Genomic DNA, 71,873 nt, shown 5'->3' with positions numbered 1-71,873 from the left:
AGCTCTCATGTCTCGTTTTATAAGGGCGCTAATCCCCTCATGAGGGCCCCACCATCATGTTACTAGAAGCAACTTGGTGTGGGAGTGAGAGCTAATGATTTGGAGCCAGACAGACCTCAATTCAAATCCTAACTCAGTTCAGATCTGAATCTTAGTACCTGTGTGGCTTTCACAAACTCTTAGCATCTCACTTTATGCAGATAGAAAATAGAGATGATTATCTACCTCATGGATATTTGAAAGAATAGATGAGCTAATGCATGCCAAGCAGAATGCCTAGCCACATAGCAAACATTCAATAAATAGTTGAAGTCTTTAAAATTATCTTTTATTTTCTCTCTTAATATTTATTGTTGCCTCTGTGTACTAAACACAGTGCTATATGCTAAGTATAAGTAGTGAACAAAACAGATATCTTCTTCCTTAAGAGCATGTAAAGGCTAATGGGGAAGAGAGGCACTAAATATGTAAAATAAGTATCAATTACAAATTGTGAATAGGAGGCTACAAGGAAAGAGCCTGGTGGCTGACAGCTAAGAGTGAGGCAAGGGAAAGATCATGAGAACCTTGTCATGTAATAGTGAGGAGGAGGAAGAGGGTGAGGAAGGAAGGGAAAGAGCAGCTAAGATTTACTGAGCACTTGCTATGTGCTGGCACCATTCTAAGAGTTTTACATTTATTAACTTACACACAACTCTAGACCAGAGGCGTGTTATTGGGAGCCATGTAAAGGAGTTTGTGCTTATTCTCGGTACAATGGAAAACGATGGAGGGATTTTAATTAGGGAGAGGCATGACTGAGTTTACATTTTACAAAGGCCCTGCTGCCGGGTTGAGGAGGGACCAGAGATAGACAAGAGTTCAAGTAAGTCATTACATTCTCAACCACCCTTTTGCTCTCACCCCATAACTTGAAGAGCTGTCATATATAAAGTACCTTCCAATAAGTAGATGAGCTTATTATAGTAAGTTTCATTGCAAGCAGAGCAGGAGAGAAAAACAGAAGGAAAAATGTAAAAACTGCAACTTAGGATGATTTTATAGCTTGTATACAGCTCTATGGGTGAAAAGTTTCTCTTGGGGTAAGAAGTCAAGTTTTGAGACGGGGAAAGGATTATATTGATTCTTTGATCTTGTAAGAAAGGGATCTTAGAGGATAGTGATCAAGCTTACATAAAGAGGGCCAGCTGAACTGGGGGACGGCTTAAGTGAGTTAAGTATGGCAGTGTAAGGTGCCCACAATGACCTAAGAGAAGCAGGCTCATGCAATGGTGCAGGACTCCTGGGATCTAACATACAGCATGATGCCTGCAGTGAATAATACTGTATTATAAACTTGAAAGTTGCTAAGAGGGTAAATCTTAATTGTTCTCACCACACATACCAAAAAATGGCAATGATGTAAGGTGATGGAGGTATTAACTAACATGGTTGTGGTAATCATTTCACAATATATATGCGTATCAAAGCATCACATTGTACACCTTAAACTTGCACAATGTTATTTTTCTTTTTTAAAAAAAACATATTTTACTGATTTTTTACAGAGAGAAAGGGAGAGGGATAGAGAGTTAGAAACATGGATGAGAGAGAAACGTCGATCAGCTGCCTCCTGCACACTCGCCACTGGGGATGTGCCCACAACCAAGGTACATGCCCTTGACTAGAATCGAACCTGGGACCCTTCAGTCCGCAGGCCGACGCTCTATCCACTGAGTCAAATCAGTCAGGGCCACAATGTTATTTTTCAATTATATATCAATAAATCTGGAAAATTAAAATGAACAAAATACATAAAGTAAAATAAATCAATACAATGAAATAAAAATGTGCGGAACTTGCCCGAGTGTGTCCCTGCCACCACTGCCAGGCTCTCCAGGTTCTAGGAGACATGCTGCTCATTGGGAGAAACAGCACCTTTAATATTTAATGCTGGGCCCTTACACGTGCATGGTCCAGTTTCAAGAATTTAACTGGCAGGTGTGAGTTAATATCTACACTGAAAGTTCATGGTTTACTTTTCCCCTTCCATGCTTGGTTTCGTAAATTAGGGAACTTGTGGTTGAGTGTATGTCTTCCATCTCTCTTTCCTTTCTACCTTACATGATGAAATACTTTTTTAAAATTCTCACCTGAGGACATGTATAAGGAGAAGAAGGGGGAGAGGGAGAAGGAGAGGGAGAGAGAGAGGGAAAGGGAGAGGGAGAGAGAAATGTGAAAGAAACATTGATTGGTTGCCTCTGTATGTGCCCTGATCTGGGGATAGAACCCACAACCCAGGCACGTGCCCTGATCAGGAATCAAACTGGCAACTTTTTGGTGCACAGAACAACGTCGCTCAACCAATTGAGCCACTCTGGCAGGGCATGAATTACCTTTTTAAGGCTTAAATAAAAGTTCAAAAGGAATGGCTTTATAGTTGATAGAGATATGTGAGAATTTAGGGGACTCTTCTGATTATGTTTAAACCTCTTAGGATGGCGGACCCAGGCCCCTGGTTCTAGCAATCTTCACTGGGCTCAGGTGACTTCACTGTGTCCAGAGTTCAGATTTCTACTCTTCTGAGGTGAGACATTGTACTGGGGGAGCTAGTCAGACAACAGGAAGATCACCATGAGGCCAAACCTGCTTATTTCCACCTGTTAGAGAAATGCTTTTCTTGTGCTCAGAGTTAGAGACAGGCTTGTTGTTCTGATTGAGAGGAAGGGTGATGTCATTTCTCTGCTGACTGTAGTAATTTTTCAGGAGTGTATGGATATGGTTTTCTATAACTGGCTTTATGTGTGCTTTGCTTGTAAATGGCTGAGGTGTGCAGGGGTATCTTTGCCTAGACAGGCTTTTGCACTTAGGAAATCTCTGCTTTTCCTTCTCCCCATGGTCTCTGAAACGTACACAAACTCCTTTCCTCTTTCTTTTACTGTTTCTCAAACCCTGTGTTCAAGGGTCCCATGATTTATCAGTCAGGAGTCAGTTACATATAACAACACTTTTTCACTGATTTCAGCAGAAAGGGATTTAATATAAAACATTGAGTGCTTGAAGAACTTCTGGAAGGGCTAGGCTTAGCTGCCAGAAATGAGCTCCAATTCAGCTGCACAGAGCTGGCCAGGTTGGGGAATTTCTATAAAAGAAGAAGGAGCAGGCATAGGAGGTAGAGAAGGAGGCAGTGGAGGAGGAAATGGAGAAAGAGGAGGAGGAGGAGGAGGAGGAGGAGGAGGAGGAGGAGGAGGAGGAGGAGGAGGAGGAGAGACTTCAGATCTTGGTTAAAGCTTTTGCCATGAATTTGTCATTGATTAAATATATGGATTGATAGAATTGCTCTATTATGTTACTGTTGGGGAGGCAGGGTTGGGGGGAGGATTGTGACCTTAGGCCAGTACAATATGGTTCTAGACCGGCAGCATTAGATTCTCTGGAAGCTTGTTACAAATGTACAATCTCGGGCCTCCCCTACTGAGTTAGAAGCTCTGGGGTAGAGCCCAGGGTGATTCTGACTCAAGAGGGATGACCAACCAACCATCCTGGTTTGCTCAGGATTGTTGAAAGGATTTCTGTTAAAAAGACGCCCCCGCTGCCCTACCGCCCCCCGGCCCTGGCAGGACAGAAGAAATTGTTTTCCTTAGAGGCAGCTCAAGTTTGGGAAGTCCATCCTAGGCCATCTGAGGAGGTGCTTGCTGGCGGGGAGTGGGGAAGGAGTTTGTGAGTCATAGATCTGAGCTACAGTGTTCTTACAACAACGTGACAGTGAAGTTCTGCTCACTCAAAAGAGCTTTAGTTGAAACAGCAAAATGCTCATTTGTCACTACTTTTCAGACACCATTAAAGAAAGGAGGTGCCAAAGTTCTGAGCTGAATGACTTTCCAGAATGAGATATGACAAACTGAGAAAGCCTGTGTTGCAGATGAATTTTTGCAGGTCACCCATTCACTGATAGAAAAATAATAATTTTTCTTTGGTATAAATACATTTAATTTTAATTTCAAGCCCCCAATCTGGTAGCATAACTTAATCCTAGCCATTTAAAAAAAAATAACTTTTATACAGCTTGTTCAATCCTAGCCATTTTTGAGAAAACTCAGTCAAATCAGAGTTTTCTCATTCAAATTGGGATCCTTGTTCAGCCAATTCAGGATTTTCACCCCCCGTGCCCTGGATTATGTCGAAATTCCAGGAAACTCTCACAGTTGGATGAGGGGACGGCATGTGGAGATGTGCATCATCCCCACAGGAAATGTCTAGGACACCTGGGATTTCCATCTGGTTTCTGGTAATTGGTCTAGAAAGGTCACCCCACATCCCTCTCATCTCACCTCAAACAAAGCATCTTCAGGCCTGCTGGCCTCCCTCAGCTACTGTTGAGGCCCGCATAATGGAGGGGGAAGGGCTTGGGGACATACACTTGGATGCTCTTCCACATGACTCGAGGGTCAGAGGCCATCTCACACCGTTGTGTCAGGCGGCCACTAGTGTTACCAATATCTCACCACACAGGTCTGGGGAGGTCCCGTGAGGCTGTCACCTTCGCGTCTTCACCAAGGAGCAAAGCCGGGAGCCTCTGCTTGTGGATCCCCCATTCTATCTGAGATTTCCCTGGAGGATCTGGTGATAAGTCTTAGGGCACGGGAACCTGCTTAGGGACCTACAATATCCATTTGCTCCTCACTTCCTTTCTCTTCCTGCTTTCATCGCCCAGTCCAAAGGATGCTTATCTCATCTGAAATTTAAAAAAAAAAATTGCTCTTGCATAATCAAGGACTATGCCCAATTAATATTTATGATATCAACGTTATACCCTGAGTTCTTTAGGAACGGTGACAGGGGCTGCTGTTTACAGCCTTCCCACTTTAATAAGAGTATGCTCTACAAAAGATTGTATTTTCTGGGCTCCTTTGCTGCTACGCATGTCCCATGTGACTAAATACTGGCAAGTCCTCTATGATAAAAGCCTAATATGCGAAGTGTCCGGCCATTCAACCATTCGACCAGTCACTATGACATGCACTGACCACCAGGGGGGAAGACGCTCTAACCAGTAGGTTAGCTTGCTGCTGGGGCCTGCTGATCAGGACTGGGCGAGATGGGCTGGACACTCCCTGGAGCCCTCCCTCGACCCCTCCCTGGCCCCGATGGTGCACTGGTAGGATCCCTCGGCCTGGCCTGCACCCTCTCGCAATCCAGGACCCCTGGGGGGATGTTGGAGAGCCAATTTTGGCCGCATCTTCACAGGCCAGGCCAAGGGATCCCACCGGTGCATGAATCCATGCACCGGGCCTCTAGTGACATATACGCATAAGTGTTTTGTGGGACTTCTGTGATGGCTGTGCGATCTGACTTAGCAGGAAGGATACTCTGTCTTTTCCTAGTTCCTCTTGCCTCAGATGTGGAGATGATGGTTACAGCTCTAGCAACCATCTTGTACCAGGAGGTAATTTTGTGGCTGCAAGCTAGTACTAGGAGGGAATGGAAGTGCAGATGGAGTTTGAGTATCAGAGGACAATACCAGCTCTACCCTACCAGCCTTCTTTTATAGGAAAGAGAAATAAATTTCTATATGTAAGCCTCTTTATGTTCTGTTTTATGAAGCCTAACTAATCTAACAAGGTTAACAAGGGTGTTTTTGAAAACCCTTTTCTCACAAGCTATTTTCTCTGGCATGCATTTCCAAGGTCTACATCAGTGATGGCGAACCTTTTGAGCTCGGCGTGTCAGCATTTTGAAAAACCCTAACTTAACTCTGGTGCCGTGTCACATAGAGAAATTTTTTGATATTTGCAACCATAGTAAAACAAAGATTTATATTTTTGATATGTATTTTATATATTTAAATGCCATTTAACAAAGAAAAATCAACCAAAAAAATGAGTTCGCGTGTCACCTCTGACACGCGTGTCATAGGTTCACCATCACTGATCTACATTGAAACCCAAAAGCTGAAGTCAGACTCCTTTTGTTTCTTTGCAAATATATTGTAACAACCCTTTTCTAAGAGCCACGAGGAGGACATACTTCTGTGGCCTGAAAGAGTAGAGAGGAAAGGGCCAATATTAGCAGTTCAAAATGTTATCTTTACACATGAAATTTACCCCAGCAGTCACTACCATGCCCTGGATAAAAGCCTGGAGTTTAGAGCTTTAAAGATCTAAGAGAAGCCCGACAGCAAAATGAAACATTACCAATACATCTGACGTATCTGAAGGCATATGGTCAGGAGTTTGTTTGAAAACAGTGGCTGTTGATCACATGTTCTGAACTGTCTCTCCCGGCTGTTACTCAGCACCTGAGTGTTCTCCCCTCAACATCTGTATCATATTTCTTTCTATCTCCTACTGAATTTCACAGTGTGCCATTAGTTCACTTTTGCTTACTGGGCTGGAGCGTGTCAGGATGCCCCTTTAATGAATGGCACAAGTCATCAACTTCATGAATAACTAACTGCTCCTCTATGTTGACAATATGGCAAATGCTTCCGTCTTAAGGAACTAATGGTTATTCAACCATGGTTAACTAAATTAAGTGTCTGAAATAGGTATATATCAGAGGCATGTATATCTTTCTTAATTTTATTTTTTTCTGCAAGGTTGCGATTAATTTGGTTACCTAATTTGGTGGTTTAAGATATTGAGTTAGCTCAGTAATCTAGATAATTAATTCCAACGAAAGTTGAATTTATATTAGACTACATTCAAATAGGAGTAAAGGTATTTATGTTTCATCTTCAAGAATATATCCTCCTGCCCAACCGGTGTGGCTCATTGGTTGAGCACTGATCTATGAACCAGGAAGTCACAGTTCAATTCCCAGTCAGGGTAAATGCCTAGGTTGCAGGCTCGATCCCCAGTGGGGGGTACAGGAGCCAGCCCATCAAGGATTCTTCTCTCATCATTGATGTTTCTATCTCTCTCTCCCTCTTCCTTCTCTGAAATCAATAAAAAAAAATTTAAAAAGAAAAGGACATATCCTACTTTTGAAAAATTACTTCTTTTACTGAACATTCATAAGACATAAGTTCAAGCTTTACAGTAAATAAATTGACTTGGTTCTTTGATCAGACATCATGGGCACAGCCATGCTGTCCAGGAGGCCATGTGACATATCTTTTCAGGATAGTCTTGATTTTTTGTTGAATTCGTATGTTTATACTCCACCTATTCCACAATGAATATAATATCGCTCACAAGAACGTACACAACAATAACAATAAAATTAAAACACAGACTCAGGATTAAAAAAAAAAAAAAAAAAAGAGGAAAATCAAGGTCAGATCAAAGAAAATAGAAGAACACAAACCCCAGGAACCCGAGCCAGCGACTGCTGTTTCCCATTTGTCTCTGAGCTTCCGGAAAGCCGAAGCAAAAGAGAAAGCCCAGTGTCACATAATTCTCATCACTGAAGAAAGGAAGCGGACAGCTTCCTCCGGATGGGGCATGCTTTGTCCTGGCACCGGATTCTCAAAGAAATTTATCATCTGGGACTCCATGGGGCCTGAGTTGCACACTGGAAAAAATCCTCTAGGTAATTCACAAAGTAGCAATTGCTGTGACTCGCTTTGTTTTACTTGAAACCAAAGCGGAGGAAATAACTCTTCGCCAAAATGCAGCGAATGGCCTCCCACATTGGCGTTCTAAGGAACAATGTTCTGAAGGAAATGACTAGGAATGTCATTTAAAAAAAAAAAAAATCACGTTCAAACAAGTTTGGGAACTACTGAGTTCATCAAAGTCCAGCAGGTTTTTTTGTTGTTATTGTAGGATTTCTTAGAAACTTTGATATATTGTTGTGCATGTGGGGGTGAGGGGAGGGCGGGACTATACGATGCAGTGTTTATTTTACCACGGAAGCTTTTCTTCTGAGGTTCTCCTAGGAATAATCTCAGAATCCTCTGACACATAGTTTGGAAAGGCTGAGCCTGATGGAAACACAATGATGAGAGAGCAGTGCAGGTGCTTTTGTGGTTAAAAGCATATGCACTGGTGTTGGGCAGATCTGGGTACAAATCCTGCCTCTGAAATTTACCAGTTGCATTACACACACTCACTGAGCTCTCATTTGCTATTCTATAAAATGTTGTTTGGCCCTAACCGGTTTGGCTCAGTGGATAGAGCGTCGGCCTGCGGACTGAAAGGTCCCAGGTTCGATTCCGGTCAAGGGCATGTACCTTGGTTGTGGGCACATCCCCAGTAGGAGATGTGCAGGAGGCAGCTGATCAATGTTTCCCTCTCATCAATGTTTTAAACTCTCTATCCCTCTCTCTTCCTCTCTGAAAAAAAAAAAATCAATAAAATATATATTTTTAAAAAATGTTGCCTGGGTCCAGGCTCTCTCTGTCTCTCTGCTTGGCATTCTGACACAGAGGCCTCTGCCTTCATGCTGGTCGCCTCCTGGTTGCAAAATGGCTGCTGCACCATCACCCTCACATCAGCATTTCAGTCGCGAAAAAGGAGGAAAGGGGTGGCAATGACTTTTGAATAGCCAAGCCACAGTGTCAGCCATAAGGGGATGGTAAGAGTCTCTCCCTCAAATAATTATTTTGAGAATTAAGTGAGAGAACGAATGTAGAGTATTTACACAGTGCCTGGTACTAGCTAGTGATCAATAAGTATCAGTCGTTAATATTCATAGTAGCCTTGGACTCCATGTGATACAACTGTACCATTTAGAGTACTTGGAGGCGTGAAGACCACATCCTTCAGCCAATGACCATGAAGTCTACCATTTCTCCGTAGGGCTTAACAGAAGCAAAAGATCAGACGTACACTACCTATTCTGACAAGATTCTGGAACGCTGGCAGGGAGAGATGCTATTCGAGAGCAGATGCTCTAGAAAGCAGACCAGCAGGAGAAAAGCTGGCATCCCCAGGGAGAGACTCATTCCGTTTCTAAATGAAGGGATGGGGTAGGGTTCCTAGGCTAGAATTAGGGAACAATTTTGATGACAAACCTTGGCCAAATCCAATAAATTTCTGTATCACAGAATATAGACAAGATGATTTTGGAAAGTCTCAATTGTCAGGCCATGGATACAATGAGTAACTGTCATTAAAAATAACATCTTGAAACATTCCTTAACAAACCTATATATTGAATAGTTACAATAAATTTAATATTATCTTGTGGCTGTGTGGAGCTGATTAATATCTTTTGAGTCTTTTGGGGAACCAGTGGAATAAATATAATATATATTAGGGAAAATTCATTGGAATTAGAAGGAAAAGAAAAAGCATGACAAAAAATAACTTGGGACTAAACATGGTCATAGGTAATGAAATCCAGGCTACGATGGTGATGAGAAGGAGGACGGCAATGACATTGATGATCATGGCTGAGGCTTCATCAACACCTACTCTGTGCCAGGCACTGTTCTAAGTGCTTCGCAGACCATATGCCATCAATTCTAAATGGGTAACGTTCCCTCGGGGTGACTACTCTGTGTCCAGCACCAGCACTTTGTCCTGACATCAAATCTAGGATGTCAGTTTGCACTTTTCTCATTCTCATTCCACAGATGAGGAAATTGAGCCTTAGCACGGTAGCTATTTCCTTGTACCTGAGGAGCTGGGATTTGAACAGCCATCCATCCATCCGCCTCCTGAGCCCACGCCCTGAGACCACACTCTATGCTATAAAATATACTTGTATGTACATAAAATTTTATAGGAAAATTTTAACCTCTTTTCTTTTAAAAAAAAGGTGAATTAGAGATGTATTTCTTGTGAACAAATTGCCCGCAGTAATTGCTCTGCTGAGAGGTGAAGTCTGGATAATATCTATATCCTTTAGCAAGGGGGAGGGGAGGGGAGGCCACGATGAGTCATTCCCTGTGCCGGGCCAGCTCCTCATTCTTTGGTGCTGAGAGGAAAGAGATCTGACCCAGAATCACCAAACTGTGACTCTCCACTCAACCGATTTCCAACAAAACAATCGTCTGGGCCGCGTTCCACATCACCTGATTTATCTCCAACATTGGATCATGCTCTTTCTTTCCATTTCCCTCCCCAAACCCACTCTTACTCCTCTGCCCTTTGAATTCTTTGTGCTGTCCTCCCTCAGACGGTCCAGGGGTTCTTCTGGCATCTCAAGTTCATTGCCAGAGAAGGTCACATTGAGCCCTCAAAGACGTAACACGGAGCGTGAGTCATGTTCTTACAAGCAGGGCTTTCATTGTTTCCTGATGGCCTGGGTGGCACCATCTCCCTTCACAGCTTTCATTTCAGGATGTTTAGAGAGTGATCTCAGAGCTATGTCCACTTAGGTGGACGAAACGGGAGTCTGGAGGAGCAGCTGCAGAATCTGGGGTAAATTACCTTTTGCCAAAATGAAAGAATGACGGTTATCTGTTCTACACGGTATTTTCAAATACCATTTTGTTCTTTAAAGGTGTATACTTCTGCTCTAGCTGGCTTGGCTCAGTGGATAGAGCACCGGCCTGCAGACACAAGGATCCCCAGTTCGATTCCGGTCAAGAGTACATACCGTGGTTGCAGGCTCCTCCCTGGCCTGGGCCCTGGTCACCCAGGAGGCAATCCATCGATGTGTTTCTCTCACATAGATATTTCTCGCTGTCTTTCCCTTTCTCTAAAAATCAATGGAAAAATATCCTTGGGTGAGGATTAAAAAAAAAAATTGTACACTTCCTACTGTCTGGGGCCCATGGCAGGCTGCCCCAGGATATCCCACAATGGCATATAATTACTTCAAGCTAAAGTCTCCTGAGAAGGAGCAGGAATGAAAGGAGCTCTCTGACTCTCCGCGGTCCCCCGAAAGCAGGCAATAAACTTCATGTGATAGGTGCCCGCCCCACTCGTGAGGGCTGAGAGACGGCAACCTTATCACGGAGTTAGAAAATCCAGAGTCGAAAAAGCCTGTATAAACAAACCTTGTAACGTCATTACTAATTTACTACCTGAGCCCAAATCTTACTAAGATTCCCTTCTAATGAGTGCTAACTTTATTTGTCCTGTCAATTTCTCAACAAAGTATTGTTTCTTTGGCTGAAAAGTATAAAAAAGGTGCCTAGTTCTATCATTTCTTTGAGCCTCATTTTATGATCTGAGTATCATATTATGATTCTCCTGTGTGCGTGTATTAAATTGGTTTTGTTCTCTGGTTAATCTAGCCTTGTGTCAATTTGAGTATTTTATTATTAGTCCAACCAACCGAAAGCACTAAAGAAGGGAGTGGGGAATTCTCCCCCCTCCAAACACCATAGGCACCATTGGAGAACAAGCCAATAAAAGTACATGAAGAGCCTGGCCAGCGGTTGAACATCGACCCGGGAACCAAGAGGTTGCAGGTTTGATCCTGGTCAGGGCACATGCCCTGGTTGCAGGCTCAATCCCCAGTAGGGGGTGTGCAGGAGGCAGCTGATTGCTGATGTTCCTCTCTGTTATCAATGTTTCCCACCCTCTATCCCTCTCCCTTCTCTCTCTCTTAAAAAAAAATCAATCCTATATAATAAAAGGCTAATATGCAAATAGACCGAACAGCGGAATGACCGGTCGCTATGATGCGCACTGACCACCGGGGGGCAGACGCTTAATGCAGGCGCTGCCCCCTGGTGGTCAGTGCGCTCCCACAGGGGGAGTGCCACTCAGCCAGAAGCCGGGCTCACAGCTGGCGGAGTGCAGCAGTAGTGGCGGGAGCCTCTCCTGCCTCTGAGGTGGTCAGACATCCCCCAAGGGCTCCCAGGCACAGGCCGGGCTGAGGGGCCCCTACCCCCGTGCATGATTTTTGTGCACCAGGCCTCTAGTAAAAACACATTTTTTTAAAAAGTACATGAAGAATAAAATCCAAGTAATTTATGATATCTAAAAACACCTCAGAAGTCATTTGTTAGTTATTTAGTATAAAATATAGATTCTATAGTATGCTGTTACAAGACTTAATAATAATAAAAAAATAATAACAATAAAGCCCAGAATGTTCTGAGCTGTGATTATGGAGCTGTGCTTTGCAACCCTTCTATATTATCCATCACAGAGCAAACAGAGATTTGCCCTCATCCTGTCTTCCGTAGCCTGACATTCCAAATCTGCCTTCACTTCCATTCTAAACAGACAGTCTATAAGGCTTGCCCCTCTTTCTCTGAAGCAGTATCACTTGAATCTGTTAAAAAATTATCTAATATGAAAGGGTGGAAGAGCACAAATATTTACAACAAACTTATTCCATGCCAGGCAATTTCACATTTTACAAATGTTATCTCACTTAATCTTCAATAGAAGCCTATTAAGCCCTCCCTCACCTTCCTTTTGATAGGGGGAGGAAATGTAGGCCAACATCTTTAAGTAATTCACCGCAGTCATACAACCAGTTCATGGTGAGCCAGGACTCGAACCAAGTCTATCCAGCTCCAAAGCCTGTGTTCTTTCTCCTCTATTGGTGGCTCTCAAGCCCAGCTTCAGACCACTATCACCTGGGGAGCTTCTAAGAACAAACTGATACCTGAGCCCCACTCTAACCCACTTACAGGATCTCTGAAATTGGGCTTTTTTAAAGCTCCCAGGTTATTCTAATGTGTAGTGACGGTTGAAAAATCTGTGCTCCCTGCTAAGCTGAACGTTAAATGTCAAGGTTGGAGAATGAACAAACTGTTACAGAGCCAAAAGTCTGTATGTCTGTGACAACTTATGTGGGATTAGTTATTTTAACATTTAATCCAAAAGAGCTTTATTTCCCATTTGATTTGCTGCCGCGAGAAATGCAATCAGCATTGTTTTCTCCACCTTGAACTCAGGGTAGGAACTGAAGCGATTTCCTCCAGGTGGCGGGGGAGTAGACGGAGAGCTTGGCGGGGGAGTTGGAGAATTCCCAGCCTTTTGTGCAATCCCGGGAGCCCCGCGGCTTCTCCTGACAGCTGCCCAGTGTGGCCCAGCAGCCTGATTCCCAAGCACCAGGCGCAAGTGCACCTTAAAGGAGGGACCAGGCAGGAGTGGCTTCCCAGTGACAAGTAGAACCTTGTTTCAACACCCCTGTTTCTGACAGACGTACTCAAAGCTAAGGAAACGGTGACCCGCCTTGTAACAAAAATGTCCCGATAAGGACGAGAGAGCTAACGAGTCCTACCAACCGTGGGTGCAGAGAGATGGAGGCTGGTTGCAGAAGACCCCATGGTGCCGCGTGTGAATCCTCCCAGGCAGGAAGGTACTGACGTTTCTCTCATGTCATCTTTCCTTCTCGGGATCTTCCGAAGGAGTTCGGCTTTAGAAGCCAAAGATCCTTGAGGTGGGACCGCTCTGCAGCCTGCAGCTAGCAGGCAGGGAGAGCCTAGAGGAGGGACTACTGCGGGGAAGGGGAGAGAGACGAGAGGACTCCTTCCAAGGAGCAGAGAACACCAGGCCAGCATCCAGTTCCTAGCCTTTCCCCCCGGTTCCTGTGACTGCCCTTCACTCCGCAGGGACCGAGAAGAGACAAACAGCATTGGGAAGAGCTTGGTCTGCACGTGGAGTAAAGGCAGTTCCTTCAACGTTTGTCTTCTAAACCAAAGCCGTGAGTCCGAGGAAGGGGTGAGCCAGGTGGCAGCAGGCTGGGGGGAAATGCCTGGAGCAGGCAGGGTCTCCTAATCGCCCTCCAGTCATCTCAGTGGGATCGTCTGCTCTGCCTCCGGTGCAGCCAGGTGTGCTGTCAGAAGAAGGTCCCGGGCAGCTGTCTTCCCTGCTCTCCGGAGGTGTGGGGCCGGAGCCCAGGGCTGGAGAGGCCTCGCGACCAGGGTGGCAGCCGAGTGAGAGCCATCTGCCCTGTCTCCCGGTCAAGAAAATGTGCCTCCCCTACCTGTTCCCACGTGGTAAGTTGTCCCCACTCCCAATAGCTCAACATAAAACAGCCCAACGACTCGAAGCATCTTAATTTCCCCGAGAGAAAATGAGTATTTGCAACTGGCAGCAATATCATAGATAGGCCATAAAAGCTAAATAAAACGGGCTATCAACAAACACTTTGAAATACATCTTTGTAATTGAAAAAAAAACCACTTTTTGGTTTGTTTTTAGAAGAGGGGTCAGTTAGACTCAACAACAAAACAGAAAACGGGGAGTCCATTTTTGGGGTGGACCTACCTAGTCTTTCCCCCAGTAGTTTCCGATCCTGCACAACTTCCCCAACCCTTCGTCTGGCTTCGGCGTTTTAAAGGTGCAGTCCTGAGAGGGAGGGGTCCGGCGATCCCCAAGACACCTTCGTAGGATTGAAGTGAGATGGCGAGGGGACTAGAGGTTCTTTCCCAGGTGAGCCCCCAGCGGACAGGGGGGCAGAATAGTCCACAGAAGCTACTGAGCCCAGCCTGGCACAGAGCCATGGAGTCAGCCCACAGGTTTCCCTAGCAGCACCCAAGCACAGAGGGTCTTAGCAGCACAGCGTTGCTTTCCTGCGCCCAGCATGGCTTAGGTGCCACCGAATGTTTCCAAGAGAATGTAAGAGAAGCACTGGGTCAGAAGGGACCTTGCAGACCGGAAGGGAAAATGGAGCAGCCCAAAGCCCCCATGCCCTCTCATGTATACTCCCCACCCCAGCGTGTGCACACCTGGTGTGCCGCTGCAACTCCTAGGAAAGGTGGGATCCCTGAGTAGACCGAGATTACATTTCTTTCACCTGGACCAATGAAGACAGCATTGCCATCAAAACTAGAACTTGGAAAGAAAATTGTTGCATTTCTTGAATGCCTGTTTGCAGGCTGATTTTTTTTTAAAATATATTTTATTGATTTTTTACAGAGAGGAAGGGAGAGAGATAGAGAGTTAGAAACATCGATGAGAGAGAAACATTGATCAGCCGCCTCCTGCACATCTCCTACTGGGGATGTGCCCGCAACCCAGGTACATGCCCTTGGCCGGAATCGAACCCGGGACCCTTCAGTCCCCAGGCTGACACTCTAGCCATTGAGCCAAACCAGCTTTGGCTACAGGCTGAGCTTGTACCAGCTGCAGTGTTAGGCACAGGCCTCACCATTTTCCATGTGAACTCAGAATCTGCCACTGTGTGTGATCATTATGATGCCCAGCTGTCCAGTGGCTTCTCTGCCTCTCTGCCTCTCCCTGCCGTGGGAAACATACCTTTAGTGGAATTCAGAGGCCTGTGTAAAGACAGAAAAATACAGTCTGCTCTTTACCTCCTCACATTTTATGTACAAATGAGAACACCGTTTCACATCCTATAATTTGTGTCTATATTATGTAAAAACATCTGTGTTAGGAATTATTACATTTCCAGAAATCTATCTTCATAATCTCTCCACAAAGTCTGGAGGATGCTTTGCTTCTTTTTCTCGCTCCAAATTCTTTAAAATCACAGCACGACCAATCGCAGCGTCCTGGGCTTACAGCTTTCTTGTCCTAATACTAGTAGTTGCATGGAAGCTTTAACATGGTGCTTCTATCCTGAGATGCTTTCTAGCCTGAAATATCTGATCTCTCCTCACTGAGTGATTCCTCTAGGTCTAAATAGCTCTGCTTCCTTTGGTGCTAGGTCTTCTGGCCAAGAGGCAGATTCCCACAGCTCCATATCAGTAGTTCAAGTTCCTAGAAACCTGTGTACAGCACATGGGGTGCACAGGCCCTCAGTTGGTGGATTGTTGCCTGGAAAGTTGAGATTGCAGGCCAGGTGATATCAGAGTCCTGGGTTTAAAAACTGGCTAATTGTATGACCTTACCCAGGCTAGCAACAACTCTTTTTAAAAAAATTATTTTATTTTTTTCAATTATATATGACTTTGTATTTGTTTCAGGTGTGCAGCCTAGTGGTTAGACAATCGTATACTTTAAAAAGTGTTCCCCCTGATATTCCCAGTGCCCAAATGGCACCATTATGCAACAACTCTTAACTTTCCTCACCTATAATAATATCCCACAATGTCTCTGACAATGAGATAATGTACACTGTGTAACCAGATTATTATGACCGGCTAGATTATTATGACCACCCCATCAGTACAATGAAGTGAATTAGTTATGCAAATAATAATAATAATAATAATAATAATAAAACCTTTGAGTATTTGCTTAGGAAGTTTTCAATATTCAGTATTTTTGGAAGTGTCAATGAAGTACTGATGGGGTGGTCATAATACTGTAATCTGGCCGGTCATAATAATCTGACCACTCAGTGTACCTACAATGCTTGGAACTTAGAAGGCATTCAATAATAAAGAATTCCTTGCTTCTTTTTCTAAGCTAATATGGCTGGGTTTGTGTATTTAAGTGTTGGGGTTTTACAAAGACTAACGTCAAATCTTTTAAGCCATTTTATTATAGTCAGCAATAAAGTACTTATATTCGTGTTTATTCATCTGCTGATCCCCTATAATGTATTTGTCACGTTATATTGTAGCTATATGATTATGCGATGGGATCATGCAGAGTTGTAACTCTGTCTAAAATTCTCCCTCTATCTCCAGAACTTAAAAAGCACACGCAGTAAATGTTTAATAAATGAACAAAGAAATTAATGGATCCCTAATTAAGCATTTAGGTCACGGACTTAGCTAATACCTTATGTCCCACGAGTGCTTTTAATCGAATACACATTTTCTGAGCAGAAAGAATGCTCAACAGCGTGTGTTCTGTGCAGTTAAGAGCCTTCTTACAACAAAGTGCAGTAACATAATCATGTCATAGACAAGCACAAGAATGTCTATACCAGGGGTCCTCAAACTTTTTAAACAGGGGGCCAGTTCACTGTCCCTCAGACCGTTGGAGGGCCGGACTATAGTTTAAAAAAAAACTATGAACAAATTCCTATGCACACTGCACATATCTTATTTTGAAGTCAAAAAACCAAATGGGAACAAATACAATATTTGTATTTGCATGTGGCCCACAGGCCGCAGTTTGAGGACCCCTGGTCTATATATACCATGCATATAACATGGATAGAGAGAGCGCGAGCTGGGCACTGAGGGGAGAGAGAGATTACACATGGTTAAGAGGATTAAGAAGTTTTCACTGAGGACTGAGGTACACTGGGGCTGACCTCAGGAGAGGAGTGAGATCCCAGCAGCAGTGGAGAGAGGATGCTCAGTGGGGATTTGTGCCAAAGGCAGACAGAGCGATGGGCAGTCAGAGGGCTGCAAGTGGTCTGGTCTGAAGGACAAAATATGTGCAAGTTGGTCAGAGCTGTAAGCAGGGAAGTCTTGGAGGGCCAGCCAGACCGAGAAATTGATTCTCTTCGATTATTCTTCATGATAGTTGACATACGATGTTATATTAATTTTCCAATGTCAAACATAGGGATGCAACATTTATCTACCTTACAAAATGATCACCGCAACCAGTCTAGCAAGCATCTATCACTGTCGTTATTATAATGTTATTGACTCTATTTCCTATGCTGCACATCACACGCCTATGACTTATCTTATGATTGGAAGCTTGTACTTAATTCTCTTCCCCCTTTTCCACCCAGAAATGGATTCTTAATTCAGGCAATGGGTGCTATTGAAGATTTAGAACAGGGTAGCTTCAGATTTAATGAATGTTTAGCAAGTGCCTTATTTTACAGGTTATGCAAAGGAGGCTCAGACAGATGAAATGGTTTGGTCCTCGATACTTCCAGCACAGGATGGGGATGCCTCTGGAAGACTCACCCTGCAGCAGGGTAGGCTGGACTGGGGGGAGTGAGACGGAAGCTAAGGGGGTTTTCTTAAAGTCACCTCGTGGGCCACTGCCACAAACACAGCAACCCCACACAGAAGGTTAGCTCCCCTTTTCCCAGTGAGAAGATTCAAACACAGTTTCCCATCTGATGTAGACACTGACCCAAGGCGATGGGAGGAGCCAGGTTGCAAAGCAGATATTTAGAAGCCAGCCTGATGGGAGTCTATAGTTTGAGGGCAGCGAGTGCTCTGGTCAGATTTGCATTTCAGAAAGGCAATTTTGTCAGCAGTGTGGAGTCTGGGTTAGAGGCAGGTTGGGAGGCAGGGAGGTAAGGAGACTTCTGCAGAAATCCAGGAGGTGTGGTGACCACGTGAAGGTGGTGGTTGTGAGACACTGAGCAGAAAAGGCAGGTGGAGAGACAGTTGCAAAGTGTATGAGGCAGGATTTGAAAACAGAGTTTCTGTTTTGAGCTATTTGGTGAAGAGTGGGCCATGGACTGTGAGATGCAAGACCCATTGATGAGGACAAATGTATAGGGCTAGGGAGTGGTATTAGGAAGGGAGAGATAAAGGCAAAGGGTGGGAGAGAAAGGATGTTACAGCAATATGAGCAGAAGAGTCAGGAGGAGTAGCTGCTCAGGAGGAGTAGCTGGGGTGGGGAGAGGCAGCTCTGTTTGGGGAACTTTATTGTCTCCTGCCCTCTCCTACCAGCTTAGATTTCAACGTTGTCATCAGGGTTAATCATGTGGTACCATCAGAATGACTCTCTTTGCCGCTCTGATTGTTCCAGGGGGAGCAGGAAAAAGATGGCAATTACTGCTCCGTAATTTCCTCTCAGGAAAAGCTGGAGCTCCTTCTAAATGAATCATAACATTTCATTGACAGAGAAAAAAAATTGAACAGAATGAAAACAATCTTCCTTTGAAGACAAGAATAAACAAAGTCACTGACTGTAATCACTTCCGTCTCAGCTGTCACCACCAAAGGAGAAAATGGCTAGAAGATCATTGGTCCAGGAATAATAGGTGACCAATTGACCTTCCATGGTTTTAGCACTGAAAACCCCACATCCCACAATCCTTCAAGGGCCACCCTCCCCAGGAATAAGAGGGTCATAGAGGTGAAGGTTAGCAGGGCTTAGCCAAGAAGGGCCAACAGAAGTGTGGTTGGGGAGGTGGGGCAGGGCTGGGCAGCAGGAAAAGGGTGAGCATGCAGTCCTTCTCCTGTGTATCCAAGGGCTGCCTGGGGCATTGGCAGAACATGGAGGTCCCTGGTTGCCATGGTTTTCCTCACCTGTCAGTCTTAGCAGCAATTCTGAGGGGTGCAAGTCCAATCCTTCGAATCCTGTAGAAGTCTCTCTTCTTTCTGATCTTCATTAAAGGTGCCCTGTCACAGAGGGTCAGAGTCACCCCTCTTGTGGGGGGGATAAGGGAGCCTGAGCCAGACACAAACCCCCCTCCCCCCAAGAGCTCCCTAGCCCTCTCTAGTTACTGCCGCCACCCTCTTAGACTTGGGCTCAGCGTTGTGTCAGGCTCCGTGACAACCCCCCACCCCACTCCACCCCACGTGGCCGAGTCTCCCAGCCATGCCAGCCCTTCTTGCCAGGAGAGGTACCATGTTATATGGTGGGAAAAGCACTGGATTTTCAGACCAACTTCTCTCACTTGCATCTGCTCCATCACTTTCCGGTTGAGCGGACCACAAATACTTTTATAGCTGAACTTGGCGCTAACAGTTTTCTCTTTACCTACCTTTTTGGAGGAGTCATAGAGATCACTTATGTGAAAGGTCTTGGCTTAAAAGTGAAAAAAAAAATCTAAGCATCTCTACATACACATGTAAGGTCTCAGTAAAGATTCTTTGTAACTGCCCACATGTTTGAAATCGATGACTTTATTGACATGAACGTTGCCATAGAAAGTGTTATGCTAATAGGGTAGTAAGAATCAGTTCCCATATCACATCCACATGAAAAAACTGCCAGACAGATTTCCAGTAACAGTCCAGAAACGGTCTTGGTGACACCCAGATTGCTCTGCAGAGGGGCGGATCATACATGCCGTTTACCCCCTTCTGCCCCAGGAGTGAGACACTGTCTCTACATCAAACGGAGACACGCTCTCAAGTGGATCAATCCCATGCAACATGGAGCAGCTAAGTGATAGAAAACACGGCTGTGCAGAGAAACGAGGCTTAGCCTGTGGCTGAGAGCAGCGCCGGGTGAAGGAACACCCTCCACACACACACACACACACACACACACACAAGGCAGGTGCCCTGGGACAGTGAGCCCTTGAACTTGCAGGAGCAACGCCCACCTGTGGCAGTCGGGGCTCCTGCTCAGTAATGCCAGTGGGGACATAGGAGTCATAGGTTTTGCTTTTATTATTATTATTATTATTATTATTATTATTATTAAACATTTCAAAACATGAAGTTGCTGAAAAGCCCTTTCTCAAAGAATCGGAAAGTGACAGAGATTTGAGGAAACTGTCGTTTGGGGTCCGGTGGAAGTCTTGTGTGATCGGGACACGCATGCAGAGTTTAAGACGGAAACCTGTCCTGAATATACACGTGAGATCACACCGCAGGGCCATTCACAACACACGGGACCTCAGTGTCTCCGTCAGTCTCTGCTTATTAAGTCCACGGTCAGGGTCAGGATAGACGATGGTGACCGGCCAGCCGCCCATCTCTCAGCATCTGCCAGGTGCCTGGCTCCGGGTTGGCATTGAATGTTTAATGAATAAATACGCAATCTACTGAAGGAGAGAAGGGAGGGAGGGAGGAAGTGACGCTGCCCGTTTGTGTTTGAGGAATAACAGAGTTGGCAGGTGAGGAGACAGTGTCTGGACTGGGACCTGCGGATGCCGGTTGTCTGGACTGTGCTATATAAGCACACAGCAGCCGGCTGCCTGTTCCTGCCACGCATGGAGCTCACTGGTATCATTTGGTGCAACGTCAGGCCTCTCTTTCCCAAGTCCTTGCTACATGACTTTGGAGGAAAATAGTCCACCTAACCATTGAAAGAAATGCTAGAAATGTGTGTTCCTAGAAAAACTTTTTTTTTTCCTGCATCAGCTACCCGATTTCTAACACAGTGCATGCCAATCTGATGTCAATGCGATTGCACGTCCATCAGGTACTGACATTCTAAAGGGATTCCTCTGCAGAGGCCATAGTCCTGGGGCAGCCCTCAGAGAGGGCGAGGGAAGCCCTGTGCGCAGCTGACATGGTCTGGACAATCTCCCGCCCGTGAGCAGCGCCCGCTCTTTCAGAAACAATTGCAAATGACCCGATTGAGTGAGAGAACGCTCGAGAACACAAGCCAAGGGACCTGGGAAGCTATGAAAAATGCCATGTCTGGCTGAGCCCGCGGGGATGTCCTTGGCTGGATGCACCGACCACAACGGCTGTGACATATGGTTCAAAGGCCGATGTGGACACCGGCATGGGGGCGGGGGCACTGCAGGCGGATGGGAAATGGGTGTGGCTGCCTCCCAGAGGCCTCCCAGAGACACGCCGGGTGTGCTGGGCTTGGAGCTCAGGAAACAAGAATAACAGGGAGTTGTCCTGGTTCTTGATTTCTCATGCATCTTGGCTTAAAGTTAGGCGAGAGCCAACTTTCAATCGCATTCAAAAAGAAAGAATGAACAGGCTAGCCAGAAGCGACGCACACTCCCGTGGCCAGGAGAGCGTGGAGCTGACACGTGACTCTCCCACCCCTTCTCCGTTCTCTGCTTCAGAAACCGGCCTGTGGCTTTAGCTCAGCCCTCCCAAGCCGGACCTAAGCGCAGGCATCGCAAGGCAGCACGCTGAGCCGCTCCTTTGCAGCTTATTGGCCTATGTGAGCGCTGTGCCAACACATGTACGCGAAAACCAGGGGCCCAGAATGTCCCGGGAGCTCAGGCAGCTGTCGGTTGCCGGGCCAGACAGTCTCTCCAGGCACTCAGCAGCGTTCACGTTCAGCAGGGCCACCCTCCTCTTCAAGGTTCCCTGTGGGATCCGGTATGCGATGGGCACCAAAGAAGTCCATCTGCCCGCGTGGGCACAGTTCTCTGTGATTCCTCGGCTTCCTCCACCTGCCGGGTGCTGCCCTCTGTGACGTTAATGGTGACTTCTTTTGCAGGCATTCGCTTAGCATCTCATTTAGCCTGTTAAAAAGTGTAGCACAGTGGATTGAGTTACTGGGAGGGAGCCAAAGTCCTCACATTGCATTCGTCTCCCGAGAGGGGTACACACACAGACACACTCACACACATGCACACACGCACACACACGCACACACAGAGACACGCACACGCACACACGCACGCACACGCACACACACGCACACACAGAGACACGCACACACAGAGACATGCACACGCACACGCACACACAGAGACACATGCACACACAGCGGCAGGAGGCATGACCCCCGAGAACACATGCACGTGTGCTCCTTCTCACAGGCTTCTCTGGGGAACCTCTCACACCACAGAGCCTGGCACGGGGCGTGCTCAGTAAAACATGGCCGACTGAATGAATGAATAAGCTAAGGTCCATCACAGGGTAACGTGAAAGGTTTCACAGCTGGTTTCAGTAGAGTAGTTAAGGGTTTGAGCTTTGGAGTCAGACAGACTTTGGCTATAATCCCGACTATATAGTTTCACAATGGACAAGTTTCTCCTAACATCTCTAACCTGTAGTTTCCTCACCTGTAAAACGGGGAATAATAATAGTACCTATCACAGAAGGCTATTATAAGGGTTAAATAAGAGGATGCACGTAAGGTGCTTAGGCCATGCCTGTAACTGAATAAAAATGAAAAAAGACTTAGTAAGTATAATAAGTAAAAAATAGGACAGTGTATCCCCTTTTAAGTGAAGATACCCCAAGGATAAAACTCCAGACTTCATATTAAATACTAAAGCGTTGACTAAACTGTAAGTTCTTCAACCATATGCACCACCGCACCCTCCTTCAAGAGAAAACACCTTTAACTAGTGAGGGGCAGCTGTGCCCATCCCACTCACTGGCCATGCGCTTGGAGCGAGTGTGAGATGTGCCCTATGAGTGTCTTCATCGAGGGCGGACAGAGACGTGCCACCAATCCCAACCCAGGAAGGACCTGCTGTCCAGCTGCAGGGAATACAGCCAGCAAGGAGCCTCCGGTTGTCCCTCCAGAGTGGCCTCAGCTGCAGAGCCACCTCACCCAGGGCCTTGCCCTTCCCAAGGTGGGGGGTGAAGGCAGGCGTACAAAAGCCTGGCTATTTGGCCCAGAGCAGGCCAGCTCCGACAGGCCGTTTATCTCCAGAGCTCTGCATGGGGTGGGGTCGGTGGGGTCGGCCGAGGCTGTCCTCAGGTCTGCACTGTGGCTCAGCTTCCCTCTCTGCCTGCTCCTCCTTCCAGCCCTCCCTCCCACGGTGCTGGCAGGGAGCTTCCTGGGGAACATCCTGTCTAATATCAACTCAGAGTCTGCTTCCTGGGAAACTCAGTCAGGCTCTGCTCTGCACGAGCATCTCCTAAGGTGGGAGCATCTCCCCGTGCGGGTGTGAGTTACTGACGACAGCACATATTGTTTATGCAATATGGCCCCTGCACGCAAGGCAACTCCTTCATCTGCAGTGCCTCCAAAGAAATGGTGGGCTGTGCACCCCTGGAGAGAAAGAAATCGCTCTGTTGTCTTTACTAACAGACGACGCGCAGGCTTCTATCCTGTCACACAGACCCTGTGCGGTAGCTGCTGGTGATGGGCCTCTCAGAGTCCCTTGACGCGGCCGGTCCATCCATTCCCCCGCTGCTGTGAGTTTCGGCTGCTAACTGCTCACAGCAGCGCCCTTCTTTTGAGAACTGCCTGCATCTGATTGGAGCCACTTCGCCAGAGATGCCCAAGAGGTTTCACCCTAATTCCTGGAGACAGCCCCAAGCCAATGCCTGATTGTAGGGGACACAAAAGGCCGCCCCCTTTGCCTCAAGGGGTCTACATCTCTGTTGCCACTCATGCTCCGGAGGTCCCGTGGGATCAGGCGGAGGCTGCACTATAGCCGTTCAGCTGGGCTGATGTGTTTGCTGAACCTGGTCCTCGGCCCCACCCTGCTTCCCCACTCCGTCTGGTTTCACCTGAGACTTTCCATCACTTGCAAGAGAACCCTGATCGCAGGCCCTGCTTCTAAGGAACCTGACCTAAGGTCATACTCTATAGGTGATTAAAAAAAATTTTTTTTTATTGATTTATTGATTTAAGAGAGGAAGGGAGAGGGAGAGAGAGGTAAAAACATCAATGATGAGAGAGAATCATTGATCAGCTGCCTCCTGGACACCCACCACTGGGGATTGAGCCTGCAACCTGGGCATGTGCCCTGACTGGGAATTGAACTGTGACCTCCTGGTTCATAGATCGATGCTCAACCACTGAGCTACACTGGCCAGGCTAGGTGACTTGAGGGATATTTAAAGATAATTTTGACTACATGCAATTTTAGCCTGATTCATTGACTGCATGAGAAAGGATTTCACTGTTTTCCTCTTCACACTCCCAGTGCCCAGCTCAGTCTGAGACACAGTAGGCTCTCTGTTTAACTCTGGCTGAGTACATGGATGAAGGGACGCACAAGCACCGCATTTGTCCGTGTCCCTTGCTTTAACACCCGTGGTCAGTGCTATCTAAGGATTCAGTCTACACTCAGCTCTTTCACGCCTGACCTGGCACCAGGGCCAGCAGTGCCACCTATGGATTTATTTTTCCCTAAAAGCAGAAAAGTCATAAAGTCCCACAACCAAACTTGTTTCCTAAAGAAAAGTGTGGCAATTATGAGGGTAATTCCATCTGAGTTCAGGTGTTCTCGCATAGAAGCGTTGAGGACTGGGCGTGGGATAGAGACACAGAGGCCTTATTGAAATGGGCCAAGTTGACGGCTGCGTTCCCCTAAACTGGTGGGCAGTACGAGAGCTTTCCAGAATGGAAATGTAAATTTTCTGAACGGCCTAACTGCTTTCCTTCGAGTTGTTGGCAAGATTTCACAAACGGTTATTAAAGATTATACACAGAAAATGTTCTGCTCTATATTTCAGTCTGTTTTTCTAAGCTTAAATATCCAAGCAAATATTCAGTAGTTGGTTGATTCTTAATTTCCCAACCTGTTTAAGTAAAGAGTCAGAGGCTATGAAATAGTCATTCCCGGAACAGCCAGAGAATATGTGTGGTGTGAACCTCAGGTACAACGGGGCAATTTCTTAAATCTGTACATCAAAAGCCTATTCACAGTTCAAGTTTTGGGGCAGACAGACCTAGATTTAGCACAAGGCTTTGCCACCCATCCCTTTGCCGTCACAAGCACTGTTGCTCTAATCTTTGAAACTCAGTCAGTCCCCTTCCCTGAAATTGGGGAAATAATGCTTGCTTCTTAGTTTTTTTCTGAGAGAATTATGCATGTCACTTAGCATTAATAGGGGGACCAACTTCTCCCAGTTTACCCACGACTGACCTGTTTTAAAAGGAAAGTCGCAGGCCGTGGTCAGGTGGCTCAGTTGGTTGGAGCATGGTCCCGTACACCAAAAGGTTTCAGGTTTGATTCCTAGTCAGGGCACATACCTAGGTTGTGGATTTGATCCTGAGTCAGAATGTGTATTGGGAGGCAACCAATTGATGTTTCCCTCCCTCCCTCCCTCCCTCCTTCCCTCCCTCGATCCCTCCCTTCCTCCCCCCTTTCTCTCTCTCAGGAAATCAATAAGAACATATCCTTGGGTGAGAATTAAAAATACTGAAAGTCCCACATTCTGGGAGCCTGCCCAGGACAGTGAATCACCCCAATGACAGCCATCAACATTAATTATACTTGCAAAAGGATGTCAGTGAAACAGACCATTATGTAGAAAGCTCTAATTCTTCTGAAACTATGACTATTGCTGCTACTACTTTTTCCTCGTGTGTGTGTGTGTGTGTGTGTGTGTGTGTGTGTGTGTGTGTTAATCTTCACCCAAGGATATTTTCCCATTGATTTTCAGGAAGAGTGGGAGGGAAGGGGAGAGACAGAGAGAGAAACATCGATGTGAGAGAGACACAACTACTACTACTTTTAAATAACATCAATAATCACAACTCTATAAGACATGCACTTGGATCAAGGGCCAACTGGAGTTATGTCTTCCAGTGATGGGCACAGAAGGTTCCATGCCACAAGCAAACCCATTTTCAAATGATGACAGTGTATTGCCTTTAGGAAATCAAACACCTGGAAATGCGTTCTCTCGGAAGCATTTTATAAAGGAGAAGCTTCCACGTCTGAGGCCGCAGGGGGAAGGTGTCCGCCCCTTTCACAGCAGCTCCCCTATTCAGGGGTTGGTCGTCACTGCAAAGCAGTTACAATCTGGACACCTCAGGTTTCACGCCCAAACGAGAGCGAGAAAGAAGACGAGGACGGAACTACAACGCCAGATTATTGTCTCTAGAAGTTCCGAGAAGTAAGGTGCTTTGCCCTCCTATGGGAAAAAAGCAATACAGATACACGAAATAATGATACCACTTTTGTTCCTCCGGGTCTATGGCATTTTGTATATCACGTATGTTTTCCCCTCTGATGTGGTTTCCAACCAGCCAAACCTTTTTATGTAACATCCCACCCTCTTGACTTAATGACAGGAAAAGAAAACGTGTCCTTATTGTAATTACTGGCTTAAAAAAATCTGATGGTTCACAACTCAATGATGACAGAAGCCTATTTGGCACCTTTAGCCTTTTCAGCCGTCTGCTAATTCAATCCTTCTTCCACTTCTAAAATTCTTATTTTGTGAGTTTCAGCACCACTGACTCTTGTTAATGGGCCACCTCCTGTTTCTCACCCAGTTTTACAGTTTTTCCATTCTTCCCTGGCCTCATTTTAATTTCTGCAGGTTTAGTCCTCTGTGAATCATTGATTTTAGGCCTCTTAATCCTGCCTCTTTAATGAAGAGTAATTCATGGGCTGAGGTTTCTCAAGGGGAACCAGATTGACTGTGATATCTTCTCTGTAGCCTCAAACCCAGATGGACTTCTTTCCTTAGGGTTTAAAGTCAAGGCCCCAGCTCATTCGGGTGGAAGTGGGGATGGCCTGGCTGCTCTGGGGAGGCCTAGACTCAAGACTGGCCTAAACCTGCTCAGCCTCTTCTCACTGTCCCCCAAAATGGAAGCAGACGTTAGCAGCTTAATGTTAACTCTGCAAATATATCTATACCTAACATGGTATGACCCCTTTCAGTCCCTTGCAGACAACTAAGAAAAAAAAGGCTGAGATTACGATTTATCAGACACCGATTTTTCTGTATAACTAGGATTCTAATTATAAAAGCAATACATATTTATGCTAAAGGAAATTCAGAGTAGAGAAGGGCGCAGTGAAAAGCAACACTTGCTCGCCCTGGCCAGTGTGGCTCAGTTGGTTGACTGTCATCCCGTGCACCGAAAGGTCACCAGTTCGATTCCTGGTCAGGACACATGTCTAGGCTGCAAGTTTAATCCCCATTTGGGGTTCATACAGGAGGCAACCAATTGATGTTTCTCTTTCCCTCTCCCTTCCTCTCTCTCTAAAATCAGTACAAACTTTTTTTTTTTTTTAAGTAACACTTGCTCCCGTGCTCTGGCCACCCTTGGCCTCCCCAGAGGTATTCGGTGCGTGATTTTATGGAATGTGGCTGGGTTTCCTAAGACACAGGAGCAGAGGACCATCTCATTCTCTCTCTCACACTCTGTACTTCCTGGTTTTTAACCACGGCTTGATTATATATTTACTATTTGCTTGCTTGCTTATTTTCTATGTCCTCATGAGATTATAAACTTCAAGAAGGTAGGGACCCAGTCTGTTGTGTTCACCACAGTATCCCAGAGTCTAACTTAGTGCCTGTTGCAGAACAGACACCCAACAAGAAATCTGATGAAGAATGTATATGTGAAGATAAATCTTGAGAGAGAGAGAGAGAGAGAGAGAGAGAGAGAGAGAGAGAGAGAGAATCCCTAGAAATAGAACCTGTTTACATTGCCCTGACTAAACCTCAGCTTCCCCACAGGGTTTCAGTTATGCTCCTGATTGTCCCTTGCACTGCCCCGTGGGATGACTGGGAATGGTACTGTGCCCTTTCCTGAAGAGGCAGCTGAAGTCACCCAGGCCGTACAATTTGCCCAAGGCCAATGTCAAAATAGGTGGTGAGTTGAACTAAATATGGTGGCCCCGGGTCCCACATCCAGCCTCCCACAGCTGCCAGAGCTCACCCTAAATCCTCCGCCATCTGGTTCCAGGCAGTGGGAAGGAGGAGCATGGGGTCTGGAGGCAGACAGACCTGGGCTTGTGTACTCCAACACGGCCACATCCCAACTCCCTGTGCCATGCTGGCCGAATACCACCTTCTGAGCCTGTTTTCCGAGGTGGGGAGGAACCTGCTCACCTCTTGGAGTTCTGAGGGTTAAAGGTAACACCAAACAGAGTATGTTTGGCTCAGAGTAGACCCTCTGAAAAAGTCAGTTTCCTCCTCTCCTCCTTCCCGAAAGATTAACGACTGAGCCTTGTCAGCTGTAACTCAAGAGAATTTTCTTCTTTTCAGTCAAATCCCGTTAAAGAGAGACAGACGAGAACAGACCTCTGGCTGTTCCTGAATTCCATGATTTACTTGCTGCTGCTGCTGCTTCATAAATTGTATGGCATTCATGCGAGGTTGGTCCGAAACATTTAATCTCAGCCAGTCCACCGAGGGCCAGGTTGCTAGTTTCCAGAGGCAGGGATCAGTGCATGTCTCAGGCAAAACTCTCAGGAACTCCCCAGGCCTGGCGCAATCCCGTGCAGTGTGCAACCCCATGCAAGGCACTCACCTAGGCTAACAGCCTGGGGTGTTTCTCTCTCAGGTATCAAGTGTCCAAAGCAGGTGTTGCTTTGCAACTTGAACCTCAGATCAAACAGCAGGAAGGCAGTAGAACCTGCTTTGGGAAAGCAACTGGGTTCCCACAGAATCGTCATCCATCATGTGATGGTGGTGCTGGAGCGGGGATGGGTGGGAGGGGAGCCGTAGGAAACCTTTCTAATTTTAGTCAAGTATTAGGCTGGTCTCAGTCAATCAGCATGTAGTTAGTGAGCACATACACGGCAGGAGCATAACTTGGAAGTAAGCTCAGGGGGCAAGGGAAGAATACAAAGAAGGAAGTTTCTCTCCCAAGAGGTTTCTAATAGAACTAGAGGCCCGATGCACAAAAATTCATGCAAGAGTAGCCTTCCTTCCCCGGCTGCCGGCACCGGCTTTCCTCCGGCACTCGGCACTCGGGACACAGGCTTCCCGTAGGCACCTGGGACCCCAGCTGGCTTCCCCCTGGCCCCAGCTTTAGAAAAAACATCCAGAATAACGTCCGGAAGATGTCCAGTCTAATTAGCATATTACCCTTTTATTATTATAGATTGGTCTTGCAAGTCTTCATCTATCTAAGGAAGCAGCCAATAATATAAAGATACTCCGTGGAAATCCCTACACATACGCATACACCCCACATCCCTAGACTGCCAGGATGGAGCTAGTGAGTACCCCCAAGTACCCTTCTAAAGGCCTCCCTCTTTGGTTTTCCCCAATAATTTATTCTAGTCTCCCCCTCCATTTAATGTCTTGTTTTTGTTTTCCTGGAAGACACTCATATTTACTTTCCAAACTCTTCTCAGATATCTCCTATTACTGCCATCCAGGAGAAACGGGGCTGGCCCTGGCCTCCTTTCTGGGTCAGGCCTCCCTCTCTGGCCACAGCCATCTTTCCTGTATGGGCCAAGCCTTGCCTGCGGTCAGACACTGCAGGCAGGGAGGGGAGGGGGGCGGGTGGAGGCAGAGGAGGATGCTTAGGTGAGAACAGTCCGGGCACTGGCTAGTCCCATTAGTGTGAGCTGGTCACGTTGCCAAGAATAATCAGGCACCTCGGATAGATGCGGTTCCTGATGACATGAAGCTCACCGGGAGGCCAGCACATGCTTGGGGCTTCGTGTACTAGGAGCTACAGCCACATAGATTTCTACCTCAGCTGACTACTTGAGGAGGTAGTTCTGGGAGAGAAAAACAGGCCCTAAGCCTGAGGAAAGGGCACGTTCACGATTCAGAGTGGATATTCGGAGGCCGCCAGTGTTCCCGAACAATTCATTAGCAAGAGAGAGCAAGCAGCTACAGCGCTTCCTCTCATGCTGTTTGCTGAGCTCAGGAGAGGAGCTGGGGGAAGGAGACACAGTCACTGGTTTATCGATGCCGTGGAGTGGGAGTCCCAAGTGACCGGAGGAAATCAAGGTGCCACAGAGAAAGAGCGAGAGCTCCCGCTGAGACAGCCAGTTCCAATTTGTGAAAGGTCGTTTTTTGTTACATTCTTTTTGCCAGTTAGAACCCATGAACAGCAGGCATAAGACAGGGGCCAGAGAAAACGGACAGAGGGGAGGCGTGGCTTGTTTGATAGCTTGCTTGATGGAACCCGAAGTGGAGAAGGGCTCCGAACATGAGATGCCCTTGTTCACAGGCATTAGCAGCCCCTCTTCACCCTTCAGAGAGCGACTGGACCTGTGGGCGATTTTATCTGTGTTAAGCAGAGAGATTGCTATTACCTACCAGTGGCCTTTTATCTCCATCTCAGCACCACTTATTTTATAACCCTCACCCCTCATTAACACGGCAGCTACTTCAGAGCAAGGGACATGCGTGCCTTTTCCACTCTGAGGTGGTTGGCACTGGAACCTGGATGGTGCCTGGTACCTAGACGGCGCTCAATAAATGAACATTCGATGAATGAGCCCAACGAGTGCTTCTGGGAACTGGTGGGGAAATTTCCAGGCCTAGCAAGGACCACCTGTAAGGCACAAGTGTGCTGGGAATCTGAACAGGGCGCTGCAGTAGGCACCTCCGTGCATGAGGACGCATGCTCCATGAAGGGTTCCTCTGGAGGAGGGAAGCTTTAAAAAAGTGGCGAAGGACCATCAGCCAGGTGGCCTGGTGATGTCCAGGGAAAGCTGTGAAACGCTAACAGGTCATCTTGGGGGAGCAGAGGAAGACAGGAAGAGGCGAGTGGACACTGCTTGAGCCAGATGCTGAACATGCAGGAAGCTTTGGTCCAGAGGATAAAACACAAGCCAGGAAGAAACAGTATGTCCAAGGCCCTGGATGGAATAGGAAGAAAACCTATTTCCTTGGGCAGATTCCAGGTAGCTGAGAGCTGTGTTGGTGTGAGATGGCTCTGCTGAAAAGAAAGGGAAATCTGAGGTAACCCTGTCTTGTAAACCGACACCTTAGATCAGTGGTTCTCAACCTGTGGGTCGCGACCCCTTTGGCGGTCGAACGACCCTTTCACAGGGGTCGCCTAAGACCATCCTGCATATCAGATACTTACATTACGATTCATAACAGTAGCAACATTACAGTTATGAAGTAGCAACGAAAATAATTTTATGGCTGGGTCACAGCATGAGGAACTGTATTTAAAGGGCCAGAAGGTTGAGAACCACTGCCTTAGATGGAAAACCTTCTCCACACCATGTCAGGGACCCAGGACATCTGGTGGCGGGTGAGCTCGCAGCAGTGGAAGACCCGCTGATGCATTTAGCAGCAATTATAACTAAAGTTATCTGCTCCCTCATCTTAGTTTGGAAATAGTTCAATGTAGCCATTGTTCATTGAATTGTGAACACAAAAGCAGCCTGGATGGCTTATCAGTATGAGCCATCTGCCCTCTGGTGCTTTGTGTGTGTGGTCCTCACTCCCCGGCAATAGTTTCCGCTGCTGCTGAGGTCCCAGGGTCTGGGTCCCAGGGTCTGGCTCCGCGTGGCCAGACTTTAATAACAACACGAGATCCCAGGGTGCGTGTGAGTGTGGACTGAGGAAGTGCTCTCCCTCGCTACCTCAGAGTCTCCATTTCCATGCGTGGACCGGAGACAGCAAATCAACATTTCAGAGTCCCTGTGAGGATTAAGTGAGATAATATCGCCATGTCATAGCGGCCTAAGCGATGTCTAGGAGGACTAAGCACAACACACTGGCTTTAAATTCTTATGCTCCATAACCAGATGCATATGCTGCTGGTGAGCGTGTAAGCTGGTGTAACCACTTTGGAAAACTAATTGTTTGTGTCTATGAAAGTTGCATATATCCCCATCCTAGGAGCCAGCAACTTCACTCCACGTATATACCCCAAAGAAGTGTATGTCCACAGAAGGGCATGCACAAGAATGTTACATGGAAACAACCTAGGTGTCCTTCAACATGTGATATGGTATATATACAAGGGAATACTCCTCAGCCATAAAAAAAAAAAAAAAATGAAATGTTGCCTGGGTAAGGGCATAGGAGGATTTCTGGGGTAGTGATAATGTCTTCATATGGGAGATGGTTACAATTTTTATAATGTCTTATAAAAATTCATTGAACTATGAGCTGTGCATTTTTCTGTATGTGGGTTATATGTGGTAGATTGTATTATTGCTCCTATCTTTCCACCAGGGACAACTCTGGTGGAGAGTATACTTCCTTGCCCTATTGCTGTAGAGCTTGTCCATGTGACGGGCTTTGCCCAACAGGAGGTTGGTTGGTAGGATGTAAACAGAGACATAAAATGTGTTTGAACAGTTTGATTTCGCCCTCTTGGGTTTCTGCTGTCAGGGAGGAAAATATTTTCCTGACACCCTTCTGGGTTCTTCTGGCTGGTTTAAGAAAAAAGTGGACATGAGACAGATTGACGGGAGAAAATCAAGTTTGTACCTATTGGGGTCTCACAGATATGCAACCTGAAAAAATGACCAAAGCAGGCAGCTTTTATACTTTTTTAGACAAAGAAACCACAAATTCATGAAGAACTGATAAGACTAAGAAACATAAGCTTGGGTGCTTAATTAGTAAAGAATATAAGCAGCGCTGTTCACACACGCTGTTCACACAGCCCTCACAGCCCCGAGTTTCCTTCCTATCTTGGCGATGAGGAGTGTCCCTGCCTCCCGGACGGGAGAGCACCTTTCACACAGGAGGTTTACTTCCTGCTTCCAGAGACAAAGGACAGTCAGCGTGCTCTTTTTGCACCAGCTATTTCCTAAGTCACTTTAATTAAAAATAATCAATATGCCCAGTGGCATATTTTGGGGCAGTCTGCCCTGAGCCCCAACACAGTCCGAGTCATGAGGAGAATATACCTCAGAATGCTGCTGCTCTTTTGGCCCAATTCCCAGAACAATGCACGTGGAAAAGAAGGTTCAGCAAGCCCCGGAGCCTGGAGCCTGAAGTCAGGCCTGGATCGGTCAAGTTGCAGCTGATGAGGAGGAAAAGGACTGCTATTCTAAGCCAGTGGATGTTGAAGTGCTTTGTCATGCAGCATTATGATGACAATAGCTGACTAATACACACTATTCTTCAGTAAAAAAGTACTTTCCGATCTCTATGCTACCCCCCTCCCCGTTCTAATAGTCGCCTGTTTCAATTTAAAGTTACTGGCACCCACCTCCAGCACTTACACAGCCATTCCTGTCAGACAATTACTAGTAAAGGCAGCCCATTTCCTTGTCTATAAAATGAGGATGACGCTTACTTCACAAAATGCTCTTGGGAAGACTGAACGAACCAGTAGATCCAAAGTGCTCTGTAAATCACAGAACACAATTTTAAAGTGACGGATGATGGGACAGGAAGGGAGGTGGGAAAGCAAACGTGTGCACCACGTCACGCACCAGGCAAAGCGCCTTCCTCCCTGCCACGCACATCCTGGCTCAAAGGGAAAGGGCACAAGTGTGGGGAGGAGGCTAGGGGGCAAGTGGCAGGGCTCAGGCTGGAGCTTCTGAGTGTAGTTCTGTGGGGCCCAGTCTGCCTTGGGAGACAGCAATGATGATTAGGCTTCTAGAAGGCCAGCTGATGCACAGGCAACGTACGCACTAGGAATCCCAGGAAGGGCCACTGTGATCCTCAAATCTTCTCCCTACCCATTACCGTCTGCCGTACCTGAATGGCCACCATCAGTTTTGTATAATTGGGTTATGGGCCCTGCCAGCATGGCTCAGTGGTTGAGCATCAATCTATGGACCAGGAGGTCATGGTTTGATTCCTGGTTGGGGCACATGCCTGGGTTGTGGGCTCGATCCCCAGTGTGGAGAATGCAGGAGGCAACCAATCAATGATTCTCTCTCATCATTGATGTTTCTCTCTTTCTCTCTTCCCTCTCCCTTCCTCTCTGAAGTCAATAAAAATATACTTGAAAAATAATAATTGGTTTATGGCACTGTGTGCCTAACCATCCCTGTTAATCCATCCTGCCTTTCTTATAGTGCTTCTCGATTTACAAAGAGCAGGCCCATCTGCTGTCTCATTTTGGTATTATTTCCACTGTGTGGATAAGGAACCTGAGACTCTGAGAGATTGAGTGATTCCTGCAAGGCTCCTTCCTTAATGAGTGTTAGAACTGAAGTTGCAACAGGTTTTTTGACCAAAGCTTAGCGAGGTAACGCACTGATGTGAGCACGAATTCCGTCATTAGATGACCAGTTGTGCCCTCAGAAAACAGGTGGCATTGGCCTGAGGGGACAGGACCAGTAAGTTATAACAGGAAGAGGGGAAAAATGAGTTTGGAGCGTGCAGTAAGCAGTGGACTTTGAAAGGAGGTGGGAGATGGGGAAGATGAGGAAGTGGGAGGGAGACGGGGAGTGGAAGGAGGAAGAGGCTGCAGAGCCTTGGCTGGTCTCCTAAGGGCATTCATTCCCATGGGAGGAGCACTTTCCAACAAGAGCTCAGAGAGGGAAGCAAGAATCAGAAAGGATGCTAGTGAGGCCAGGGACCCTGCAGTCCTACTTCCTTTCCAACAGCAACATTCTGCGGCAAGAGTCCCCCTAGGGGCTTCGCATAGCCCGCCTGGTCCTCTCTCTCCTTCCCTATCTACTCCCCATGCTGCCAACCCCTAAGACTGGCCGACTGCCTGGCCTAAGACTGGTTGCTACAGCCAGCACAGTCCTCACGATCAAGATGGTGAGACCTGACACGGGAAAGGAGATCCTTGAACAAAGCTGCCTTTAAGCAAACACACTTCCCTTAGAGTGCCAACATCAAGGACCCATTTCAGCTGATTCAACTAAACCTAGCAGCCCTCAAGGCAGGAGTTGGGGTAGGTGTTGGGTCTTGCTATTTTATTGGCAGCAATTTTCACATGGGTGAGGCAGAGAATTTCCATTAGCAAGAGGAACCTTCACTGTTCTTGCCAAGGGCACAGTCTCTCCCTTTCTCCAGGCCCAAGTTGGTGTGTGGCTGTGACCTACCTACCTCTGTGGTCTGAAGGCCGTTGTGTTTCTGGGTCAAAGTGCCTGAGCTGAGGCTCTGAGGATTTGAGCACTGGGTTCCACAGCTTGTCTTCTTCTCTGGGTTGGATAGTCCACCTGGGGCTGTAGATCGGGGCACACCATTGGAGGACAGTCCATCTTCCAGCACACCTGGGGGAGGGAGACAGAGAATGGCATTAGAGTCTTGCCACAAACAATCCCCAAGAGCGTGGAAAATTTTCAACCAAAAAGAAGAAAGGAGAGTCACCAGAAATCCCACCATGCCAAGTTACCCTTTTTGATAAGAACATGTGTGTTGTTGTTTTGTTTTACGAAGATGAGATGTTTAAAAATAATTTATAACCTGATAACTTTACTTAATACATCAATGGCATTTCCCCATGCCATTGAATATTGTCATATTACTTTTTACATGGTCTGCTGTTATGGGAATATGTCACCATCTACTTTACTAATCCCTTCTAGTTGAATATACGTTTTCAAAATAAATGTTACTGGGATGAAACTCTTCAGAGTTAAAGATTTACTTTTAATTACATCTTTAGGATGAATTCCTAGAAATGGATTACTGGTTTGAAGGTTATACAGTTTTTACATAATTCCATCTCAAGGTGTTGGACTAGGTCCCTCCCATAACAAATGCCAAGAAATGACAGAATAAGTGTAAATAAACAGCCTCACTGAAACACAAGAGGAGGACTACAGTGAGGAACTCATGGCTAAAGAACAGCATATAGCACGAGGGAGAGTTCGAGAGGGAGGCCGGAAGTGGGCAGGGGCTGTGCGATAGGGAGTCCAGGAGTAGCCAGGTGTGTTGGCCACTCTACTCCTCCACCAGCTGAGGCCAGTCAGCAAGGATGGTGCAGTCTCTGTGATATAATAAGAAATATGTATTTGGTCTTCATCCCTAGTTCTTGGCACAGAACACCTAAAACCCTTGTAATTTCCTAAGTGATGGAATGATAAGAGCATCTTTTGTTATGACCTTGGTCTTTGCTCCTGGCTCCTAATATCCTTGGAACTTTGGGAGTAATAGGCAAATTTGTTCTAATGAGGTAACACATGCCCCCATTCCCACAGCTTCAGGATGAGGGCTTGTTGCCAGAAAGGCTTAACCTTGATCAGAAGCTTGGAACTTTCAGTCTCACCTCCCACCTCTTGGGAGGGGAGAGGAGCTAGAGATTGAGTTAATAATTGATCACACCTAATAATCAAACCTCCATGAAACCTCCTAAATGATGATGTGCAGGGAGCTTTAAGGTTGGTGAAAGCACCCCATGTGCCAGGAGGGTGGTGCACCTCAACCCCAGGGGGACAGATGCTCCTGCATTTGGGACTCTTCTGGGCCTCACCCTAAGTACCTCTTCATCTGGTTTTTCATCTGTGCCCTTCACATTGTCCTCTACCCTAAGTGTACGTAAAGTGTCCCTGGGTTCTGTGAGTCATTCCAGCAAATTATCTGGCTTAAGTAAGTATTTCTCAGAACAGAAGAACAACGTGAAACTGAAATAGCCTCCCAAGTGCTTGGCAGGATAAATAAAAAGAAAACTAACCTAGATGGACCTCAGTGAAATTTCAGAACGTCATTGAGAACAAGAAAGGCTTCAGAAGAGGACAAAAGTCAAGAATGAGGTTGACATCAGAGTTTGCATCAGCAACCAATGGATGTACGACTGAAACACTGTGTTCAAGATTTCAAAGGCCATGCACATGTTAAGGTCTTTTGCAATGTATTGTTACGTTTATCCCTATAAATCTCCAATTACCCCATTGCCCTTTTGCTAACAGTATATGAAATGCAGTAGTACCCAACCCCTCACAAACACTGAATATTTCCTTTTTTCTTTCCCATCTTTGCCAGGTTAAGAGGCAAAATAAAGTATCTCATTGCTTGGATTTACACTTCTTGACTTACTAGAGATATTACATTATTTGTATGCCTATTAGCTAATTAGGTGTGTGTTTGTTTTAAATTGTCAAATCATTTGCCTATCGTTCCTTTGGGGCGTTTGCCTGGGTTTGTTTGCTTTTCATCACACTTAAGGAAAACAAACAAAATCCTTTCCCAGAGTGGTGAGGCGGGCATCGGAAGCACAGTGTGTCTATACTGAGGGAGGGAGGGGTGGCGGACGAAGCCGAGTTGATGAGGCTCCAATCCCGACACTGAGGAAGCAGAGAGCCAAATGTCACGTCACCAGTGAGTCCATGTGTTACCCACCTACTCTGCAAACTGCTAAGAGGCTCTCAACTGTGGCCATGGAGAAAAATCAGAATTTAAAACACTGAAAGTCACAGCAGAAAATGCCTGGCCCAGAGTTTCCTGACTGGCCGGCCGTAGCACATGGGAACACGGTAAATGGGTTCCAGATGTACAGAGAAGTAGGCTCTTTCAGCAGGGCTTACCCCAAATCTTTGCACCCCTTCCTCCACCAGCCGGCAGCCTGAACCCCTTTTTTTCCCATCTCCCCTCCATCTGGCGCCAACAGGGCCTCAAATGCCTGCGTATGGACAGCCCAGCACACATATTCAACCTTTATCTTTGCTGCTCCCTCAAACAGCTGGCCCTTGGCCCAGGGTGTGCAAACCCAGAGAATGGATCAGGAGAAGAGGCCCATGAAGAACCTGGGAACAGGCGTGTTGTGATTTGGACTGGAGATTCCAGGGCCCGGAACCCACGTAAGAAGAGTCTAGAACAGAGCTTCTCAGTGTGGCCTGGGCAATAGTTGGGGAGAAAAACTGACTAACGGACTTATACGGTCTAGAAGGACAACTGCAGTGCTAGCCTGTCAGTCCCCCAAGGCCATGGGTCCTGACCAGGAGGGCTCCAGTTCCTGAGATGAATCACCAGCCTGTCCTATCCGCACTTGGCCGTGGGGGTTGGTGGTGGAAATGGCATCCCCTCGTACCCAGCAGCATGCGAGAAAGCCGCCTGCAGAGAGCAACAGCTGGAACAGAAAGGACAGCAAGAAGGAGCGAGCAGAGTCCTGTCTGTCCTTGGGGAAATCAGGCCCGAAGTCTTTTCTCCCCAAAGAGACACCCAGGAGGCAAGAAACAAGCTGATGAACTGGGAGGCAGCCAAAAGGAAAAGTCAAAATCCACCTTTCTGTTCCCTGCAGACACCCTTAGGTCCTCTCTGTATTCTCCGAGGGCTCACCTTCTCTGTCCCCCTTTGATCAGATCAGCGGCACCTTTCTTTCCTGAAGTTTCCACCTCTGCTGTTTTATTTCTTGAAATTTAAAAATTGTCCAAACCAATCAATCCATCCTCTAGCCTCCATCTACGAGAGCCTATCCTGTGCCTAGCACACTGTGTGCCATTAGAGGATACAAAACACATACCCAAATCCCCTCGGCTTCTGTAATTTAATTGGGAACTTAACAGGTTATGTAAGAATGACTGAAAAATAGAGCCGTGCAAACTTCCAATAACAAGATATCATTTCTTACCCATCAGAATGGCAAAAGTTAAGAAGTCTGCTAATATTACATGTTGAAAGGGTGTGGGCTAATGGGTCCTCTCATATATTGCTGGTGGGAGTACAAAGGGAACTATCTATCTTGGAGGACAACTGGCAGAATCTATTCGAGCTGCAAATGTGCACACCTTGATGCCCTGGCAATTCTAATCCTCCGTGCCTCCCGTAGAAAACCTCCCTCCATTGCAGAGCCTGTGGGGGGCGCTCTCTAGGCCACTGTTCTAGTGAAGAGTGGAATCGATGTAGCCATTCGTCAGTTGGATAATTAAATAAACTGTGGTTTCCCTATATTATGGAATTCTACTGTCGGAGCCCGGAGCAGGCTACCCCAAAAGATCTCACAGTGGGATATGGATGACTTTGATTTAAAGTTACTTGACAAGCAGCCAGTGCCAGAGGGCAGGCCGGCCCGCCCTTATCTCCTTGGGGAAGGTGCCCTCCCTGCTCCAGGGGGGCTAAGAGAGACACCCTTTGGTGAAGGCCTGGGGTGCATGGTTGGGGGCAGGCTAGAAGGGGTCAATGAGGGGTAAAGGGACATATGCAATACTTTCAACAATGAAGATTTAATAAAAATGAAAAAAAGACACCCTTATTGCTAGCATGAAGGAATCCAGGGCCAAAAAGCTTACATAAACAAACCTTGTTACTCCTTTACTAACTTACTACCCGAGCCCAAACTGTGTTGAGATTCCTCACTAATGAGCACCCAAACCTAAGTGTCTGTCCTATCAACGCATCACAAATGTATTGTTTCTTTGTCTACGTAAAAAGGGTAACTAGTCAACTTGTTCATTTCTCTGAGCCTAATTTATGATCTCCTGTGGGCATGTATTAAATTATACATTTTTTTCTGTTAATCTGGCCTTGTGTGAATCTCATTATTAGTCCAGCTAGAAGAACTCAAGAAGGGTAGAGGGGCGACTTCCCCCTCCCCAACACTATACAACAGCCTAAAAGTATAAAGTAGATTTACATAGATAGACATCTAATGAATAATAATCAGTAAAAAAAAAAAAAAAAGCAAGTAGTTGGTAAAAAGAACTTTCATATGGGAAAAAACTATTATATACCATGTTATCATATTTATATATTTTATGCAGAGATATATACACACACACACACGTGTGTGTGTGTGTGTGTGTTTGATAACAATATTTGTCTTTGAGGCAAAGATAGGGGACCAAAGTCAGAGGGAGAGAGGGGTTCATGGGGCTGTGTCTGTGACATTTCTACTTTTTAAATATATTGTTAGTGAAATAAAAGTGATTTTTAAAAAAAATAGAGCTATGTCATATTCTGCTTTTTCTTATTAGTAAAGGCTTTGTACCCACTCAGAGTATTTGCCTATGTAATTTTTAGTTATTAGACTACAGTTAATCATCAATTATGCTATCAAAAATAGTAATAAAATATAAAGATACAAGAATAACACCCAAGAATCCATACCTTGCTATTCGCCTAATTTACAAAGAAAGTTCCATCACTTAACATGAAGAGATGAGCTCTCGGTCCGACATCTTGGCGAGGCAGCCGTGGAGGCCCTGCTCCCCGAGTCTGGCTGTGCCGCCCAAGGACAACTCGAAGGAGAAAGATGCTGGAAAGTCAGCCAAGAAAGACAAAGACCCAGTAGACAAGTCCAGGGACAAGGCCAAAAAGAAGAAGAGGTCCCAAGGCAAAGTCCGGGACAAGCTCACTAACCTAGTCTTGTTTGACAAAGCAACATGTGACAAACTCTGTTCCCAACTGTGAGCTCATAACCCAGCTGTTGTCTCTGAGAGACTGAAGATCCGCGCATCCTCAGTAAAGGTCCTACTGGCCAGGGCAGCCCTCAGGAGCTCCTTAGGAAAACACGTACTCAACTAGTTTCAAAGCACAGAGCTCAAGCAATTTACCCCAGAAACGCAAAGGTCGGCATGCCCAGCTGTTGGAGAAGATGCATGAACAACAGGTCTCACCAGCTGTACAGTTTGAAAAATACAACTTTATTAAACCAATCAATCAATAAAACAAAGAGATGAGATGTCTGACCGTCGGTGTGGCAGCTGGTAATGTTCACTGAGATACCCTAATAGCTAATGTGGATGGGAGAGAAGACAGTTGTTCATAAGAACCTGGGGGTTGCCGGCGGGACTGAAACCAGCCATGGTTAGTCCTCACGAAGGCGGGGACTCTTGAACAGTGCTGGAAAAGAAAGCCTGGGGCTTGGGGCATGAGGCTGACAGAAGAAATGAAATGAAATTCACATTCGTGGGCTCCTGCTGAGGGCCAACCCCAAGCTCAGAGCCAAGGATGCAGAGAAAGGCTCCTGAAGCAACTGGTAGCGAAGAGCATGGAGTGGAATTTGATTCCCAGCTCCTCTTCATTGTCCCATCAACCTTGTAGGTAAGTGCTACCGTCCTCCTCCTGCCCCCCTTTTTTTCAGAAGGGGAAACACGGAGGTTCAGTAACCTGCCTGAGACCCCACATCTGATGCCAGAGGCAGGCTGCCACCCAGGCCTGCCAGAGCCTAAAGCCTTTGCTTTCACATACATTTTGTTTACCCACATCACTGAAGAAAGCTCTTCAGTGAAGCATACTCTTCCTTCCAGGGCCAGACAATAAGGAGACATCTGGTGTCATCAAAATGCATGAAAGGCTTTTTGTTTGTTGTTTTAAAGCTAATCCACAGCTCAAAGGTCTTCCTCCTCCAGGGTGGAGCAGATCTTTCCCAGTAACTTGCCAGCAGAGTCAAGTAGGTCACACGGAGGTACAGACAGCGAGATGAGTGCATTTAATTCAACTTTCTTGGTGTGTTTTCTACCCCTCAGTCCCCTGCAATGGTCCTCGTGTCAGGTGCTCAGCCCTCGGGTCATCCACTATAGATTCACCGTTTCTCCCCTAACCCCCTGGAAGCCACAGCCAGGCTCGCTTCCCCCACAGCTCCTGTTTCAGGGCTGCAGCCAATTGGCCTCTACTCCAGGCAGGGGTCAGGCCCTCAGCATCTTTCTGGAGCCCCCTCCAACCTCTCCCACTCCCTCCCCAGGCCTTCACCACACTATTGTCCTTGTCCATGGGTTATGCATGTATACATGTAAGTTCTTTGGTTAATCTCTTCCTGTCTCTCTCCCCTTCCTTCTGAGGTTCGTCATGCTTCCATCTCTCTGGATCTATTTTGTTCATCAGCTTATTTTGTTCATTAGATTCCACGTACGAGTGAGATCATGTGATACTTGTCTTTCTCTGACTGGCTTATTTCACTTAGCATTATAGTCTGCAGGTCCCTCCACCTGTCTCAAAGGGTAAGAGATCCTTCTTTTTTACAGCTGCATAGTATTCCATTCTGTAAAATTACCACAGCTTTTTTATCCACTCATCTATTTGGGCTGATTCCAGATCTTAGCTATTGTAAGTAGCACTACTATGAACATAGGGGTGCATATATTCTTTCTGACTGGTGTTTCAGGATTTTTAGGATATATTCCTAGAAGTGGGATCACTGGGTCAAATGGGAGTTCCATTTTTTATGATTTTAAGAAACTCGATACTCTTTTCCACAGTGGCTGCACCAGTCTGCATTCCCACCAACAGCATACTAGGGTTCCCGTTGCTCCACATCCTCACCAGCACTTGTCCTTTGCTGATTTGCTGATAGTAGCCATTCTGGGAGGTATGAGGTGGTACCTCATTATCATTTTAACTTGCGTCTCTCTGATGATCAGTGACTTTGAGCATTTTTTTCATATGTCTCTTGGCCATCTGTATGTCCTTTTTCGAGAAGTGTCTATTTAGATCCTTTGCCCATATTGTAATTGGATTGTTTGTCTTCCTTTAGTTAGGTTATATGAGGTCCTTATATATTTTGAAAATTAACTCCTTATCAGATGTATCATTGGCAAATATGTTCTCCCATACAGTGGGCTGCCTTTTCATTTTGTTGATGGTTTCTTTTGCTGTGCAAAAGCTTATTTTGATGTGGTCCCATTTGTTTACTTTTTCCTTTGTTTTCCTTGCCCTGGCCCTAGGAGATGTATCGGCAAACATTGCTATGAGAGATGTCTGAGATTTTGCTGCCTATGGTTTCTTCCAGGATTTTTATGATTTCACTATAGGCCCAGTGCATGAATTCGTGCACGGGTGGGGTCTGGCCAGCCCACCCCAATCAGGGTTGGGGGAGCCAATCAGGGGTGGGGCTGGCCAGGGAGAGGGGCTGTGGGCAGTTGGCGGGCAGGCCCTGTGCCCTGGTAGAACTCTGTGTCGAACTCCAAGTTGAGGGGACAATTTGCATATTAGCCTTTTATTATATAGGATGATTTGCATTTAAATCTTTTATCAATTTTGAGTTTAAAGCAAAGGTCATAGCAAGAGACTGACAGCAATACAGTCATAGTAGGGAACTTCAACACCCACTGACTTCACTGGATAGATCTTTCAGACAAAACATCAACAAGGAAACAGTGACCCTAAGTGATATACTAGATCAGATGGACTTTATTGACATTTACAGAACATTTCACCCCAAAGCTTCAGAATATACATTCTTCTCAAGTGCACCTGCGGCATTCTCAAAGATAGACCACATGTTAGGACACAAACTAAGTCTCTACAAGTTCAAGAAGACGAAATTTCATCAAGCATTTTCTTTGATCACAATGGCATGAAACAAGAAATAACTAGAATAAAAACACTCAAAAACTTTCAAACACATGGAGGATAAATAGCATGTTATTAAACAATGAATCGGTTACCAATGAAATCAAAGAAGAAATGAAAAACTTCCAGGAGAGTGCAGGATTTTTAAAAAAATATATTTTATTGATATTTTACAGAGTGGAAGGGAGAGGGATAGAGAGTTAGAAACATCAATGAGAGAGAAACATCGATCAGCTGCCTCCTGCACACCCCCTACTGGGGATGTGCCCGCAACCAAGGTACATGCCCTTGACCGGAATCTAACCTGGAACCTTTCAGTCCGCAGGCCGAGGATGCTCTATCTACTGAGCCAAACTGGTTAGGGCTTAATAGCTTTTTATTCTTTATTCGATATCTCTGAATCCTACTCCATTTTGAGACCGAACCTCTTGGGGCTCTCAGTGTCTGTGAATTAAATGACATAAATTCATGTTCACTCAACAAGCATCACTAGTAGCCAGCTTGCTATGTGCCCAGCAGGAGGGTACGACGGTGGAGCAGGCACTGCCCTTGGAGTCAGGCAGCCTAGGATCAAGTCCCATCTCCAACTCTGTAAGCTGTGTGACCCTTCAGAAGTGACTAAGTAATAACATTTCCCTCCCCCTCCCCCTTTTTTTTTCTATAATGTGTCAAACTCTGCTATGATTACTACCATTTTACACACGAGAACATGGTGCCTCAGAAAGGCCAAGAACTTGCTCAAAACAACCAACCAGCCAGTGATGGACCCAGATCTGTGTGACTCCAAAGACATCCGTCCCCATCTACTGTCTCTGTCATTGCCCCATTACGTAGCATCACTAAGCCTCGATTTCCTGGGGTCTCTGTCATTGCCCCATTACGTAGCATCACTAAGCCTCGATTTCCTGGGGTATAAAATGAGAATTATGATATCTGCATCAATGATGGGTGATCAGAGAAAAAGAGAAGGTAAGCCTGGCTCTGAGCCTGGCACACAGTGGGGCTCATGTCACAGCTTCCCACGCCAGGCACAACAATGTGCCAACGGCTGATTTGAGATCCTTCCTTGACAGCAAGGGGAGGGCACTAGGTGGGTGAAAGAAAATAGAGAAAAGACATACGAACAAGAGAGTATCAGCAAAAACCAGCTTCGCCAAGTCCACAACCCTGTCCCAGATCCAATCAGGGTGGAGCAACCCTTAAAGGGTCTAAGGCCAGAGACTAAGGGAACCCAGGAGGCCAACCAAGAGGTCAGAAGGTTGAGCTGAGGCGGGAACCCCAGATTACAGGCAGACTGCTCTTACATAGGGTCTGTTCACTGCATGTTATTCGAGGGCTGACATGTGACAAGGACGAAAGATAAAGCATAGTACTCACAAGCCCTCAGTGTGTCTCGCCTCCTTTAGGAGGACAGGGAATTTGGAGCCTAACCAGCAACGGGGTGTTGTGCTGAAGAGAAATGGACAGCGCCAGGGACAAACAGACCGTGGGGAACAGTTGGTGCCGTCCTGAGTATTTATTGCGTCTCTCAGCGGGGCAGGCCCTGTTCCAGGCCCGGGAGGCAGAAGGGAAGGACAGAGACTCCGTCCTTGCCATTTGGCAGGATATCTGGGATGCAGGGGAGAGAGATGTCCGGGAGGTACTGCTGGTGAAAAGGAACAAAACAGCCAAAGAGAGGCAGGGGCCAAGTCACGAGTGATCATATGGCCACCGGTTGAGGAGTTTGGACAGAGTCCTGTGGGCGAGCGCGCCTGGGCCAGTGGAGGGTCCCTTTGAAGGGCTCAGGCCTGGAGGCAGGGAGTCCAGCAAGGAGAGAGCCTTGCCCTCAGGGATCCGCCTCCTCTAGAGGTTCCTTCCCTTCGTGGTCTGAGTGCATTTTTGAAATGACTGTCTTCCCTGCTGGACTCACCAAATTGGAACCCACTCTCAGAAGGCTGCAGCTGGAAACGGTGCCACTTCAGAAAGATGGCTTTGGCCAAACACACACCTAGTAAGTTCAAGTGAGTACTTGGAAAGAAAGGGGTGGGGGTACGGGGAGTAAAACAATATAAATAAATTAGGATAATCATCTATAACCACAATCTGGATGAAAAGGTTTCCAGTGACCGTTTCAAAAGGACACGGCCAGAGTGAGCAGGATTAAGCTTGACAAGCTTCTCAGTCTGACTCGCTGTTAGTGTCTAAGCAGCTGGTGGCGCCCGGCATCTCTTCCGCAACAGCCACACAGGACAGAGATGCTGTGGGTCTTCTGCCGGAAGCATACATAACACTTCAGTTGGGCCGATTGGATTTTGTGTTTCTGTAATGCAGTAATTGGCTCTCAAATCCCCAGTTCCTGTCTTTGCAGCTTTCCCTGGCTAGCTTTAAAAGCAAGTTTAAGCTTCCTTTATTTTTTTTTTCTTCTGAGAAGTCAAGTTCAAGCTCCCACTTTTGACAAGTTCCTGCAAGGTTCTGGAAGCAGGTACAGTTGGCTTTGATTTAAATCATATTACCATCCTTGATGTTTACGAAAGGAGGTGGCTTTTCCAATGAAAGAGTTTGGACAGAATCATCCATAAAGTCAATAACCTGCTTGTGTGGCCTGACCCCACCCCAATGCACAGATTCCACTGTGAGACAGTTCTGCTGGGCTTGGTGTAATAGACACAGGGACGTGAAGCCTGAGAAAAATCAATATCCTTTCAGGGTTTTCCTCTAACGCAGCTTTTTCTACAAGTTTCCCATCCTAAATATCTAGATCTGACCTCGGGGATTTAAAATAAAATATATATATATATATATATATATATATATATATATATATTGATTTCAGAAAGAGAAAGAGAGAGGGAGAGAGAGCTAGAAACATCAATGATGAGAGAATCATTGATCATTTGCTTCCTGCACGCCTCCTACTGGGGATTGAGCTCCCAACCTAGGCATGTGCCCTGGCTGGGAATTGAACCGTGACCTCCTGGTTCATGGGTCAATGCTCAACCACTGAGCCACACCGGCCAGGCAGACCTCAAGGACTTATAAGAAGGTAGGTAGCCCTGTGGAAAACCTCATGAAGCCAAGGTCATGCAGGGACTTAGATGACGACATACGGGGACTGGCTCACGCAGGCCCCACACCACTGACCCAAGGCCTTGTAGTTCCTATCCAGAAAAATCAGTAAACAGGGGGCTCAAACATCACTGAGGAGAAGATGGCCACTCTACAAACCTGGTTCCCCACTCTGTGTTCTAACCCTGTCCTCTCTCAGAGAGCACGTCCACCTTCACGCATTTAGCTCACATCTGATACCCAACTCCCTGCTCTGAGGGTCATCTCAACCCGTATTTGCTGAAGGCCATCACACACCCCAGGGGTTTCACCAGGGTCTGTGGCTCACAGAGGCGGAAGTCGCAGTCTTCACCCTGCAGGTCCCATGTCTCGGAAGCATCAGGAACAGAGCCTCTCTGACGGGGGGCCCACCCAGAAGAGGGGGCTTGAAATGTGAAGAGGGAGACAGGGGGTCCTTGAGAGCATCTGAGCCTTGAACTCTGCCTCACCCCAAGCCTGCCTACCCTTGGCCTTTCTCCTCCCTGGGCCAATAGTTCAGTCCCTTTTTCTGCTCACAGTTCTGTTTCGGTGGATGTTGACTTGTTTATTACTTGCTAACAAGAGAGTCCAGCTGACACAGGGGCAAACCGCAGCTGTGCCTGCAATAGCGCACATCCACGTTCTGTAGCCCCTGGACATCGATTCACAAAAGATTCCCCGTCTCCTTTGAGCTTAAGCTGGGACCTGCCCTGGAGTTCAGACATGTCAGGACAGAGGGGTGGTGCAGGCAGCGTGTTTGCATTGGGGACTACGGAGCCTCCCCGAAAATAACTCGCCTTCAGGGCAGGGCGCCAGGCCCGGCAGCCTCGCCCAGCAGTGGGAGAGCCAAGCCTCAAGGTCGGAGGGGAGGACAACTCCAAAGACAACCAGCGTTTGTCCCTCAGATCTGTCCTCTGTCCACGACCTGAGCCCATGGAGAGGAGGGGGCTGAAAGCAAAATCTCAGGAAGCTAGCCCTAGCCGGTTTGGCTCAGTGGATAGAGCGTCAGCCTGTGGACTAAAGGGTCCCAGGTTCAATTCCGGCCAAGGGCACATGCCCGGTTTGCAGGCTTATCCCCTCTCTCCCCCCACCATAGGGGGCATGCAGGAGGCAACCAATCAGTGATTCTCTTCATTGATGTTTCTATCTCTCTCTCTCCCTTCCTCTCTGAAATCAATAAAAACATATATTTTTTAAAAATCTCAGAAAGCTATTTGCCACAAAAGTATCCACGGTAGGGTATAAGCAACACTACGGGGGACCCCATCTAAAATTACAGCACAACACGGAAAGGGAGAGGTCTCCCGACTTTAGGATGTCACCCGCCCATTCTGGGTACGCCGCTCTAGAGCAGGGCTTTCCGCCTCACAGCGCTGATGCTGGGGACTGGTCGTTCTTTGTGCGGAGGGCGCTGTCCTGAGCATTGCACCCCTGGCCTCTCTACTCATGGATGCCAACAGCAGGAGCCCCCAACTTGTAACAACCCCAAATGTCTCTAGATTCACCAAATGTCCCCTCGGGGGCAAAACTCACCTGGTGAAGAACCACTGCTCTAGAGTATCTGTGGTTGGGGCAATAATTAAGAGTGCAATTGCTTCAGTGCCCACCGGAAGTGGGCAAAATAAATGCTGCAAAAATAAATGTGCCTGGACCATAGGCCCGCGCCCAGGGTTGTGCAGGGGAGGGGGCTGCCAGGGAGGGGACACTTTCTTAAGCAGAAAGACAAAAAAACAAAGAGCAGAGTCAGGACCCCGGGGTAGAGAGCAGCAGCTGGCAGGACTGATTTGCGAGCCGCACCCGAGGTCGCCCTGAAACGCTTTGGGAGACTGCAGAGGGCTCGGTGCCGGGAGGACGGGTGGTGGCAAGGCCCAGTGTTGAAACACGTGCTTTTCTCTTCACGTGAGCCCGTCTGCACCAGAGCGAGGGAGACCTGAGAACACTTGGATTAACTTTGCAAAATCCCATAACCTCGAACCGTATTAAGTAGCTTGGTTCGCAATACCCACTACTGTTCTCTCAGTCACAAGTCAATTTACCGAGGGCCACGGGGTCATAGACTCCAGACTCCATTTCTGGGGACAGAGAACAGGGCGGTGTTACCCGGGCAAGTTTAGCCAACGGTCTCTAGGGCAGCAGGGAGATTAGCTTGGGTGAGAGGAGGCATTGAGACAGAGAGAAAATAATTCCTGTGGGCCATGGGAGTGGAGTTTGGTGACAACAGGCAAGACCCTTTGGGGGTTTTAAAAGGAACGAAATTAATTTATTCACCACAATTTGGGGGGTCGGGGGGGGGGGGGCGCTGACGCTGAGGTGCTAGAGTGCAATGAGAATTGGCTTTGCTGTCAGACAGAGCCGGGGTTCAATCCCCTCGGTCTCATCTACTGGTTACGTGATATTGGGCAAGTTACTTCTGTCTCTTCATCTTATAAAGTGGCTAGAACAGACCTAACACTTAGTAGGTGCCTTACCACGCTAGCTGACCTCCCATAAAGGTAAGCAGGAGGTGCCCCCTGGACAAGTCCCGAGGGGAAGGTGATCATCTGTGCTGTTACTCGGTGGACCCTGTGAGGGACTCACAGGCCAATGAGGCTTGGTCCCTGCCCTGAAGGGGCCTGACATTTCATTCTTCAGTTCCATCCAACCAACATTTCCACTGTGTGCAAGCAGAGGACCGAACGGTCCCTATTCCCTGTTTCCCACCTTACTCTCCCTGGGCCCTGCCAGGAATCCCAGGAAGGAGGCCAGGGCTTGAGGCTGCTGAGGCTGGAGGACGGCCTCCTTACACTGCTGCAGTGTGTGAGTGAGGCCGGCGCGCTGCATATAAAATACCTTGGAAGCAGTGCCTGTGCCAGCCTGGCCTGGACTCATGCTCTGCCAAGTTTTTGTTCGAGGTTCGCATCCAAGTCTCAGTTCCAGAGGCTATATCCTCCCCGGGGCCCAGCCCACGAGCCCTGGTGCAGCCAGCCCCGAAGTCCCAGGCTCAGATTCCTGGGCAGTCAGCTCCCTGAGAACCCATCGTGACTAGCACCAACGAGCCCCTGGCACCACCATATGCTCTAAACCAGTGATGGCGAACCTTTTGAGCTCGGCGTGTCAGCATTTTGAAAAACCCTAACTTAATTCTGGTGCCGTGTCACATATAGAAATTTTCTGATATTTGCAACCATAGTAAAACAAAGACATATTTTTGATATTTATTTTATATATTTAAATGCCATTTAACAACAAAAAATCAACCAAAAAAATGAGTTTGCGTGGCACCACTGACACGCGTGTCATAGGTACGCCATCACTGCTCTAACCACTGTGCAGTTTAAACCACTTGTTTTCTTGGTCCTGGGGCTCCAGCTGCCTTCTGTTCTCCATCTTGCAATTACATCCCTCTCACTAGCCCACCCTGTCCTAGCTTTGGCCTTATCTCTTGGCTATCAATATGCTCCCTCATTTTCCCCCGCTCCCCATTTCTGCAACCCCCTCTCTTATCATTCTCTTCTGGGCCTGCCAGTAATCTCAGAACCTAGCCCAGACCTGCCCTGGGCCATTGAACTGCCGTCATTAGACTCCCCTAAACCCTGAGACCCTAAGGCCATCAGGACCCTTTACCTCCCTCCACCTACCTTCATACCGTTTCTACTCGCTGCGGAATATTCATCTCTAGGAATGATCTGCCCACAGCCTCATCATCCAGTAACACCATCAGTTCCATCAGGGCAGGAACCCAATGGTAGTTATGGAGCCTAGTACAGTGCCTGGCACATAGTTGGTGTTCAACAGTTTCAATGACTCCATAACGACTGCCTCAGGTCCGTTTTGGAATAAGATGAGGTTTAAGGGAACACACTCTGCCATGAACTAGCCTCTTGCCCTTAGGGAAGCCATCTCCACTCACATTGCTCAGCTGTAAAATGAGGAGGTTGAACCAGGACCAGTGAATCTCTTTTCCATCTGATAGAGAACCCCAAAGACCATGGGTTTTTCCCCCTCATGGGATATCACAAGTTTTGTATTTAAGTTAGTCATCTTATCTCAGCTTCCCTTCTTTCCACTGCCTACTTAAAACCACCACAACAAAACAACAGTTCTTCTTATTTTCTTTTTATCTGAGTTATTTGTTTTGTTTTTAAATTAAACTTTTTATTTTAAGATCATGTGTAGATTCACACACACACACACACACACACACACACACACACACACACACGTAAGAAATAATACCAAGAGATCTGTATGCCCTTTCCCAGGTTCCCCAGAACTATAGTACAAGATCACATTCAGCGTTGACAGGGGTACACCCCACCCATCTTACTCAGATTTCCCCAGTCTTACTTGTACTCATTTGTGTATTTGTATTTGGTCCCAAGTAATTGTATCACATGTGTAGGTTCATGTAACTACCACTAGTCACGACACAGAGCAGTTCTGCCAACTCAAGGACCCCTCGTGTTGCCTATTTTTTGTTTGTTTTTTAATATATTCTTATTGATTTCAGAGAGGAAGGGAGAAGGAGAGAGAGATAGAAACATCAATGATGAGAATCATTGGCCAGCTGCCTCCTGCACACCCCTCACTGGGGATCGAGCCCACAACCCCGGGCATGTGCCCCTGATCGGAATTGAACCCAGGACCCTTCAGTCACAGGCCGAAGCTCCATCCACTGAGCCAAACCAGCCAAGGCTGTCATGTTGCCTGTTTAATAACCACACCCTCATACTCTCTTGTGACCTGGCTTCATCATCCTGCTGGAGCCCTCATTAATGAGCTAAACAGGTAGCTGCACCGGCTTACCCTTTGTATGAACATTAAGATTTTTAACGTTTGGAGGAATATACTTTGATATATTCCTTTGGCATTAATGAAATTATCCTATTAAGTAGCAGCTCCAGGCTGAGCCCTGATGACAAGGGTAGACCAGATGGTTCCTAATTCTCCACCGGAGACTATATTAATGAAAACCATCACTCTATGTGCCAGGAGCATGGGTGATTTAGAAAGCTACTTTTCTTCGTTGTGATTCAGTTTTTTCTTCTGTAAAATTAAAACAATAACAGATCCTATTTCAAGAAGTTCATGAAGAATTTAATTACAGGTGCTCCTCAAGTTATAATGGGGTTATGTCCTTGTAAATTCACTGTAAGTTGAAAATATACTATGTTGAAAATGTGTTTAATACACCTAACCTACTAAACATCATAACTTAGCCTGGCGTACTTTACATGTGCTCAGAACACTGACGCTAGCCTATATTTGGGCAAAATCATCTAATATAAAGCCTGTTTTGTAATAAAGTGTTAAATCTCTAGTGACATTTCTTATGTGTGTCACTTTGGTACCATTATAAAGTCAAAAAAATCATTTAGTCAGACCATCTTAAGTCGAGAATCGCCTGTAGTGAATACACAGAAAGCACTTAGAATAGTATGGTATGTATGTTCTCTCATTTAATACCCACAACAACCCTATGAGGTAAGTACTCTTATTATTTCAATAAACAGATATGAAAACCAGAACATTTAAGGAAGCTCAAGTATCTTTCCCAAAGTTTCCCTCTAGAATTGTAACTCTGGACGCTGTGATTTCAAGTATCGCTCTGCCCGTCTCACTTCATGAGAATATTGGGCAGCTGTACCAATAAAAACCAGAAACTGGGGTTCCAGGGGAGCCCTGGCTGCTGAGACGTGGGGGATTTTGCATGAAATAGGTGGCTATCAGGAAAACAAATCCTGAGATCCAAATAGCTCCACCATCTTATTTCTAGAGTTTGAGAACTATCCCTCGGAACAACAACTTCAACAACAAAAACCCAAAGGAAAACCTTTGTAAGATGAGTGAAAGAACATTTTGTCTACATTTTCTTCCCACACAGAGCTGGAAACACCTGGGGAAAAGAAGCTGGTACTCACCAGCTCCAACTCATTTAGCAAAGGGAAGGCAGCACAGTAGATGAGGCCCCAGAGCCTCCTCCCTCAAAAAGCCAATGTTTTGGATTCACAGTTCTTCCTTAGAAATAGTGATTTAAATCGAGGCACAATAAAAAACTTCCTGGATCATATCTGAGGCAAGATAAAACTTCAGCCAGTCAATAGCCTAGGACCGTGGTCGGCAAACTGCGCCTCACGAGCCACATGCGGCTCTTTGGCCCCTTGAGTGTGGCTCTTCCTAAGCCTTAGGAGTACCCTAATTAAGTTAATAACAATGTACCTACCTATATAGTTTAAGTTGAAAAATTTGGCTCTCAAAAGAAATTTCAATCGTTGTACTGTTGATATTTGGCTCTGTTGACTAATGAGTTTGCCGACCACTGGCCTAGGAAGTGAAAGCTCACCGTTGGAAAAGGCGTGGAGGAAAGGAACCAGAGGCAGAGCTTGAACCATCCTCATCAGTCCCTCCCATCTCACCTCCCCTGGAGCTGGGAGCTGGGAGTTGGGAGCTGGGCCCCTGGGATGAGTGCCCACGTGCTGGTACAGTGAGAAAAATGAGTTACTATTATGAGAATGTTCATATGGATGGGTGCTAAGATTGTCCATGTCCCTTCTTGGCAAGACTGGTATATGCTTCCTCACTTTTTCAGCAAGGGCTTCCTTCCCGACTCGTATCCCCCTCTGCCCTGCCCTATTTTTCCCCGTATAGCATTCATTTCTAATATACTGTGCACTTCCCTTCTTTTTAATTAACCCATCATGCCTTATTTCGGAGGGCACAGATTCTTTGTTTATTTTGTCACTATTATTTTCTGCAGTGCCTAGAACAATGAATGCCTGGCACATAATAGGTGCTCCATAAATACTTGGCAAATTAATTTAGAAGTTTTTTTTTTTTCATGTTTGTGTAAATATCCTTTCCAATGAAATGGTAATAATAAATGATAAGCCTTTGTCATGCCCTGATGGCAAAATAAAAAATTAGCAACTCTATATTAGCATGTGCACACATTCACACATTTTTTTCCCTTTTAATTTTACACAATTTTTTTATAAATTTTGCTGGCCCATGAATTCTACAAGTCTGGGACTCTAGGTCCTCAGGAAAGGGTTTGGAGTAAGGCAGGCTTGGCTTGAGTCTGGCTCTTCCAGCTGTGTGATCTTGGGGAAGTTCCTCTATACCTGTAAGCCTTAATATCCTCACCTACAAAACAAGAATAGTAATTGAGAGGGTGATTTCTATACAGCAGGGACCTGGTGCGGAGTAAGTTTAGTTCGATGAATAAGTGACGCTCGCCACTGTGGCTCAGCGGCAGCACAGGCAGGCCTCCCCAAGGCCGTGTCCAAGGCCCTCTTGGGGTTTGCCGACAGCTGGGCCAAGCCAGGCCAGGGACACCCAAGGCAGTTTCCTGGCATTCACAGGAGCTAATCTCGATTCACTGTTCAACTCCTTTACTATAAATACGAGTGATTAAATCAAAAGGATTCAAGGCACCACTTCCAAGCTGCTGGACTCGATCCGCCTGGGGATGCTGACTTCGAAGACCCTTATAAATGAAGGGACTGATCAATGAATCCCTTCCCCCGGCATAACTAGGAAAGACAGGAATCGGGTCAGGAGCCATTGCCAAGAGGACAGCCTTCAGAAATGATGACAAAACAATCCTGAAACGTAAGCGAGAAAACAGCACTTGCAGAGCGATTTGATTTGCACACATTTTCAATACTGAATGTTTTGCTTTTCTTCAAGCACAACCTTGCTTTTTGCTCGAGGTGAGGTCTGCTGCGTAGCCTTGAGAAAAAGAGAGCTGAGTCAGAGCAGAGAGAGAGGAGTCTGGACTTCAACTGTTTGGGGAGGGCAGAGAGATGAGTAAGTGGGGAGGGTAAGGCAGTCAGCCACCTTCTGACAGCAGGGTCTGTCCCGGGGTCACCCTGGGTAGGGATCAACCTGTACAATTCCATGCAATGAAGATAGAAGGGGGACATGTCCTACTTTAAAATTCTTGGCTTAGAGACCCTGACAGTTCTTCCCTGCTGAGGGCATGCTTTCTAGCCTATTTAGAGGGCTCTGTCCCTAAAGGATTTCCCCGGGACATTGTCTTTGGTGAGATCCATGGAGGTTAGAATGGATTTGAGGGAAGGCTAACTAGTTGAAACCCCTGCCCATGTAGCCCACAGACTAGTATTTAAAGGGATGAGTTGCTGAGCAGGCGACCCAGAAATCCTCTGCAAAGGTTCAGCTGTGGGTGTCGATCCTCCTCCCCCGAGAAAGCAGCACCATGTTGGCGCGTAGGACCACACAGTCCCTTGAAGTGGCCACCTCCAGGCAGTGTTGGAAGCAATGCAGGTAATGAGAACAGTGTGAGCATTGAATCTACTAGGGACTAGGAGACCAGATAGATCTTCTGACTAGTTCTGTCCCTAGGCCTCCTGACATTCTTGGTGCAGACCAGCATTAGCAAGAGGATTCCCCCTGCAAAGTGACCCTGGGAGTGATCACAAGAGCACCTAAGAAGCTAAGAAGGCACCTCTGTGAAAACATGTGCAGCTTGTGTGGTAGATGGAAATGTCAGCAAGCTTTGAATATTACATCTCATCCTATATAATAAAGAGGTATTATGCAAATTAACCCTCACACCCTCACAAGATGGCTGCCTATGACCAGGCCAGCAGGAAGGTTAGTGAGGGACAACCAAATGACTGAACCAGAAGTTGGACATCCCCTGAGGGATCCCGGATTAGAGAGGGTGCAGGCTGGGCTGAGGGAACCCCACCCCACCCCACCTGTGCACAAATTTTGTGCACCGGGCCTCTAGTAGATATAAAATAGTTCAAATACATAATGCGTAAGAGGCAGCTGGAAATGTCTGGATGCCCTTTCTGATGGAAGGACCAAAGGAAGGCACATGGCATGGCCATTCTGTGGACTCCGGTGGCCTAGGGTTGGACCCAGACTTGTAAGTGTCCTCAGTGGTGCCATTGTGGATCAGTCATTCATAAAATCATCTCAGTGTCTGTCTCCTAGAGTGGATTCCTCAGAACCTGAAGTTTACAGAATGATAACTGATGTCCTTTGAAAAAAAAGTTATGGTAAATGTGTAAGTTTGGGCAATTCTGTGTTAAGGGATATTCATTTCCTGAGGCTACTGTAACAAATGACCACAACCTTAGTGGCTTAAAACTACAGCACTCTATTCTCTCACAGTTCTGGAAGCCAGAAACACAAATTTAAGGTGTTGGCAGGGCCGCCTCCCTCTGGTCTTCCTGGTCTCACCTGGCATCTGCTGGCAGCTGGCATTTCTCTGCATTCCTTGGTTTGTGGCCGCATCCCTCCTTCTCCACCTCTTCTTCACACGGCCGGCCTTCCTCTGTGAGCGAGGAAGTGTTGGAACTCACTCTGCCTCTCTTTTAAGGTAATGTGTGATTGTGTTTGCAGCCGATCCTGATAATCCAGGATAAACTACTGCTCTCAGGATCCTTAACTTTCATCATGTCTTTTGTCACATGAAATAGTAGTCACCCTTTTTCCATATTCACCTGTTCTGGGGATTAGGACTGTTGACCTGGCTTTGGTGCTACTGTTCAGGTAAACCTCGCGGTTTAGCCTTGAATGCGCTAAAGCACATTGTGACTCTCTAAGAGGAGCTCACAGCATGAAGCATTGCCCGAGCTTATCTAACCACAGGTGCTGAGCTACTTACTGGTGCCTTCCTGGCAGGAAGAAGTGTTTTCTGCTTTATCGCAGGTCTTTTCCAGGCCCGAACCTCTCTGAATCGTCACATTGTATATTTCCAAACAACTCATCCAGGGTGTCCCCTGGCCCTCTTGGGCATCTTTGCAATTCCTAGGGGTTGGCATCCCTGTAGCAGAGGCCCCAGGTCATGGAAGAGCAGCACCTGTGCTGTGAGGGTCGGGAGGAAGCCCTTCCCAGGTCTTGGCACGGAGTCTGCTTTGCTGTCAGGCCCCTGGCAAAGCCTGCCATGGGAAGCTGCAGCCCTGACGCAGCTGGTTCTCAGCACACACACAAACGACTTTCTCCTTTATTCCCAGAACACACTGGCACTTTTTCTTTTTTTTGATATGCTGTAGGGGTTTCCCTGGCAACCAAATTGGAATTTGTGTATTTGTCCTTTCCTGCGAGAAGTCCATCTGATGGAGGAGGTTGGAGGAGAGGATGCAAGACCCAGTCCCCTTTCAGTGTCTAATGAGTCATCGGTTTGGGGGCTTGAATCCTCCAAAAGTGGTGCTGGGTCCTGGTTGTGTAACTTTCCTTTTCGGGATTGTTTGTGGCTCAAGGCACCAGTGTTCTCTGCGAGGACAGCCCTTGCCCATTGTGAGAATGGGATCTTTTTTCATAACCCCTCCCTCCCTCTCTCCCTCCTTCCCTTCTTCCCTTCCTTCCTTCCTTCCTTCCTTCCTTCCTTCCTTCCTTCCTTCCTTCCTTCTAGTTTTTGTTGTGTTTCTGCTGTTGTTAATCTTCACCCAAAGATATTTTTCCATTGGTTTTTAGAGAGTAGAAGGGAGGGGTAGAGACACAGTGAGAGAAACATTGATGTGAGAGAGACACATCGACTGGTGGCACCCCGACCAGGGCTGGGGATCCAACCTGCAACCAAGGTACATGCCCTTGACTGGAATCAAACCGGGGACCCTTCAGTCCTCAGACCAACGCTCCATCCACTGAGCCAAACTGGCTAGGGCATGGGATAGGTTTTTTACAGTCATTTCTCAAGGGCCTTTGGTTCCTAGGGAAGTTGTGGGACTGTGGGGCTGGGACCATAACTAGTTTTGCATCCTGCAGGCCCCTTTACTCACTTCTGCCACCACTGTTACTGGTACTTAGATTCAAATTCAACTTGGTCATCTCGGCACAAGGTCCTCTAGGGACCCAGGATTTAAACTCTGACCACTCCATGTCCTGCTTGATTCTAAGACGTCACTTATTTCTGTAACCACAGCAACACTTGCTTCTGCCCGTCTCTGCTCCTGAAATGCGGCAGGGCTACCCTTCCGTTGTTTTTCTTGCAGAGAGCGGGACAACATGGATGGGAGCCAGACGAAAAGAAGGCAGAAGCTTAATATTCATCATTGAGAAGAGCGCAGTAATGGGCGGATGACAGCAAGACCTGGGAACTCTGAAAGGAGTTGAACTTGTACATCAGATGAGCAAACCGAGAACTGATCGTGAAAGGGGAAAGTAGGCATTTACGCCACCTTTTCAGGGAAACCAAGTGAGCATAAGGAGAAACTATAAAAGAATTCCAGCTAATAAAAGTTAAAGAAATGTTAGAACATCGCGATTTGCAATTCCTAATGAAATAATTCATGTAGATAATGGTTACTGATGACAACCAAATGACAATTTCATATGGTTCAATCTTACATGTTTTTTAAGAGTCCTTATTTTTTAGATCCATACTTAAGTATTTAGAGATGAAAGTACAGGACTTTTGGAATTTGTTTCAAAATAAGCCAATTGGTGAAGGGGAATGGAGATAGAGATGAAACAAGATTTGCACGTGCTAATAATTGTTGATGCTGGATGATGGTTCATTATACTAGTCTCCCAATTTATATGTGTGTGTGTATGTGTGTATGTATGTGTGTATGTGTGTGTGTGTTTGAAAATGTGTCTGTGTAGTTTTAAAACTTTTAAATATATAGATGTTTGAAATGTTATGTTTAAAACATACCTACGGCGACAATTAAGGGGTTCCAGAATTGTTCTGAGCAACTGCAACTCCATGGTGTCTGCTGGGAAGAGACCATCCTCGTGAAGATACAGTTTCTGGTGTATGTCCATATGTGTGAGGGTGCGGGGGTGTGGGTGAGTGTTGTGGGGGGGGGGGTATTTAAATCAGCTTCTCCTAGAAGCTTTTGTTCTATTCCCCACTGATTTTTTGCTTATGGCCATGGGATTTGGGGATTCTAAGAATGCTGCAGTCAGTGTTTGCACTTTGAATTCATGTGCACAAAGAAGGAAAAAACAAGGCTTACGGGCACAGCACTCTCCCTGGGTCCCTTTGTTAACATTTTGGCAGCGCTCTTTAAACGATGCCTTTTCTCTCAGTTCCCTGGATGTTTTCTGAAGCCCGCGCAATGACTAGAAGGCTCTGTCTCTACAAAGGAATACCTGATTCAGAAGAGTAAGCATCGTAACAGCAACCTATTCATCAGTTGCCAGACCCACACCAACCGAAGGTGGTGACTTCTGAGGACCCCAGCGTGGGCCTTACAGCCCCTGGCGGTGAGCTGAGTGAGGGTTGGTGAGCGAGGGTTAAGGAAAGGTGCGCGGAGCTCAGCGAGGTACAGGGAGACTGATGATCCCTCACGCCTCCTGGCAGCAGCTCCCCATCCTTGCAAGTGTGGAGGGCCAGCAGGGAAAGCACCCCAGGCCACAGCAGCTGCCCTGGAACCTCTGAGTCAACAGGGACCTGTGATGAAGGGACAGGAGGATCCCAACATTCCTGGGAGCCGAGGCCGAGGCCGCGGACGCCAGGATACTGTCTTCTCCCCAAATCCCACTCCAGCCAAGAGCATGATTTGCATAATAAAATATCGAATGCCTTCATAACCCAATGTTGCCAGTCAGACTTGAATACCCTTAAAAACTGCCTTCAAAATGAGAAATGTACTTAATCCCATTTATTTGTTCATTCCACAAACACTGTTTGAGGGCTCTATGAGCTGAGCTACTTACAGGTGCGTTTGAGGGCTGGGACTAGTCCCTGCACATCCCCTTCTCTCCTCTCTCCCACACTTCCTTCCCGGTCAAAGACAGCGGCTCCTAAACCTGGCTGTCCCTCAGGAGCAAGCACTGGCACACAGCCATGCTCATTCGCTGATATATGGTCTGTGGCTGCTTTGGTGCTAAAAACAGCAAAGTTGAGTCATAGCACCCTTGAGCATGTGGCCTGCAGAGCCTCAAACCATCTGGCCTTTTACAGAACAGGTTTGCCAGCTTCTGACCTGGGAGGGGTCCACGGGCCAACAGCAGGAGCAGCATCACTTAGGAGCTGTTAGAAAAGCAGGGTCTTGGGTGCTCTCCTGGACCGATGGAATTCCAATCTGCGCCCACATGCAGGTCTTCTGGCCCCACCCCACGCTACCATCAGAAGCCCCCAGGGTGGGGCCTTTACTGTATGTTCTCCAAGTCCCTCTGCAGATGAATAAGGTGCCGAGGCCCCTGGGGTGACCTCCCTGCAGGCCTGACACCAGATCCTCCAGCTGCCAGGGGAGGTGAGCACTGAAGGCTCATGCGTGAGGGAGTGAACGCCTCTCTGGGAACTGCCCTCTGTGGGAGAAGTGGCCCCACCCAAAGTCACTTCCTCCAGCTAGAGGCAGCCTGAATCTCACCTCTAGGGGGAAACACCTCTCACTACCACAGCTGAAGCGCCAGCCCAGCTCCAGAGCTCCCCAGGGGACCAGCTGAGACGCCTCTGCCAACAGCAGTTCAACTCTCCCTGCCCTGTCCCACCTCCCTCACAGTGTTCCCGAGAACTCTCCCCAGTAAAAGCCCGTCTCAGGCCTTTCCTGACACCGTCTTTGAGAGTGGACACAGTGTGAGAGGAGAGAGAAGACATGGCCATAAACAAGAACATTCAAAACAGAATGAGAGTCCTGGGAGGTGAGTGCTAGAAGGGAACAGGTGACTGAGGCGGGTGTGCAGGAGATGAAGGGCTCTCAGAGGTGTGGGGGCGGTGGGACAAGGCAGCCCCTGAGTCCGGCTGAGGGGAGTGGACTGCAGGCAGCTAGTGGAAGAGGAGGCTGGAGAGAAAGCCTTAAATGCCGGGCTCAGACAATTGCATTCAGTGGGCAAAGGGAAATCGTCATGGAAGGCTCTGAGCAGGAGAAGCACACAATAGCGATCCTAGCTCTGCTTCAGGAATCTTCGCCTGGCAGTGGTGTGATAGGGATAGCAGTGGCAATGCCTGGAGCTGGGGGGCCGGTCAGAAAGCCATTGCACATGACCCGGTGAAAGGCAAAGAGGTCACGAGCTAGTGATCAGCTAAGGGGCTGGCAGAGGAAAAGCCACGGGGCTCAGAATAATCTAGACCTGCCTTCCCAACCCCCTCACTCACTTACAACGTACAGGCACTTGGGCAAGCACCTCGCCTTTCTGACATCCCCGTCTGTAAAATGGGGTTAACAGGATCAGGTACGGACTAGGAGTGCCTGGCACATGCTGGGCATGCAATAAACGGAACCATGCTCACGAGGCCTGGCTGTGTTTAACCTGTGTTTGCACACACAGCGCTTGTCACCCCGGCAAGTAAACAGGAGCGTGTGCTAGGAAGGCCGGCCTTGTAAAGTGGTGATTATTGGATGTAATAATTTAATGAGGCCTCAATTTCATCGTGTATGGAGGTGCTTAATCCGGAATCGTCCCTCTTACAGTGCACAGGCGATCCCACTTCCATTGTGGCCGCTGCCTGCCCTGTTGTTATGACGACTGGTTTCCCAAACGCCCCGTTATCTTCTACAGATCCTGTTGGCTTTCTCATGCCTGAAAGTCCATAAGCCCTAGAGACAAGAGCAGGGCGATAGCTCTGAGCGTCCACAGGAAATAGTGTCGACTCCTTAAATTAGCCAATTGGCTGTCTGCTGCTTCTCCGACAGAAGCCCTGGCCGGAGCACCAGCGCGGCCCTGCACGGTGGCCCTCCAAAAATGTGCCTACTCGTTGGAAATTGGTGCCACGGAGTATCAGCTGGCACATCAGTTCCCTGCGGCATTAACTCTGCAGGAGAATGAAGCAGAAAGCAGAGGAACGTCCACCACGTATCTCTTGTACCCATCAGTCTGATGTCAACAGATCATTCTAGTAAAAGATTGAAGTTTAGGGTATTATTGCATTATTTCTAAAACTAGTTCAATATTCACACATGTTTCTTTCAGCAAATAGCCACCTTTATGAACTCACTTGACACATGGGAATGTTACAAAGACAGTTACTATTATTACTAGAGGCCCAGTGCACAAATTCGTGCATGGTGGGGGTCCAGCCGGCCTGCCCCAATCGAAGCTGATCAGGCTGGGCCGGCTAGGGGGAGGGGCTGGGGGAGGTTGGCTGGCCAGCCCTGCCCCCTGGTCAAACTCCCGGTTGAGGGGGCAATTTGCATATTAGCCTTTTATTATATAGGATTATTATTGCAAAATCTTAATACCAGTAATTACATGCCTATGGTTTTCGGCAGAACATCTTCCCTCCTCACTAACCTACTTCCGTTCCTCCTTCTCCCTTGCTCCCGCTAATCTTCTCTCCTCTCTGACATATCCTGCTCACAGTCTACCCGAAATCTCCTCTCCTCTTTTTCTTTCCTGGCCAAAAGGACCCAATACGTTAAGGGCAGTATGTGTGTCTAGCAATTGTCGTGATTTCCTTCACTCTTGCAACCAGCTAGTCATGTAACATGGTCCTGGCCAAGGAGACTCAAGCAAGCTGACTGGGTTTTGGGAAAACTATTGCTTTACAGATTTTTAAAAAATTGCTCTTCTCTGCATCTCCTCTTCCTATCTAAGATAAGATGCTGCAGCATCTTGCAGCTAGAGGATGGAATCCACACTCCAAGAATGGAAAGCAATAAACGCTGAGAGCCAGCTCCTTGCGCCTCCCTGAGCAGTGCAGCTGCCACCTCCGGACCTTCTGTTAAGCGCAAAGATAAACCCTCTACTTGCTGAGCCACAGTGGCCTGGTTTCTGTTCGTGCCACCAAACACTATTTCTACCCGATGCAAACGGTGAGGAGGGTTCCCTCACCCAACAAATACTCGCTGAGTGCGGACTCTGTGCTGAGTAAAGAGATGAACAATAAATGAACAAGACAATGGCAGGCTGTGGTATTAGGAAAGAAGTAACCAGACAGCGACTGGGGAAGGCGGGTCTCTCTCAGGAGGTGACATCTGAACTGAGAGCTGAAGGGTGAGGTGGACGCACCCATGTAATGAGTCGGGGGAGGGAGAGCACATTCAGGCAAATGCAAAATCCTGGTGACAGGAATGCAGTGGGGATGAGTGGGAGGTTCAAAGAACAGAGAGGAAGCCAGTGTGGCTGGAACACAGAGAGGAAGGAAGAGAGTGGGGAAGGGAGGAGAGGAAGAGAGAGAGGGAGGGAGAGAGAGAGAGAGAGAGGGAGAGACTGGGTCATGCAGGCCGAGGGTTGGAATTTTATTCTATGTATAACAGAATGGAAAGCTACCAGGGGAATTAAACAAGAGAATGACAAGATCCCATATATGTTTTTAAAAGATTGTTCTCCCTATGACGTGATGAATGACTTGTCAAGGGCAAGAAGGGACCCAGCCATTGCAGGGGTCCAAGTACAAGAAAACGTGGTTGGGCTGAGGCAGGGCCGGTGGAGATGCAGAGTAGCTGTCACCCCGAAGGAACTGCCCATGATACCCTCACCTGTGGTTACAAGGACCCACCTGGCCAGCGCACTTAGAATCCAAACAGGCAGGTTTGAAGAGGCGATGGAGGAAGATATTTTTAAAATACCGAGGCAACAGAAGGAAATACAATTATAAGGTAACTGGAGGAAAAGATGGGCAAATTCACAGCAAAAGTTTTGATTTTTCAGTATTCAGAGGGGAAGAATCGGATGGTGTCGGAGCTGAGACACGGGGACTGTCACAGCATATGAACAAGGAGTTAACGATTTCCAAGAGGTCGTCAGAACTCTGAGGTCCTAGATGCCCACGGCCCTGGCTCTCTCCAGCAGTGCAGGCAGCTGAGGAACAGGGATGGGAGGCGCGGAGGGAGGGGTGGCCCAGGTGTGTGCCTGGAAAGACCAGCCCAGTGCAAGACTGAGGGGGGGAGGGGGTCCTCGGTGCCTGGGTGGGCAGCACTGAAACCTGCCCCCTCCGACACGGGAATACATTCGTTCTCCAGTGACTCCCATTCCACCTTGTAGGAACGGAAACCCAGAAAAGCGGAGAAACGTGCTCACTTTCACGCGGCTGGTGAATGTCCGTCGTTAACGTCTAATTCCTTCACCACTGAACATACTGTCTCCAAGCAAAATACAAGGAAGATGGTGATGAAAAGAGCGGAAAAGGTCCAGGGACTGGGGGCCATGATGCGTGTGAGAACCTGTTATTAAGGAAGGTCTCTCTGCCCTGATGACGTACGCAGAGGCCAATACTATGGCACTGGCGTGGGGGGTGGGGGTGGAGGTGGGAGGTGGAGGGGGGCTTTTACTGCGAGTTCAACCAGCAAGGAGACAGGAGTCAAGGCTCACATCTGCTCCCCATCCAGGGCTCAAGGTGAGATTTAAGGGGTTTCAGCACCAGATCATTCAGGACAACGGACCCTTGGCTTCTGAATGCTGACAGAAGCGCGGTTTCCTCCTGTGGGCTTCTCCACACTTTCTACGTTTTCTATAAGGAACATGCATTGCATTTGGAACCAGAAAGAGTGTTACTTTGCGCAAAGACGGTTCACCTGTAAAAAGCCCAGCAGGTGACTGGGATGCAGGTGGTGTTCTGAGCATCCCCTCCAGCCCTGCTCAGGCTGCAGCACAGGGAGGGGCTGCAGGTGGTCCCTCAGGACTCGAGTCCTCAGCCTTGTCAACGCCGGCGGGAGGCCCCCACTCCACGTGGTTCCTATTTTCAAGAAAGCCAAAGGCAGATGGGGTGGAGGAGGGAAGTAAATTCGTGCTTAGCAGTGACAGTAAAATGGACCCTGGCCTGGATTTAGAAACAAGAGGCCCGAATTCTGATCCAAGCTCTTCCCTTCTTAGCTGGGTGGCCTTGCTCAATCTCTTAATCTCACTAAGCCTGTATCCTCACTTAGTAAATGGTGATAATAATGGGTTTTTAAGTCTTTAGAGAGTTATATAAACCAAAATTCAAAATAAAAATTCCCACATATAGCAGATGCTCAGTAAATGCTTTTTGAATTTAAATGATAAGGAAATAGATCCAAGCTCAGAAACAAGTGTGAGGTAATGACAACAGAAATCCTCTCTCTCTGAAAAAAATTTAAAAATCAATGAAAAAAATATCCTCAGGTGACTATTAACAACAAAAAAGGCACATGACCGAATAACCAACCTACCACCTAAGCCAGTGATGGCGAACCTTTTGAGCTCGGCGTGTCAGCATTTTGAAAAACCCTAACTTAACCCTGGTGCAGTGTCACATATAGAAATTTTTTGATATTTGCAACCATAGTAAAACAAAGATTTATAGTTTTGATATTTATTTTATATATTTAAATGCCATTTAACAAAGAAAAATCAACCAAAAAAATGAGTTCGCTTGTCACCTCTGACACGCGTGTCATAGGTTCGCCATCACTGGCCTAAGCACTGTTGTTGAAAATATAACCGCAGGTGTAAAGGGAGAGCTGGGGAGAAGGAGGCTGAGGCATCAGGAAGCCCCAGGTGGTCTCTCCACAGGTGCTCCCACCTGAGGGAAGGAATCCAGATGGTCTTCCTTCATTTCGTCAGGCTGCGAGGGCCTGCAGGGGTCTGTGCACACACTCCTCAGACACACACTGCTCGGTCCCCTACTCCTCCCGCATCTCTCCCTCATGCTGTTCCTTTATGTCTGCCTCCCCTGTATTATTGACTTACTCATCTTTGTACCAAATGTGTATGGGATGAACAAAAGAGCAAACAAATGTCTTTTATCCTTGGTCTGTCAACAGAGGGAGATAAAGACCTAGAACCGTGGTGGGCCAACGACAGCTCGCGAGCCACATGCGGCTCTTTGGCCCCTTGAGTGTGGGTCTTCCACAAAATACCGCCACACTCAAGGGGCCAAAGAGCCACACGTGGCTCGCAAGCTGCGGTTTGCCGAGCCGCAAGTTTGCCGACCACTGACCTAGAATATTGTCTTCGTGGCACTATCAAAATGAATCAAGGTCAGCAAGTTTCAACATTAATCTGAAACCAACAAAATGAATTTTAACAAGAATAAATACAAAAATCCCAAATTTGGGTTACTGAAATCAATAGTATAACTACAAGATTCATTTATGGAATGACACCTATATTCCAGTCACTGTTTCAGGTGCTGGTTACATAGCCCTGAAAACACCATGTCCCTGATGTCATAGAACTTTGTCTAGAAAGAAAGGTCTAAGGGTTTTAACTAATCACAGGGTTCATGTGAGGCATCCGTATGTAGCTTGGAGGGAGCCATAGGTCCCCATGAATTGAGCGAGACTTTGACAAACCACACAGTGTTTGGAGGAGTATGGTTAAGCCCACAGAGGCCCAATGAGAAATGAGACATGACTGGAGGACCAATGGTGAGAGGAGATGCAACAGCAGTCCTCAAGTGTTGCGAGAGCTGTCTGTGCAGACTTGATTTCAAGGGCCAGATAGAAATTCCAAGGCAGCAGGAATAGTTTCTCACAAAGGTAACAGCTCCACAGAGGTATGGGGCAGCCCTGTTCCCTACGGAGAGGTATCCCATCCTTAGTGATGCTGCAGGAGAAAACTATGCTGAGACCAAACTAGACTATCAAGAGATCATCAGCTCAGCTGGGTGTGACTCCGCAGTTGAGTGCCAACCCAGGAATCACCGGTTTGATTCCCGGTCAGGGCATATGCCCAGGTTGCAGGCTCAATCTCGAGTGGGGGTGTCCAGGAGGCAGCCCCCATCAATGATGTTTCTCTTTCATCAAAGTTTCTCTCTCTCTAAATAAATAAAAAAAATATATTTGAGAGAGAGAGAGAGAGATCAGACTAGTCTCTGAGTCCCATCAACAGTAAAATCAAGAATTTCATAGTTCACCCCCCATTGATCGGGAAGGCAGTATTCAGGAGTGTGGGCTTGGGATTCTGGTCCTGGACTGGGACAAGTCCGAACTGTGTGAACAGGGGATGGTAATAGTTCCTCCCTTCTCAGCTTGAGGATGAGCCCAGGTGATTTACATCCAGTGCCACGGATACAGTGCCTGGCCCTTAGTAAGTCATCAGGACCTATTAGCTAACGGTGATATTAAGTGCTGTTCATTTTATTTGATTTTCCAGTTTACTCGTGTAAATCATTTTGCTGCGAGCCTCTAACTCTGCAATCTTTCATGTCGCATTTACTAAATCAATTATTACAGCAATTTAAACCTGTAAAGTGGAAGCACTGTAGAGAACTTTGAAATGTTTTATTCTCCAGAGAAATTAGAGAAAAAAAACAACAGTACTAAAGGGGATGGGTAAGGATGTAACGAGAGGGACTTGTGATTAAATCAACGTGAAGCGAGGGAGCGATTAACCTGTAGAACGGCTGAGCCAGGCAACCTCCGTCTCCCTTCTCCTCGGGAGACCCCCAGCAAGACAACAGCAGTAAACATCAATCCAGCGAGCTGCTTTCATGAGGAGTCACTCATGCCAGACCAATTTCACTTCCTCCTGTGACAGAGACACGCTTCGGTGACACAGCGAAGCAATGGATATCCGATACTGTGGCTTCAGCTAAGTCTTTAATTCCAGCCTACATAACAGCTAAGTCTCAAAACGCAACTGAATTCTGCTGGCTAGTGGAAGTGATCTCCAGAAATGGGAACCAGAGGCTCACCATCACTCTTTGAGTAAGGGGGAGGCATGAGCTCTTTCCTTTGTGGGACCTGCGAAACCATGCCCCGTTCTATCAATATTTACCGAACACCTGTGTGTGTGAGGGGTGGGGGGAGGCCCTCCACTGGGAGGCATGCTCCCCGTGGAGCTGGCACAGAGGACACAGAGATGATGGGTTCACTCCCTGTGCTCAGAGCTCTTGAGGTTGGGGTGACCAGCAGGAAGTGGCTTTGACACTAAAGGACAGTGACCAGGGGCTCAGAAAGAAAGGATCTTGGAAGACAGGGGGAACTGAGGGTAAGAGTTATGAAGTAGTTGAGAGAATGTCTTGACCAGGGCAATGTAATTGAGCCCATTCTGCCTTGAATTAGGTGACCTCCAGAGACCCTCCCCAGCTTTAAAATTCGAGTGACCAAGCCATTTTTGTGATTTTACAGTCTGGACTCTGCTGAATCCCGCCTTTCCTTTCGTCCCCCATCAGAAAAAGATCGATGGAAACAGGAAAAAAATGCCATTCCAGCTTCCTATACAACACATTCACTGTGGGCCAGCAGGTGCCCCCCCCCCACCCCCCACCCTTTAAACCCCCCGGAAGCCTGGGACTGAGTCCATGGGCTGCCCTAGGCTTGGCAGGGTACCACCAGTGAGCATGCTTGTCCTAGGCCCCACCTGTTTCAGGGACCAGATCTCATGATGCATGATGGGATCTGACTCAGGATGGCAGGGCAATAAATGAATAAGCCTTGGAGAGGAATAGCTACGTACATATTTAGCCAGCACGCAATAACTCTCTCATACGCAGAAATATGAACACACACTCATACCATATACTCCCAGTCACCAAGGCAACCATTCCCTGATGCTGCACTTCGTCCTGTTCAGACTAGATCTTTTCCACTACGTTTCCTTGGAGTGCAGCTCTGGCCTTTGGCTCTGCTCCGCGGTACCATACCTCCCTGGGAGAGGCTGTTCCGCATAACAGTTCCCAGGCCCACTTTAAAGGCTCCCTGCGTCTCCTGCTCCTTCTGACACTGAATTCAGCCAGCACGTCGCCTGGAGAGTTGCTGAGAGCGTCAGCCACAGAAAATAACCGTCCTATTGAATAACTGACACGTCTCGCTTTCTTTCTTTCTTTTTTTTTTTTAAAAAGGGAATCACAAAGTCCACGTGGAAAGGGAGCCAGCTTTGGTCCTACAAGATGGACAGACCGATTCTCAAGACGAAAGGGACAGCTCTTCTTTAGGAGGCGTAGGTTAGGATTCTTGATCTTTTAAGAGCAGTTCACATATCTTTCCTCCTCCGGAGAGTATACATTCTGCTTCGAATTAATCTCATTTTCTATTTTAGATTTCATTATTTAAAAATGCCAGTAACATCAAGGAGTCAATAGATGGTTAAAGCATGTTAATCCAAATATTAATCTGGGGTTGTTTTTTTTTTACAACATCCATGTAATAAGTAGTGAGATTTTTGCCTTTTCACATCACCAACAGGTTTATGATTAAAATTCAGTCTGTGGCAACAGTTAGCCTATTTTCCTCTCTACCCTACAATTACTAGTGTCTGCTAAAATAATAATAATAGTAATAATAATAATAAACAACTTGATTCTGTGACTGGACCAGAAAGTTCTTTGCACGCCTTTCCATCTCAATCCTGCTAGGGGGAGGGGGCGGGATGACCTGGGTGGGAGTGTTTCCACTTACATGCCTTGCCTCACTGAAGCACTGAGGCCCCAGGGAGAGGGCGGGAAGTCCTTCACAACTCCCTGAAGGTGCGCTTACATAGCCTTGAGCTGGGATTCTGGTGTTGGAAGCTCTCTAGGGGCCACCTTCCCAGGGGGGAGGAAAAGGGAATCGCGAAGGAGCACTCCACCCAGGCCATCTGGGTGAGGCGCTGCGTCTCTAGGTCCCCGGAGAGAGGGCCAAGGTCTGGAGAAGTGACCCGGCTGAGTACACAGGGGGCAGCCGGGGACAAGGACCAAAGTGGGGCGGAGGCGAGTCCCGGGGGCCGGGAGCTTGGGTGGAATGCTGGGCAGGTTTGCGCCCAGGGGGCAGATGTGCGCGCCAGGGGACAGGTGTATGTGCCAGGGGGGCAGGTGTGCGCGCCAGGGGGGCAGGTGTGTGCCCAGGGGGGCAGGTGTGCGCGCCAGGGGCGCAGGTGTATGTGCCAGGGGGGCAGGTGTGCGCGCCAGGGGGCAGGTGTATGCGCCAGGGGGCAGGTGTGCGCGCCAGGGGGGCAGGTGTATGTGCCAGGGGGGCAGGTGTGCGTGCCAGGGGGGCTGTCCTCTCACCCCACGCGAGCGCTGAGCCGGTCTCCCCGCCCCTCCCGTCCCTGGCGGGGGCTAAGAAGTGCTGGGCTTCCCAGGCACCGGGGTCCGCCTGGGACCCGCTCCCGGGCCTAGGGCTGCAGCCTGTGCGGGCTCTCACTGCCTGCCTGCCCCTCTCCCTCCTCCCCTCGCCCCAGCCCCGAGTTCTCTGGGGGACAGCGCTGCCCTGGCGCCGCCACCGCGTCCTCCCGCGTCCCCCGGGGCCCGGCCTCCTGCGCCGGGGTCGGCGGGACCCGCTCACTCACCCGCGTGCAGGCCGCCCGCCTCGGGGCCGCTGTCGGGGCCGGCGACGCTGGGCTGCGTGTCCGAGTCGGTGTAGGTGAGCCAGGTGGACTCGGTCTCCCGGGTCCAGCTCTCGTAGTAGCGGGGCTCGATGGCATCGGCCCTGCTCCCGCCGCAGCCCATCCTCCCGCGCGGCGGGCTCCCCGCGGCCGCTCGGCTCGGCTGGGGCGGCGGCTCAGCCCCGGCGGCGGAGCCCGGGCCGGCGAGACCGGGGAGGCGGCGGCGGCAGCATCGCGTCCCCGAGCCGCCCGAGCCGCCCGCACCCAGCGAGGCTCCCACTCCCGCCGCGCCCTCCGCGCGCCCCCTCCCCGCGCGCCCCTCCTCTCCGGCTCCAAGGCCCGCCCCTTCCCCACCTCTCCTTCCCGCCTCCTCCCTTCAACCTCTCCGCTCCCCCCGCCCCCTAACCCCCTCTCTCCCACACCCTCCCTCCGAGCGCCAGCGGGGGGACCCTTTCCCGCCCCCCCCCCCCCCCGGGGATCCCACCAGGGGTTCCGCCTGCAGGGGCTGGAGTTAGGGCCTCCACCCTCTCCCTCCCTCTTCCTCCTTCATCCATCCTGGGAAGCTAAAGCCTTTAGGAAGGGACCCCAAGCCTCCTGGCCACTGGGTTCAATGGCGGTGGCTGTTGCTGTCATTTCCCAGTTCAAGCAGAAAGAGTGCCTGAGGCAGAGCGCTGCCAGGACGCCCTACAAAACGAGAGGAGGCCCCTGGAGCTGGTTTCAACCTGGACAGGGGGGCAAAGTATGTACTGCTGTTCAGAGTGAAGGGGCAGCCGCGCCACGCAGCCCTGCCTTGGCTGGTTTGGGCTGGGGAGTGGGACCTATGCTTTCCCTGAGAGCTGGATAGGCTCTGTCCCCACACCCTTTCCAGGTCTGCCACTTGCTGACCCCAACCCTGTCCTCAAGAAAGCCAAAGACGGGGCCCTGAGACATCCGACACCCTCTCTGAATGGGGCTGGGAGGCCCGCTGGCTTCCCTCCAAACCCCCAAGGCAGCCTTGGCATTCCGGGGTCCACGGCCCAGCTCTCAGCCTTGTTCCCTGGTGCACACTCAGCTCAGACTTGGGTGGGAAAACAAGTTCACCTGTCCCACAGACACCGGAGCCCGCCCCCGGGGAGAGGAGGAAGCACCTGCTGAGAGGAGGAAGCACCTGGTGAAAGGAGGAAACCACTCCTACAGAAAGGGCTAAAAGAGGAGGACTAGAAGAATAAACCCTCCATGTTTTCATTCATTCAACCTGTATTTACTAAATACCCATTATGGCAAAACACTGTCATAAAATAACACAATATAGTACACGATGTCATACCCAATACTATGTTGTGTATATTACCCATTGTCTATAGGCAGTAGTGTGTACTGTTTAATACATCTTATAAGATATACAGAGATATGTATAGTATTCGTTATCCTATATAATAAAAACCTAATATGCTAAGTGTCTGGTCATCCATTCAACCAATCCAATCGTAATATGCTAATGATATGCTAAGGCTGCTCAACCACTTGCTATGATGTGCACTGACCACCAGGTGGCAGACGCTCCGACCGGTAGGTTAGCTTGCTGCTGGGGTCCGGCTGATTGGAACTGAGTGAGACAGGCCAGACATGCCCTGGAGCCCCCCTGCGGTCCCTCCCTGGCTGGCCAACTTCCTGCATTCCTCTGCAGCCCCAATCCTGCATCAGTGGGGTCCCTCAGCCTGGCCTGTACCCTCTCGCAATCTGGGACCCCTCAGGGGATGTCGGAGAGCCAGTTTTGGCCCGATCCCGCAGACCAGGCTGAGGGACCCCACTGGTGCACAAATTCGTGCACTGGGCCTCTAGTATCCTACAAATTTATAGGATGCAGACTAGAGCACATTGTCTATAACATTTATTATGTAGCATCCAGTAAATAGGCCCAGTCCAGGGCATTGCCTGGCACACAGTAGGCCCTCAATACATGTCCACTAAATAAATAATCTTTCTGTATAGTTCAATTCACTTCAATTATTACGGTTTAGGCTGAAGAAACGGCAGTGCAGGGCAGAGCATCGGACATGCCTCTGGCAGACACTAATCAGAATCCGGAAGGTGGAAGTGGGTTAAGACTCTGAGCCAAGACCAGCATGCTGAGGCTGCTCCCACCCCAGAGCCCAGGCTGGCCCTTCCCCTGCAGGCATTGCTCCTCCTTTGAAGACGGCCCCAGCAGGGAACCTCGGTTCCGCTGTGTGAGGTGGTGGTGCGGCCATCCACGAGGTCCCAGTTGCCCTCAGCTCGTTGGGATTGAGATGCCTGTGCCCTTTTTCTTTCCCTCTGAATATGTTAGTGTAAGAAGAATCAGCTTGACCGGCTGGCGTGGCTCAGTGGTTGAATGTAGACCTATGACCCAGGAGGTCACGGTTCGATTCTGGTCAGGGCTACAGGCTTGATCCCTGGTGTGGGGTGTGCAGGAGGCAGCCGATCAATGACTCTCTCTCGTCATTGATCTCACCTCTCTCTCTCTCCCTCTCCCTTTCTCTCTCTGAAATCAATTTTAAAAAATGCTTTTTTTGAAGAAGAAGAACCAGCTCTCGGGGACAGAGCACTCTCAAGGTCTCGGCAGGAGCCCCTGCTTCCCTCCGTTTTAGGGTCAGGTGCACCTTTCATAAGCACCTGCTTTGCGATGTCACACCTGCAGAGGTAGTCCAAACAGAAAGAGCGCCTGAGCTGGGAGGTGGCTTTCCAGTTTAGGCTAAAGGGATCTGGACTTCACACTGAGAGCAGTGGGAAACAGGGGAGGGCTTTAAGCCATACCAGCAGCATCAGATCTGCCTTAGCAAACTCACCCTGAGGGCAGGTGGAG

General features: G+C 47.8%; 1 protein-coding gene and 1 long non-coding RNA gene across 3 annotated transcripts; one reads left to right on the top strand and one right to left on the bottom strand.

The window, feature by feature from the left end:
- Positions 1–19,453: 19,453 nt before the first annotated feature.
- On the bottom strand, positions 19,454–69,324 carry BAALC (BAALC binder of MAP3K1 and KLF4). Its single transcript, XM_081111407.1, is given in 5 exon segments — positions 19,454–21,654; positions 21,657–21,723; positions 21,727–21,732; positions 34,820–34,986; positions 69,017–69,324. Coding segments are annotated over 5 exon segments (633 nt in total). The 5' UTR covers positions 69,177–69,324; the 3' UTR covers positions 19,454–21,421.
- On the top strand, positions 44,532–58,519 carry LOC308533408. 2 transcript variants are annotated; one of them, XR_013997086.1, is made up of 3 exons: positions 44,532–44,940; positions 56,950–57,152; positions 57,992–58,519. It is a non-coding gene; the product is annotated as an uncharacterized lncRNA (long non-coding RNA). The 2 variants fall into 2 exon arrangements; XR_013997087.1 differs by having other exon boundaries at positions 44,702–44,930; positions 57,992–58,397.
- Positions 69,325–71,873: the final 2,549 nt, after the last annotated feature.

This window comes from Myotis nattereri (genome assembly GCF_964212035.1).
Source record: "Myotis nattereri genome assembly, chromosome: 17".
Lineage (NCBI taxonomy): Eukaryota > Metazoa > Chordata > Mammalia > Chiroptera > Vespertilionidae > Myotis > Myotis nattereri.
The sequence above is the reverse complement of the archived record's forward strand: the minus strand, read 5'-3'. Positions and strand labels throughout refer to the sequence as shown.